Source organism: Mytilus trossulus, chromosome 9, assembly GCF_036588685.1.
Source record: "Mytilus trossulus isolate FHL-02 chromosome 9, PNRI_Mtr1.1.1.hap1, whole genome shotgun sequence".
NCBI classification, from domain to species: domain Eukaryota; kingdom Metazoa; phylum Mollusca; class Bivalvia; order Mytilida; family Mytilidae; genus Mytilus; species Mytilus trossulus.
In genome coordinates, this window is record NC_086381.1 from 57,756,513 (window position 1) to 57,828,601 (window position 72,089).

The window sequence follows — 72,089 nt, forward strand, 5'->3', positions numbered from 1 at the left end:
AGTACATATAGAGTATATACTCAATATAAAACAGACAATTTACAAATATAAAATACAAGTACCATTCTATTAAAAATTATGAGAGACTGTAAAATAATATCTATATAAAACTAGTTTAGTACATACGACTATTAAAATAATTTATCATCATCAGACAAATCATTAAAATCTACATTATACTTCATAGCTTCACTATAAAAACAAATACGCAAATCTGTATATAAAGGGCATAATAATATGACATGTTTTTCATCTTCTATTTTATTATTACACATAAAACACACACTCTTTCGTCTACATTTTTATTTTCATACCGCCCTGTTTCGATTCTCAACGGAGCTACTCCGCATCTAAATTTTGCAAAAGCACTTCTATATCTATACGATAAATTTTTAGTAATAGTGAAAGTTCAATGATAAGTTTATATTGATATTAAAAGACCTCCGAACAAAAAGGGATGTTGAGATCCCCGAGCCCGAATGGCGAAGGGATTTGAACAGCCCTTTTTGTGAGGAAACGGACCGATTAAATGGCAGCACATCATTCAATTGTCTATTTATGATTTTAGCATTAAAATAACACCATAGAATAGTTTTATAAAAAATTAAGGGGTTAATTTATATTTTTGAATGCCAACTTTTCAAAATAACGATTTTTGATTTTATAAATGAACACAAAAAAAACCTATACAGACCTCATTTACAACTGACCAATGAATGTTCTGTACAAAATGTTTTTGTAATAATGTATATATTCGATGTTTTTAATCTGGCAGTAATCATGAAACAGATTCGTGAAGACCAGACCAAATGAAAACAGTAAGTAAACTCTTCGAACAATTAGCTATTTACACTTCTAATCGAACAGACCTAGATGTACTTTTATTTTAGTCGTCCGTTATTCCCTTTTCACGTCTAAATGAAGCATAAACACGTTGAAAAAAAAACCTTTACCTTTCTTAGTTATATAATCGCCCGACATAATCAGATATTATAAATCATATAAAAACGGTAGATATTAAAGAACCATACTAAGAACCATAGTCAAAAAAATATAAGTGTTCAGTTTTGTGGTAAATTGCAAAAAATAACATAAAACTGGTTGAACTATTATTTAGTGATTTAAATGGATATTATAGCATTTTACAACATCTTGTCTTCGTGTACTATTCCCATGGAATCATTTTGATGTTGGTTCATTGTTGTTTGCTTTACGTACAGTGGCAAATATTTCATACATGTTCCTGACGAGAACACACACTAGGTAGGACCTGTAATAGTCGGTCGACATTGAGGTTGGATACAAATGAGGTTAGATTTATCAAGGATAGAAAATTTAGATACTCTGATGTCGGCCATCGATATTTACGTGTAGTTTCCAATATCATTTAACGCATCTTGTTTAAATTAGATACTTTTAGCTTGCTTTAGTAACGGTGAGAAATCTATGAAACTGCATTGTTTACTATGCTGGAGTTTTTGATATGATATTCTATACGACCACTCTCCTGCATGGTTGGTCTCGTGAGAGTATTTGCCTCGAGAGCGGGAGGACTTTGGTTCGAATCCCGACCGGGTCGAACAAAGCCTTAAGGGTGACTTGTTTTCATGCAAACTGTTAGCTTGTGAACTTACACGTTAAAAATCCGTCTCTGTGTGTTGCTCTTATACAAAGCAGGGTTACTTTTCATAATATATTTTCATGTTTTTGTCCTGAATATTCATTTAATTTGCCACTGGACATCATCCATAATCATTATTTATTTTACCGTTACTAAACAGTGAAGTGTTTTTCTTCTACTCCTCTATAATTTCCACCGATCGAAATTCAAAAAGGGCATGTGATTTTTTTTAAATTAACACTAGTCTCAAAACTCTACTCCGTATTATTGAGTCATGTTGCGGTTTTCGGCTTTTTATTCTGTATAGGCGTCTTACTATTACAAACCAGGGTTCTCACTAAGGATTTAGGAAGGCGAGTCCAACAGTAGTAGAAGATATTTTATTGCAATATAATCTCTATGATCAAATAGAGCAATGAAACATTGAATTCAGATTACTTTTAAACTTTTGCTATAAAATGATGATATGTGTGTTCAGTTTATACAAAAAATTTCAATCTTGATGCATCTGTGGACTCACCAGTTTTAAAAATGGTGAGTCCAGACAGATTTTCAAGAGTCCAGGGCCCGTATGCATAAAGCTACTTAAGTTAAGATTCGTTGAGAATAAACTTGTCATAGATACGCGCGTTTCGTCTACAAAAGACTCATCAGTGACGCTCGAACCAAAAAAAATAAAAAGGCCAAATTAATCATATTATAATTAATCATATAGACAGACTTACACAGATAGAAGAAGTTTTATTTGATAATTATATAGAAAACTGGCAAAATAGAATATTGACACAAGATGTTGGTAAAAAATTACGGACATCTATATAATAAATTGTTAAAAGACAGTTATTGACGGTCTGAGTTGACCGAGTTGTCTCCATAGAATGTCCGAGTAGTCGTTCCGATTTGACTCGGTCCAAGTCGGACCGAGTTGTCCCACATTCCGTTAGTCCATGCTTGTTTTGGTACTTTGTGGGAATCACATCAGTACATGTAGATATTCTCAATTTGAAATCGATGTTGATATCTTATCTAGGAGAATAAAACGTTAATATATATGAATTTGAGCTTTTTAATACATAATGGACATAATATCAATTTTTCATTTTTTTTGCGAAGTTTCTCTTCAATGGGTCTTCAACACAGGCACTTGTCTCAGAAAAAAAATTCCCTTATCCCTTTATATCACATAAGATACTTAACTCGCATTTTAGAAAAAATGTCAGCCGGTGGCGAAATTCCGTTAAATGCCGATTTCTCGGCTGTCAACCCCACTAAAAGACAATGTTGTATTATACGAGTTTAAACAGCATCAAATAGAAGTTTTAAACGACGTTGACGAGTTTCACATGTTAAAGTATCCCAATATAGAAATTTTAATCACATTCGAATGTAAAAACGTGTTATAGATTAAATAAATAAGAAGAATAGAAAAGATATGAATTACCAACCTGGACAACCGGTTCGAACAGCTTTTCTCACAACACATATTTGTATCTGAAAATGTGAATTACATGTTTATCCAAAGTTAAACTATTTTTTTTAAATTAAGGTATAGTTGAAAAACTGCAAGGTGATCCATATACTGTTTATCATTTTTTTTTAAACAGCTTTAAAAAATCTTCCTTTTGGGAAAGTAAAAGAAATTTCTGTTTGTTTTTTTTTCTATACCCCTGCCGGAAGTACTTAATGTTTCCGTAAAATAATAACTTCAGTTTGTTTTTTTTACATATCAAATTCTATAGCTGTTTTTCCAGACAAAACAGAGAGAAAGAAGTTCGGAAATCGTGGTATGTTCATAACCGTGGTGCACTCAAACTTTCTCCGAATAATTAGGCATGTAAAACAAAGTTTTGAAATTGCTAATTATTCCGGGTCCGTTTATAAATTCAAAAATAAAACCAGAATCTTGAAAAACTTGAAAAAAGAGCAAAAAAACACAAAATAATTCTGAAATGCTCGTAACTGTCGTAATAATATTTTAGGTATGTTTGTCTCTTTCAATGATTTTTGTTAATAAAGACAACTTCAAGGAACTTTCGCAAATTTCAAGTGTGTGATTGAATAGTAAAAAAAGAAGATATGGTATGATTGCCAATGAGAAAACTGTACACATGAAATCAAATAAAATAATAATGAAAGGTTTAAACTTACCATTACATGTTTCTTCTGTTTCCTCAAAAAAGTACAAATCTTCGTCATCAGATAGTAAACCTTCTTCATTGTCAGCTTCAGTTTCTTCTAAAAAATAAACATCTTCGTTATCAGATGCATCTTCTGCATTCCCATCTTCAGATTCTTCAATAAAGTACACATCTTCGTCGTCAGATAGTAAACCTTCAGTTTCTTCTAAAAAATAAACATCTTCGTTATCAGATGCATCTTCTGCATTGCCATCTTCAGCTTCTTCAATAAAGTACACATCTTCATCGTCAGATAGTACAGCTTCAGATGCTTCAGTGTCATCAAGAAAGATAATATCATCATCCAGAAATAAGGCATCGTTTGCATCCATCCTATAAATTTAAAAATAAAAAAGACTATTGATCTTTGCAATTTTATATTGGCCTATGATAGAAAATTTGTACTATTTGTTGACATAATTATTTACTACCTATTTTTGAAATACTAAGGATTTTTTTTACCTCAAGCATAGCTGTACTTGGCAAAACTTTTAGGAATTTTAGTTCTCAATGCCCTTCAACTACGTATTCTATTTTGCCCTTTTCACTTTTATGGATTCAAGCGTCACGGATGAGTTATTTGTAGACGAAACGCGCGTCTGTCGAATATAGTAAATTCAGTCCTGGTATATATATGATGTTTATTTTCATATCCCCCCCCCCCCCCGTTTTTCAACAGAGTAGAACTCCACACCCCTTTCTTTTTTTAGGGCTCATTCCTGTAATACTAATGCGAATGTATGTATGTATGTATTTGCGTTTAAAAATTACTAGTTTCAGTTAATGCACATTTAGACCCTCTCCCCCCTCCATCCATTTATTTTACTCTCCCTTTTCAAATTTGCTACTACAACATCGATGTGCTTTCAATTTTGTGTATCATCAATGCGTTAAACTTTAAGAAATATTACCTTTGATTTATGCAGAAGTATCCATGGCAAAATAAATTTATCGCTCTAAATCAAAAAGAATATTCTTGTTGTTTTCTTTTCGTTTCAAATGGTGCGTGCAGTTGGTGCGTGCAGCTGCGTTACTTCAACTGTCAAATAGTAAATATTGCACACGATATAGTGCTGAATTTTATTCCCAAATCGCATATGCAAATTATAAGTTAATTCTTTAAAAATTGAAAGTTCAGACATTTTTCTGTTTTTGTTAATTTTTAAATCTCATTCACTCATTTTAAAAAAGCTCATTCAAAATCACTGAACACAAAACAATGCCCATTAATTTACGAGGGCGTGGAGCATGACGTCACCACCATCGACGCATAACGTAAACATTAGACTGAAGAGATGCCGACTTCTTGGACTTTTGTGCCGTTACAGGAAAAGGTTTATGTGTTTCGGAATGGAAAGAGAATTGTAATGAGTTCTGGGAATCATGATATTCTTCCCGATGTTTGCGAGGTGGAGGTAATATCAGAATCCGATGTTTTAAGAAGTAAAATCAAGTGGAAGAAAGAAGATGGCGTTAGGGTAAGTGAAAAATACGCATCAACGTCAAACTAAAAGTATGAAAACCAGCATCCTACATATACTCTTTTTGAGATTGAAATGTAATTATAACCATGAAAACAAAAGTTGTTTACTTTTTGACCCGAACTTTCCGAAGTTAAATTACAGTAGTTGCGATCTTGCTAACCAAAAGTTGTAAATATTTATGTCAACAAATAGTACAACTTTACTATCACTGACCTACTTTACAACGTAAAATAAATCCGGCTCTTTCGTGATTGGTTGAATTTGTTTTAATTCCCACAATAATAATTTTCTTTTGTAATTACCAAGACTGCAGGAGTAATATAAAAAATAATCCTGCCCCACCACACCACCAACATAGATCATCTGAACAGATATTTTTGATAGACAATAAACTGGGTGAGGATTTTCATAAATTTTAATATCAGGATTATATTGTCGGCGCCTTGTTTACAAATATATGAACAGTTTAGAAGTAGCATCGTTTTTTTGCGTACATATCATGCTTTTGTCCTAAAAGATATATCATTTGATAACATATTTTTTAGAAGAAAATGAACTGGGTGAGGATTTTTATAAGTTTTCATTTTTTTTCACTCTTTGAGTAATAATGTTAAGTACTTAATTATCACCAAGTTCATCACGTTGTCACTGGTCCGGTGGTAAGATGACTTTTGCGTACATATTATGCATTTGTCCACAAAATATCATTTTAAAATCATATTTTTAAAAGAAAATAAATAAGGTGTGGATTTTCATAATTTTCAATTTCTTTTTTTTCACTCTTTGATTTATAAAGTTAAGTACTTAATTATCACATAAATTATTACGTTGTCACTGGTCCAGTGGTAAGATGATCTCTCCTGGAAAAGAGACGTTGCGAGATCGAATCTACGCGCCGGGTCGACATTTTATTTTATAACATCTTTGTTCTTTTGCGTACATATTATAAAATATCATTTTAAAAACATATTTTTAAAAGAAAATAAATTTGGGGGTGGATTTTCATAATTTTCAATTTCTTTTTTTTTCACTCTTTGATTTATAAAGTTAAGTACTTAATTATCACTTTCATTATCATGGTGTCACTGGTCCAGTGGTAAGATGATCTCTCCTGGAAAAGAGACGTTGCGAGATCGAATCTACGCGCCGGGTCTATATTTTATTTTATAACATCTTTGTTCTTTTGCGTACATATTTTGAAATATCATTTTAAAATCATATTTTTAAAAGAAAATAACTAAGGTGTGGATTTTCATAATTTTCAATTTCTTTTTTTTTTCACTCTTTGATTTATAAAGTTAAGTACTTAATAATCACTTTCTTTATCATGGTGTCACTGGTCCAGTGGTAAGATGATCTGTCCAGGAAAGGAGAAGGTGCGTGATCGAATCTCGCTTTTAATTTTACAACATCTTTGTACTTTTGCGTATATATTATGAAATATCATTTTAAAATCATATTTTTAAAAGAAAATAAATAAGGTGTGGATTTTCATAATTTTCAATTTCTTTTTTTTCACTCTTTGATTTATAAAGTTAAGTACTTAATTATCACGTAATTTATTACGTTGTCACTGGTCCAGTGGTAAGATGATCTCTCCTGTAAAAGAGACGTTGCGAGATCGAATCTACGCGCCGGGTCGACATTTTATTTTATAACATCTTTGTTCTTTTGCGTACATATTATAAAATATCATTTTAAAAACATATTTTTAAAAGAAAATAAATTTGGGGGTGGATTTTTCTTTTTTTTTCACTCTTTGATTTATAAAGTTAAGTACTTAATTATCACTTTCTTTATCATGGTGTCACTGGTCCAGTGGTAAGATGATCTCTCTTGGAAAAGAGACGTTGCGAGATCGAATCTACGCGCCGGGTCTATATTTTATTTTATAACATCTTTGTTCTTTTGCGTACATATTATGAAATATCATTTTAAAATCATATTTTTAAAAGAAAATAACTAAGGTGTGGATTTTCATAATTTTCAATTTCTTTTTTTTTTCACTCTTTGATTTATAAAGTTAAGTACTTAATAATCACTTTCTTGATCATGGTGTCACTGGTCCAGTGGTAAGATGATCTGTCCAGGTGAGGAGAAGGTGCGTGATCGAATCTCGCTTTTAATTTTACAACATCTTTGTACTTTTGCGTATATATTATGAAATATCATTTTAAAATCATATTTTTAAAAGAAAATAAATAAGGTGTGGATTTTCATAATTTTCAATTTCTTTTTTTTCACTCTTTGATTTATAAAGTTAAGTACTTAATTATCACATAATTTATTACGTTGTCACTGGTCCAGTGGTAAGATGATCTCTCCTGTAAAAGAGACGTTGCGAGATCGAATCTACGCGCAGGGTTGACATTTTATTTTATAACATCTTTGTTCTTTTGCGTACATATTATAAAATATCATTTTAAAAACATATTTTTAAAAGAAAATAAATTTGGGGGTGGATTTTCATAATTTTCAATTTCTTTTTTTTTTCACTCTTTGATTTATAAAGTTAAGTACTTAATTATCACATGAATTATTACGTTGTCACTGGTCCAGTGGTAAGATGATTTCTCTAGAATAAGAGGCGTTGCGAGATCGAATCTACGCGCCGGGTCTACATTTGATTTTACCACATCTTTATTCTTATTATATTATAAAATATCATTTTAAAAACATATTTTTAAAAGAAAATAAATTTGGGGGTTGATTTTCATAATTGTTTATGTAATTGATACGTGTTTCTCATTTACGGCTCCCATTTTTATGTTTTATTTTTACATTATATTTTATATAAATATATATTTATAGGTTGTGTTTTCTGACCAAAAGAAAGTGGTTCTTAAAGTGTGTGACTTCATTTGGAATGATAACGAATTCTCAAGACAGTTCAAGGATGTCACTACAGCAGAAAGCTTTGTTTCAACTTTTGAAAAGCGTACATATATAAGTGCATCAGGTATAATTATTGACAAGGGTTTATGGGCTGTATTTTTTAATTTTTAGTTACCAATTTACAGGATTTCAAAGATAATTTAGAAATAATACCTTATCTTTTTTAATCAAATGAAGTTTTCAATAATCATGTATGAAAAGATAAATAAGATTGGTCTATTTATGTAATCATTAATAATTAACAGAAATGGAGACACAAGAACCGCTGTACATGGCAGAAATTGTAGACTTAATTCCTGATACACCTGTACCATTCAATAAACAGGTAAAACATTTACATTTTAGCATAAATTCCAAATTGAGTAAAAAGTTATAAATCTTATAATTTGCTTTCCTCATAAAACGATTCAATTGCATTCTTTTCAAACTAAATTTGTATTATTAACTTGCAAATTTCAAGTGGTTTTATTGAACACATAATTTTTAATAGAAACAAACTACCTGAGTATCTTCCAAAAATATCTCATTTCTTGAGTAGTAGACTTTAAATTGTTTTACGTTGCAATTGTCATTTCGAGACCTTTTATAGCTGACTATGCGATATGGGCTTTGATCATTGTTGAAGGCCGTCGGTGATCTATAGTTGTTAATTTCTGTGTCACTTTGATCTGTTGTGGATGGTGGTCTCATTGGCAATCATACTACATCTTCTTCTTTATATTTAGGACGGTACTTAAATTTCACTTTCGTTTTGGCAATGCCACTGGTTCAGGGGTATGATGAAGTATCCAATGTAGCAAAATTGTGTGTTCTAATCTCAAAACTACAAAAAAAATTACCTTGTTATGCTTGATAATGGTAAGATATCTAATAATTGAATTAATTTTGCAGACATCATTGACCAGTTCCAAAAGGAAAACCCTGATACCTGTTTTGATGTCGCCAGTGGAACCAGCAATAAAAAAAACTAACTCACTTGAAGAAAAAATGCTTGATGGTAAATTTTTACAGCTAAGACAAAAGTTAACGTATATCATTTACATATCACACTCAATATATCTGTTAGCGCATCATCAAATATTAGCTTAAATAATTACAGCTACTACAGTATGAAAGCGTTATGCCAAGTATTTTTTATACCATATTGTATGGTAGACATAACAATAAATAAAATAATATGGTATTACATTATTGGTATGAGCCTATATCAGTACCAAAATAAAAGTAATCGGAAAGATTTTTTTGTCACATGTCTTAATCTGTAGAACGAATAGATAGACATTTTTTTTTAGAATAAAAGAGTATACGCTTTTTTAGTAAAAACTCTTAGTCCAGTTTTGTTTATCAAGAAGTATCATATACCCTAAAACGTATTTACAACATACGTTGTTCCTGTTTGAATAGTTTTGCATATTTTGTTTCGTATTTTTTAAGGATTATATCAAATTGAACTGAAGCAAATAAGTGAAGCGCCTGAAAATATACGCCTCAGGGATATTGACAGTGACTTTGTAGATCAGGTATATAAGTTTATATTTTTAATCAATGAGAACAATTATACAACAACACATAATTTAAAGTTCAAAATAACTATTTGTGAAAATAAGTCGATGTGGTAACGAAACAGCTGTCCTCCAAATTTTAGGAATGGTTTGTATGCAGTTATAGGTAACTATAAGGCCTTCATCAATGAGAACAGACATACCGTATGGTATGGTCGTCTTTACAATGATACAATATTAAAAATTACAAAGAACTATAAAAAACAATTGCGAATCTAACGTTGACCGGAACAAAATTAAAAACATCCACTGAACTGCATAATTGTTTATTTATTATATGATACTTATTAAGATGTGTGAACTTGTTTTCATAGATGTAGGTTTATTTTTTTAATCCAGATAAAGACAGAAATGGAATTAAGTGGGAACATTGCTACCCAGCCACTAGCATTGTGTATACCAAACTTAAAAGAAGACGAATTTGAGGAATCAAATATCAACAATTACGACTTTATTTGCCTAGGTGGCAATCATTTAAGGTGATACTCAAATCTATGATGATGTCCTATTTGATTTCAGAACAGTCATGTAAAAGAATTACGAATATTTAAAGACCAAATTACTCGCTTGACTTTTCTTTTTTGTTTCAACCAATATAAAGGGGCACTTACTGTTAAATTCATGTTCACCGATTTTACTCAAATTATCATATTCTATTTATAACACGGTAAATAATGAAATTGAAAATGGAAATAGGGAATGTGTCAAAGAGACAACAGCACGACCATAGAAAAAAAACGTTCATAGATATGTGAAGATGTGGTGTGATAGTCTTTATATGTCCTTTTTCCTCGATATAATTCAATATTGTTATTCTTTTATTTATTTCCATTAGATAAAATTACAGTTTTGCAGTAATTAACCTGAAGTTCCTTACACGATAGTTCAAACTAATGCTTATAAAGATGCTTATTGTCCTTGCTATTAATTAGTGTTTCTGTTATCCATATATACATATTGATATTTTATTGCAGATGTGCTTATGAAAAGTTACATAAGAAGCATGCATTTGCCAAAATTTATGTAGATCTGACAGACGAAGAGTGTCTAATTGTGGCAAAGTTTCACAATGAAGTTGGTCACTATGTTAAAGAGCTAACTAATTTTGACATGGTAATACACCTTTCTTGTCAAGTCAAGTTGAAAATTTACTAATTCAGTTACAAATATTTTTTTCATCAAAGAATGGATTGCAATTTATATTTTAAAACTAATTGATGTATTTTCAGACAAACTTTCTTATCATAGTTAATCACACTGTATTTATAAATCAGTCATTTATATTTTTATTTGCTTTTTATATAGTATCTATCATTCAGTATTTTAAATTTCATTATTTAGTTTATGGTTCATGTTGCATTAGATTAACTTGAGAGTCTTAAAAAACCGGCTCAGTCATTATCACTATCTTAGTCAATACTACTGTCATGTGGGCAGTCCATATATGACGATAATGACCCGTTTTTCAAGAACTATTATATAATATCAAATATTGATACACCAAAACATTTCTTTTATCAGAAAATATTGATTCAACTAAAAAAAATGTTTTGAAGGTACAGCTGTTTAGAAGGCAACTGAACACAAATTCAGCAGAGAGGGTGAACAATCTGGTACATATAAAAGAATGGAGAGAAAGAATTGCAAAATTACTTCCCCATAATAAGGTAAATAAAATTATGTTCTAGGTTTAACTGGAATTGTCGGCGGAAAGTAATAAACATGTATCCTTTGAAGTGGATAACAGCCTACTTTTGAAAATATAATGTAACTCCAAGAAAAAAATGAAGTGTTTTAGGATTAGCAATTTTCAAAGAAAAAAATCTATCAATGAAGTTGGAGAAGCAGAATCAAATACTATATGAGGAAATATGTAGCATATTTCAATTTGTATCATTGTGCTTTTTATAGGACTTAAGAAGTTATCAGCCATTAACTAATCTGGCTATGATGGGAAGCAGGGCTTACAGTAAAGTAGTTCAGGTGTTTCACATGTACGAACAAGGTACATTAAAAGATCAGAAGCCAATTAAGGTAAATAAATTATTACGAGGATGCAACAAATGGAAGTTATTAACGACCTTGACTGGCTATACAGTCCTTGCACGGTCGGTAAACTTACGAGGATGACAACAAATGGAAGTTTTTAACGACCTTGACTGCCTATACAGCCCTTGCACGGTCGTCTAACGTGGATGTATATATATGGAAGTGTTTAACGACCTTGACTGGCTTTTCAGCCCTCGCACGGTCGGTAAACATTTTCATATCTATTATTTAGATTCAATAATTGATCAAAATAGGTTCATGATTTAAACTAATCCAGCAAATTATCAATTTAGGCATGTAGCTTCCTAAATATTTATTTCTTAGAAGAACACATTACTGTGATATAAGGTTAACTATAACTCATGTTTTACAAAAGTAGAATATTTTTGCTTTTGTTTGTAATTTCATTAGAATTTTTCAAATTCAGGAGGGATAACTCAGGAAATGTATAAAATGTAATGGCATAGTTTGGAAATTTTGATATTTGTTTTATAATAATAATAATAATAATAACCTTTATTGCAAAATTACAGCAATAAGGGTCAAGCTTAGCAATACAATTATACACAATACAATGAACTACAATGTAATAAAAGTGTGGACACATATCATTTTCATGTGGATAGTATGTTTGTATGTTTGACAATATTTTCTAACAAATAAATTCTCTGGTTTTTCCCCCATACGCTTCTATATTGAACTGCTATGCAATGTTACAGTCAACCCGGTTACTTAACACTGATAATCATTATGCAGTGAAAGTTGTATATTATTGAGTTTTAATGTTCAATGGTGTCATCGGCAAGGAGACACTACTATGAATCAGTGCCTGCCTTTTATATGTATATTTCATTTAGCTAGAAATAGTTTTATTATCTAAATATATAGATATGGACGACATAACATGGTTGTTATGATGCAATATATGTTTTAGAAAGGACAAGGGAAAATCACCCTAACAGCAATCAGGCCTTGGAGGGCAGTGATGACACTAGCTGAATGTGATGTAATCCAATTTCTGGACCGTATAATAGAAAAGGAATGGTCTATTGATCAATTTCAAAGGGTAATTATACTGCAATCAGCTAGTTTACTGTACAGATAAAGCTATACGTATGAACGTTAGCTTTATACGTCAATGACCCCAACTGACCTATAAGGCCCGCCTCCTTATTGTATTTCATCAACAACATCACGTCGTAAAGTAACAATGGTCAAACTTTTTTATAATTTAAACTTTTATGTCTTCAAATTGGTTATTCATATATCATGTTTATCAAATGTTATTAATTAAGTTCATTTTCCCTTTCTAATTCCTAAATACGCCAATGTCTTACCACCTGGACTACGCTCATAGGGGTATACCCCAAAATGGTACCTCAAGAGGGAAATTCCAAACACTTTTTTTTTAATAATTTTTGTTACATGTTTTTTTTCATTTTTTATTTTTTTTTCGAATTCAGTATGAAAACAATATACGTATACTAGTGTCTAAACAAAAGTATTACAGCTATTAAATTAAATCAAATTTGTTAACGCGAACACTTCATTCCCTGTCCTCAATTAGAATAACAATAACAAAATACTGCAGTGTTAGTAAAATGGTTTGTTTGTTTCTGCCATGTCAAGCTTAAGCATGTTTGTATGGACGTTTTGTTCGTAATCAATGGTGTTGCAAGTATGGGTAATCAATTCTCCATCCTTCTGCGCGAACTTCAAAGAGTTGTAAAATTTAAAAAACTGAAGAATCTTTTTTATTAGTTAGTGTATTGAAACATTTTAATCTGTAATTTATTTTCCTTTAAATTGTATAATTAGTTTTAAATCTTACTAAAAAATTGTGTTAATTTCTAAAGATAAAAAAGGTATTGACAGATTCGTGTAAGTGCCTTATAAAGTTATATTCCAGATTGGTAATCATTTTAACTTAGGCTCAGGGGATGTTAACTCTAAACCGGGAATGTCACAGTATATACTATGTCTGAGACCTGAATAACATATAATGTTCTTTAACCCTGCTGACTGCCATTGGCGATTGCCAAATAAAGTTGATTACAAGATGTAACAAAATGGATCTTAATATGTATACATATGTGTGTGTGTGTCATATTTCAGAAATGTGAGGAGATTAAAGATTACAAGAAATTGCAGAAGAAGATGATTGACCATCTTGATCAAGAGTGGGCATCCATCAAATCACAATACTATGGAGGTGATGATACAGAAGCTGAAGCAGCCCTACATCCCTATTTAAGGTATTTAATGCATTTTATTCATTCTTTGAATTGCATAACTGAATGCGTATACTGTTATAAGCCTCAATCGTTTCCAGTTTAATTTTTCAAACCGATCCCTGTGTATGCCAATATTTGTATATAAATTAATTTGGTGTATTTACTGTCTTCTGATTGGTTAAAAGTATTAGTTTTATTTTCAATGTTGTCATCTTTTATGGCAACACGCCCACTCTGACGTTGTGTATGCATACGCCAACATGTGTGTACGTTGTTATTGGTAATATAAATAATATAAACACTTCTTTGAGCCTTATTTTTCATAGAAATTTATTTTTAACGAATGAGTGGCTATTATTTATTTTGAATTTATTGACCAATAAAATTATTTTTTGGACTTCACATTTTATATAGTATATTATATAATAGCCACTTATTTAGCAACTTGATACCACGTAAATTCAAATAAAAAGATGTGGTATGAGTGTCATTAATACCATTCTCTCGTCAAAATCACACTATGTAACAGTAAACCTTTATAGGTCAAAGTCTGGTTTTTAACCTGGAGCCATGGCTTCTCTATGTTTCAATGTTAAACGGAGTTTGTGTATTAAAGATACTACTGTACGGTAATTTTTTTGGCTGTATATGAAGAAATTAATTTACAAAAACGTCGTGTTGCATCAACAATTGAATTACTTCTACTGGTTAAAAATGTTTATTTATTGGTTTTATTCCCCACCTTCATTTCAGGTTAACAGATTCTTCTGAATTTGACAATTATATAAAGAAGTTGAAATCAGAATCAAACAATCTGAAGAAAATGAAAACTACCACTGGCTTCAACAAAGCCGACTTGGTTTTTTTAGCAGAAAATGAGGTAACAATTAATAGATTGAAATGGTACTAATACTTATTTGACCTTTTATCTGTAATGATAATGACTGTTTTTTGGTCATATACAATACAATACAATACAATACAATACAATACAATACAATACAATACAATACAATACAATACAATACAATACAATACAATACAATACAATACAATACAATACAATACAATACAATACAATACAATACAATACAATACAATACAATACAATACAATACAATACAATACAATACAATACAATACAATACAATACAATACAATACAATACAATACAATACAATACAATACAAACTCCAGGTGTTTATGTTTGACGCCGGAAGCATACCTATGATGTAACCTAGTGTAGGGACCAAAAAAGATAACATCTTATCGCGGAATTTTCTTTAATGAAGATTTTACAATGAAATAATGATTGAAATTTAATTATAGATTGTTTTGAATTAGAATAGAGATAACTGTATTGTATTTGAAGCTTTTCGGACGTCCATCGGTAGTTTTACTGTCGCAAATACCCGCGCTTCAAATACAATACAGTTATCTCTTAATTATGAGAGACGATTATTTACACATTAGAACCAAATTTCACACCGCTTAAAACATTAAAAAATATATATTTATATATATACTAAAAACATTTTTTTTTAAATTAAAAAACAAGCAAAAACAAAACTATCTATATGTATATAAAAATCTAACGTCTCCTAACTAAAATGTCTCTGCAGGTTTTGGCACACAAACGTATATTGTCATATGACATCTGGAGTTACTGAAGTTAATTAAATTAAAACTCATAAGTGGTAAAGCAGTTGACACAATAACATGACAAAAAAACAGAGATAACATAACAGTTAAAAAAAAAATAATTTCGGAGCAATGCGTACCGTATCAAAACCAGCTCAAAAAGATAAACAAAACATTACAAATTACAAATTCTGATAACCTTACACTAATTAGTTGTTTATAGCAGTAAACTATGTATATTATTAAAGATTTACTATATGTATGTTTTTAAATCATCACACAATGACTGGTCTTATATTGAAGCAATTGCAAAAATATATATATTTATGAGAAAAAGTTATACGTTACGTTATTATAATATAATTAAATAAACATTACATTTTTTTGGTAACAAATCATTACAAATTTTCAGGTATCAGAAGATGTTATTAGAAGGATACATTCCAAAAATATCGAAAAGAATGTGAAAATGTATACGATTCTGTCAACATCCGAAATAAAAGAACAGGCAGAAAAGGTTGGCTATTTTGCATATGGCAAAATAGCCTACACCTTAGGAAAACAATCAGCAGGTATATTTTTTTTTATTCATCATTTGGGTCTAAATTAACTTACAAAAAGACGTAATGGAATCTGCAATGAATCAAACATTTTCCACAATGTTTTTCAAATATATAACAAAACAAAGTGTAATGTGGACAGTGTGTGTTGCCAATTTTTATGTTTTTTTTTTGGTGTTCTATGTCTGAAATAGAAAAAAAATGTATGAAATTACACTTATTAAAAAAATGGGACGTGAATTTTAAAGAAGAGTAGTAATTTTGTCCTGCTGGAAAAAGGTTAAGAAATTGAACTTCGGAAGCTTTCCCCCTTAACATAGGGTTTTCCATATTTTCAGTTTGAGCCAATGAAATTGTCTATAATTTTATTATAATTTGTCCCAAAAGTAGTAAACACAAAGTAAATATAAAATCTGAGTTAAGCCATAATTAAAGCAGTATATAATATTTATTTTTTTGAAATTCTCTTTTCAGATCAAGAACTTAGAGAGGTTCATATTATGTATGTGGCCCAATTTGGAACCAAGAATGTTCGGGTAACAGCTGGAAATAAGCCGTCAGAATTGCTTCAGTTGAAGGATTTTTCCTCTATGGACTCACTTTTTAAAATGTTTATCAGCGATGGTGGAGTTATTTTTCTGATGGCTTCAGAAAAAAAGAACCTTTTACCTAACTTTAATTTAATAAATACTGAATGTTTTGTGCATGTCAAATCTGAATCAGAAAAAAAATCACTGAAAAGAAAATTTCATTTCATAGAAGAATAAGTTATTAATAAGTATATTTTCAGATTAGTACCACAGAAAATTCCAACGATTATGAAGCTACATATAGATTCTTTGGTAAGCTTCCTTGCTACCTCAATCATGAAATCATTATTAGGTTAGGTAAACAAGCCTATGGGTGGAGTTAACAGTTTAATAGAGAACCAATCAGAACTAGTGTCAGAATATAAACATTGTAAAACTAGTTTTACTGGTCAGTTTAAAAAGAAGTTTTCAATCTTAATTTAGAATTTATTGATAATTATAATCTTATTCCCAAGCATGCTGTAGGTGTGTTTGATTTGCATATTTTATTTCAATCAATTACTCAGTTATAAATTCAAGTATGTGTATGTACTTTACTATGGTGCAATCACGGCGTAAATGTAAGGTTTATGACATCCTTCTGTAGCCTTTGAATCACTTCATGGTTGAGCTATTAACAAGGAAGCTAACCAAAGAATCTACCTGTAGCTTCATACTCGTTGGAATCTGCTGTTATACTTAGTATATAAAAGGGTTTTAAATTAACACTTGATATTACAGGTTTAGTTTACATGAATTAACCAAAGGCTGGCAGATGTGATGTAAAATTTGTTTATGATTATTATTCAAACTATACTAATAGTAATGTATAGATTCAGATTAACCACATAAAAAGAAATCCACAGACATATATTTAGACCCTTAAAAAGTTTGCATTGCATGAAACAAATTTAAAAAGATTTATGAGATACTAATAAGATTTATATAGAAACATATTTTTACACATTTTTAATTAAAATTCACAATATACATGTATACTAAGTAAGAGTAATACATTTGTTTCTTATAAATATCAAGTGAAATAAATACTATTTCTTCTTAATAAATATTGTTGCAGGTTTTGGTAACTATTGCAGCAACATTATTTCATTACTAAACACAAATATTTTTTTTTTCATTATCTTGTTATAGTTTTAAATGTTCATGAAAATGTAAAATTTCATGTATCTTCATTTGTCTTAGATCTACATACAATGTATCTGTGATTGAAATTTGTCCACTGTGATAAACAATTTATTTTTTGATTTACTATACGGGGTATATGAATTTTACATAGTATGGCTGATTTTGTACTGCATATATGTCATGTTGATTAAAAAAATGATCAATTTCAATGCAATGAGTTATGATTTTCTGAATGCAAGTACTGAATCCTAAAATACATTTAACTACAATTGAGATAGGTCATAAGGTGAAGTCCATGTGCAAAATTTAGAGTTTAATGTTGTCATATTTCAGGTATATGTAATTCATGCGAAAACTGCATCTTCATCCTGGTTTTCATTCAAAGTATTAAAACTGAAAAAAAAGGAAAATGATAAAGATATAAATACATGCCATAATAATATTGTGTTCACTAGATAACTTTATAACCCATTTTTGGTGTTATAACAATAGACATAAGAAATCATACAGTCATTTCTTATAATTTATATCTAAGTTCAGTAATCATGGAGAATTTCATTAAAAAAACGGAAATGCTGCCACGGTCAGATGACAAAATGATGTCTATAAGGTGATATAAGACCAAATCTCACGCAATCATTTAGCACGTGTTGCATTCAATTTCAATTAATATTTATGATCAATTTAATTTAATTCAACCAAGATTGACATGGCAATACATGACAATAAATATTATATCGAGTCAGTTTAACTTACATAAAGGTTATAAGAACACACGCATCACAACCATACTTACTGTGAGAAAGTGTGTACGTATGCATCAGTCTGATATACAGATTAGAGATGGGCAAAATGTTATCGTATATAAAGTTATGGAAGTTGGTCTGAAACAAAGTCGTCGTGTCGAAGAGTGCTGCAATTAAAAGAAACAGTAATAAAAACCAGGTTGGTATGCTAGCATACAGACCTGAAAAACTAAAATTAAATAAAAAAATAATCTAGGTTCAGCATACACCAGGTTGGTATGCTAGCATACAGACCTGAAAAATAATGGAGGTTCAGCATACACCAGGTTGGTATGCTAGCATACAGACCTGGAATTTATATTTTATGAGAAAAATTATGTTCAGCATACACCAGGTTGGTATGCTAGCATACAGACCTGGTAAAAAAAATAATCAAAAAGAATTGGAGGTTTTGCATACACAAGGTTGGTATGCTAGCATACTGACCTGAGATATATCATTAATTAGATAGAGTGACATTTCAGCATACACCAGAAGAATGCTGACCTGACATATGGAAATTAATCGATAAAATGACAATTCAAAATACTCTATGTCGGTATGCAAAAAAAGAGACCTGACAAATAGAAGTATGAAAAAAAAGACTGATGTTAGCATACTATTCACTGACGCATTTCAAATAAAGATTGGTAAATGCTATGTAATATATATGTTAGGGAAATGGCATAAAAGTCTAACAAAAATGTAGATTGAGTAATTTATGAAGGTTTAATCGCCTCAACTATTTCCAGAGTTTTAAAATAGATCATTCTAGCATCCTATAAAAACAGGTTATGCTAAAATAATGCAGTTTGCATTTTGCAGTTACACAAAAAGAACAACAATCTTGCAAAAAAATAACAGACAAATATAAATTATGCTATACAGTGACTTTTTAACGCAAATTATATCAGTCATTTCAAACGATGTAGCTTTTACACACAAAAATAAGTGAAGTGGCATATGAGAATTTCTAATTTTAGATGAGAACGTGTTTATAACAGTCCTACTTTTGTTGTCGGAATCATTCGTGTTATATTCAGGTATAAGGGAATTTTTTTCTGAGACAAGTGACTGTGGTCTTCAATGCAACCTAACTCATCGCTGTCTGCACAAAAACAAACTTCTGACAAAAAATAATAAAAAATATCAGATTCAAATTTATATTTGAGAAGATTGCGCTTACGGCCATATCTGTTCTGTTCTGTTGTTAGCTACTTCAGGGGGGAAAAAATCACTAAAATTTTCTTTACACCGCAAAATAGAATCACAGGAGACCTTCACCTCTTTGAAGGTTTTTTTTATTTTGTAACAAATACGCAATTCCGAAAATTGACTCTTGTTCATTTTGAATACTTACTGCCAACAGATTGAAATGCAATTTGGATGTAACAATTTTTTTCATTGGCTAAAAGTGGCCGTCAAATCCACAGTTGACCAGGCGTAACTAAGGAGGGACCCGCCATTTTGAATTGATGAATCAACAAATGTTCGATTACTACTATATAATCGAAAATAAAACAACACCTACCTCAAATTCGCCGTTTTAATGTAATTTTATCCGAACTTGAAGCGTACAAGTAACGTCATAACCTCCAGCTTGTAAGTTTTCATTTGTATGACGTCATGTTTAGCCATGATGTCTTTGTGCCAAAATCATTCATGAAGATTCGCGGATTTTCTTTTATCTGACAAATTTAGACATTTTTTCAAGTTTTATCGTATTTTTTCTTTTTGTAGTGCATTAGAATCGGAATAACAGTACTGTAGTTGAAGAGTTGCCACCGTCAATTTTGATTTGACGGTCGCAAATCTCCGTTTTACTGTCTCCGCTACGCGTCGCCAGTAAAACTGCATTTGCGACCGTCAAATCTACAATTGACGGTGGCAACTCTTCAACTACAGTACTGTTATTCCTTAAATAAACTGTAGTCGTGATAGTCTGTTTCTCACATCAGTATCTGAAAAAAAAATACCAGCCTCATTAAGTAATAACTTAGTTACGAAATGATTCTTTGTTTAGAATTTAAAGTTTCACTGGAAAAAAATTATCATCACCAGTGGCGGATCCAGAACTTTAAGTAAGGGGGCCCGCTGACTGACCTAAGGGGGGGGCGCTGACTGACCTAAGGGGGGCCCGCTGACTGACCTAAGGGGGGGCTCCAGTCATGCTTCAGTGATTCCTAATATAATCAACCAAATTTTTACCACATAAGGGTGGGCCCGGGCCTCCCAGCCCCCCCCTCTTGGATCCGCCTATGATAACAAACTATTTTTTGCCTTTTTTATATAGTTTTTGCTACAAACGAAATTGGCAACATTCAAAAGGGTCTGGTTGGGGTAGCTTTATTTCTTTATTCTTTAATATTTTAGGTAATGTTTCTCTATTCTTTACATTTTTTACTCATTATTCTCAATTCGTTACATATATTAGCAACCCATTATTTTCTATTCTTTATTTTTAAGCCCTATTTTTCTGTAGATTGGTCCATTATTATCTCTTATTAGGGGGGGTCTCTTATGATGTCTTATGTAACTTCGTTACATTAGCAAGTGTTTTTCCAGCTTAAAAGATGAACCAACATTTTTCAAATATATTCTAGGGGTACAAAAAACAGCTCAAATTTTGCTGTAATGAGCGTACTAGGACGCTACCCATTGGTTAGGGCCATGAAATATTCAAAAATAACATTAAATGTTGGTTTCGAATAGAAAAGTCTAAAAAGTCATTATTGGAAACTGCTTATAAAGAAAAGAAAATGTTACACTATCAAGGAATATACACTTGGTACACATATTTTCAAAATAGGTCAAATATTGAAAATATTGATATTTCAAAATCTGATTTTAATAGATACAAGCCCCACACTTTGACATATTTGAACAGTAAATTTTCAAATTTTTACAAAAAAATGTGGGCAGATAAAGGACATAAGTTGATCATGGAAAATGGTAAACTTCGCACATTTTTAAAATCTAAATATTCATTTAAACGTGAGAAATATCTGGATTTTAATCAAGACTTCAAAAAAAGAAAAAAACTATACTAAGTTCAGAATAAGTAACCACAAATGAAAAGTTGAAACTGGGCGATATATTAAGGCTAGTGTGCCTTATGAAGAAAGAATATGTGACAGATGTTTTTCTGAAGTTGAGGATGAAATTGCAATAATAGTAATAAAAAAAAACATTTGTTAATTTATACTTCAATACTAATTAAGGAAGGTATTTTATTCACCTTACTTAGGTTACATGAATGAAATACTTAATTAATTAACTATTTTCCAAAGGTGACAATGCAAGTTTTAATTTGTTGGATCCCTCATCCGAAGTATGACTTATATACACCAGCGACTCTTCACAAAAAACTTACGATTAAAACGATTTTTTGTAAAAAGAGCCGCAGGGGCAGATCTAGCCATTTTTAAAGATGGTGGGGGGTTCCAACCATAAGTCCCCATTCAAAAGCATTAATCATCAAACAAAAAGATCCGCCATTGGGGTTTCCAGCCCCCGGACCCCCAACCATTGAATCCGCCGGCGGCCACTGTACTTGTGGTTAAACCAGCATGGTGGTTTAAACATCAAGTCATGCTGTGTTGTGTTGATGGTGATGGTGATACAAATGCAGATCTATTTTATGTTTTAGAACGGATGCTGATGGCAAAGGAGGATTTATTGAAATTACTGTTGGTGGACCAGGTATTGGTGGTGACTGATCAGGCATTGAAATAACTGTTGGTGGACCAGGTATTGATGGTGACTGATCCGGCATTGAAATTACTGTTGGTGGACCAGGTATTGATGGTGACTGATCCGGCATTGAAATAACTGTTGGTGGACCAGGTATTGATGGTGACTGATCCGGCATTGAAATAACTGTTGGTGGACCAGGTATTGATGGTGACTGATCAGGCATTGAAATAACTGTTGGTGGACCAGGTATTGATGGTGACTGATCAGGCATTGACATTATTGTTGGTGGACCAGGCATTGATGGTGACTGATCCGGCATTGACATTATTGTTGGTGGACCAGGCATTGATGGTGACTGATCCGGCATTGAAATGTTTGTTGAAGAAGCTGATAATGGTGATGATGGGTTGTCATGTTTAGATGATATGTAGTTCACATTAAAATTATCAGTTTCATAAACTTCCATTGCAACTGTGACATCCTTAAGATTTGTATTTTTGTTTTCTTCTTTCATTAAATTTTTCTGTAAATCAGGTATACATGTCCAAATTTCGCCTTAAGAGTGTCTTGTCACAAACTTGTTTTTCTACATCTTTACGTAATACAATTTGATTTTTTAACGCGTTTAATTTATCTTTTTTAAATTGTTAAGCTTGAATATACATGTAGCTGTTCATTTTAAACTCATTTTTCCTTTTCCCTCCCATATTTTGTCGTTTTCCTTTATTAAATCTTTTCTTTGTTGATATTTTGCTTCAATCCTCTGTTTAAGAGTCTCCCTTCTTTCCTTTTCAATTTAAATATCTTCTGATCGATATTAATTTTTCTTTAAGAATTTCTACATATTTTCTAGACAGTGCCATAATTTTACCTTTGTCCTACTCATATTTTTTTTCGCCTAGCCAATTCAACATTATTTTAGTATTATTGGTAGTCAGACTTATTATAGTCTAATGTTTGGTGAGATGCTTGGTCTTTTGTATGTCAAGTTGTTTCATCATTCTCTATATTTTAATGTTATTAGATGGACAAGAAAATTACTCTTTTATTTTGTTCTCAGACGGACATTAGTATTTTTCACCTGGATTTTTTTTAAAATTTAATATCGATACAGCCATTTGCTCAATACATTGAATAACTGTGGAATATGCAACCTGTGGTTTTAAAACTGCCATATTGAATTGCGAAATTTAGGTAGTATCACCTGGAAACATTAAAATGTATATACGAAGTGTTATATAAAAGTAGCTCCTCTATGTCATCAAAAATTAATAAAAATAACTAAAGGGATTTTATTTTAATAGATATAAACCTTTCACCAAAGTTTCATGAAAACTGCTTAAAGCATTTTTGAGGTATTTCCAAAACCTGGAAAATCCCCCCTTTTTATAAATAAAAACCAAAAACTCGGAAACGTAAAATCTAAAATTTATAAAAATCAAAAGGGGGCTTACGTCAATAGATACAAACAATTCATCAAAGTTTCATGAAAATTGGCTGAAACATTTTTGAGTTATATGTTGACAACGGACGGACCCGGGCGTATTGAAAGTATTCCCATCAAAGTCTAATAGAGATATGTCCTATATTATTTTCACGTAAAAAAGTTCTGCAATAAAGGGGGTCTCAAACTTTGTCTCTATGAAATAATTTAGAAACACAGCGAATCAAATTGTGTGAATACGATTCACCTTTGTTGCAGAATAAATTCTTGAATTTTACATAATTCTTCTTTTCTCTTTCCTTCGCTACCTATAAGTTAAACCTCATCTGCAAAATGTAGTAAATTAAGGGTGTACAGAACACATAAACTATTTATTTTAGAGTCATTTATAAGCAATCCCTCTGTACTTTTAGTTTTGATTTCGTTCACTTAACTTATTTGATTTCAGCTCTCACGTTGCGCTCCTGTCGTCATACAATTTGTTAATTTGCCGACAAATTCATTTTTGTTGGTAACATCATTCACCATATCTAAGGTAGCTTTTACATATTTGTCCGCGGTGAGTCCCAATACCGGCGTATCTTTTTTAATCCTGCAAAGCATAGGTTTGGTGATTCTCATATATTCTAATTATATTAATTTACGTGTTCACCCTGTCTTGTCATGAATATGCATGAAATATTTGCCACTGGCTGTTTTGGTTTTTATTTCCTTCTTATATTATTAATTAATTTTATGATACCTCTGTTCATAGTTGACAACTAAATTATACGACAAAAGAGATGTCGATTTTTTCAAATGCGAACTTTCCATTTCTGTATAATTTAAATTTACTGTATATCAGAATATATATAGTCTTTCAATCTTGATTTTCTGTAAAACAAAGTATTTATACATATATCAATAAGAATTTGTGGTATATAATGTTGACTGAAGAAAAAGTAAGTAAAGAACTATAACCTCTTCCTTTTGAGTCTGACATCTGCAAATACTCATATTCAATTATGATAAAGGGACATAACTCAATCTACTATTGTTTTGTGCTTGCAGATCTACAAGGTAACAGAAAGGATTGTAATCAGAGATTGGAAGTGGGATTGGCACTATCCACAATGACTAATCACAAGGTTTGTACTTACATGAGAAACACGACGGTTGGTACATATGGAGCAGGATCGGCTTACCCTTCCACAGTACCTTATATCACCCTTGGGTATTGGTTGAGTTCTTGGTCCTCATCTGTAATTTTCTATGCTTTGTTATGTAGACGGTTATTTGTCTTTCTATCGTTTTTCGTTTTTATCAAGGCATTGTCAATATTAAAAAAAAAGATGATGTATGATTGCCAATAAGACAATTCTCCACAAGAGACAAAATGACACAGAAACTAACAACTATAGATCACCTTACGGTCTTCAACAATGAGCAAAACCCATACCGCATAGTCAGCTATAAAAGGCCTCGAAATGACAAATTTCAGTTCGTTTTCGACTTATGATATAAAAAAAGAAGATGTGGTATGATTGCCAATGAGACAACTATCCACAAAAGACCAAAATGACACAGACATTTACAACTATAGGTCACCGTACGGCCTTCAACAATGAGCAAAGCCCATACCGCATAGTCAGCTATAAAAGGCCCCGATAAGACAATGTAAAACAATTCAAACGAGAAAACTAACGGCCTTATTTATGTAAAACAATTTATGAGTTTGACTATCCCTTTGGTATCTTCCGCCTCTCTTTTAGCACTATCACACGATGAAATAAAATGAAAAGTATTTTGATTTTCTCTTTATATTGACCAAACCAAATTTATAAAAACAAAGAACACACAATGAGCCCACAATGCAATACATTTGGTATCGTTTTATTTCTATTTCTCAAATTTTTCTTCGAGATTTTAATACATTTAAGGATAAGATGTTTTATTAAAAGGGTCTAAAGTTATACTGAAATCATCTACCGTCATTTGGTGATAAGTAAACAAAATTATTCAAAAACGTAAATTAGCATAAATATTTATGATTGTAATCTGGTTTCCTAAAGTCCTTACATAGATAATATATCAATATTGTCTATGTATGCATATTTTATGTCACGTCCTAGCACAGTCTTATAGCACATGATTTTCGGAAGTGAACAGGCAAATAATTAATTATTACAGATTTTTCGGTTTCCTGTTTTCGCAGATTTTCTTCTTCTGGATACGGGAGTAGACTTCTTGGTAGGGATGTTAAACTTCCCTGAAATTTATGATACAAATCTGACTTTTTGTAGCAAACTACTTATTTTCGTTTATACAAATAGACTTCTTATATCCAAACGGACGAACGTACTAATTTTTTTTTTCATTTGATGAAGACTTTCAGATCAATAATTTCAATGCAATAAAGTTTGTGGTCTTTAAGATTGATGTTAAGAACGGAAACATATACTTATAAAAATATATAAAAAAAATCACGTGGAAAACATTCACGTCATCTTAATGAGTTTCTTTAAATATTGCCATCGAATTTGTATCAATTTTTTTTAATAGTTTTTATCGAAACTGTAAATATACGAAAATGATCAGCAGAACATTGTTTTAAAAAGAGGCAAACATGGCCAAATCGACAGTTGACTCCCTATAGTTATACGCAGATCTATCCTACGATAAATTATATGCAATGGTTATCAAATACCGATGAAAAATTTGTCAACTAAAATTGATATTAAAAAAAAAACAAGTAATAATGAACTTCCGTTCTGAAGGGGTTATTTTCGCGAAATAAAACAAACAAACACACAAAAAAACCCTCCACTTTGTTCAGAAAATAATGCACTACTCCTAACACACAAACACAGATCCAATGAAAGTTTGTAATAGCATAGGTTGGGATGTTGTTTATTTTGCGCCACCAGGTTATAGTTGTAGAAAATTATCATTTTCGCAATTAAACGTATAATGAATGGAGAAATAAATAAATCTCATTTATTAAAAGATTTAGTAATTAAAAGAATTTCCAGCGTCGGACTTGAAATATCAAACTGCGATCCAAAATTATCATCCACTGTTGATTCAAAAATATCTTTGACACATATAACCTTTGTATGATATAAGTCATTGCATTGGAACCAAAAAATCAGTTGGAAAAAAATTATGTTGTGCCACCCATATTATAGGATTTGCCTGACATTTACTTGGACAGCCTCTTAATTGGTGTACAATGTATAGGAAACAATTTTCAGCTTCCTCTTTTCCGAGATTTTTTCTCCTTCCCAATTCTGAAATATAAAAGGTAGGAGTTGTCAACGTCCCGAAAATGTATGATAAACATCTGACTTCTCGAAGGAAACTACTACTTATTTTCATTCATTAATTATGTGATGTTTCAAGTAGATTTACGTTTGATGACATTTGCGATTTTCATTATTCGGAGAAATGAATTAAAAATGTTGGTTTTGACTAAAAATTCTAATTTCTTGTTATACATTCTATCAGTTTCATAATGTCACAATCAGTGTTGAGGTGTTTCAAATAGAGAATCATTATGACAATAACACATAATTCTCCGTGCATTAAATAGATAGTTAAATTCCGAAATTTTCATTAACTTATATAAAAAATGTTTTCTACGATTAATCAGTTGGATTTCCAGTGAACGAAAACAAAAACAAAATGACTCTTCTCATGATAGAGTCGAGAAAGTTAATAATAAAACATTACCGGTGATACTGATCAAAAGTAATTTCTTTCTAAATGATACTTACATACATTTTAAAGAAAAGATTTTTTTTGTTATTATTAGAAATATACATGCAAATTCACGGAGTATTCCGAAATTCCCTAAGCTCGTAACAATTTCCGTGACTGCTTATTTTTACACTTCTAAGTTATCGAGCACACCTGTCGAGCTCTTGTCACATGTACCATAGAGAACTATAATTGTCTTGTCTTCAATATAAGATAGATCATTAGTATATACTTTTTGAGACAGTTTTTTCTTATAATTTTTTAAAATGAAGATTTTACTTTTCTCTTTTCAAAAATAAAGTAAAAGTGTGAGTGCTTTTTTTTCAAGCTATGAGTCGTTGAAAAAAAATTGATGTTGGTAATTCAAATATTTATTTGCAAAGCAACATTTTAAACGAGTTTTACATCAAGCTTCCATAGCCTGTTATATACAAATAATTTTTTGAAGTACCAAAATCAATTTATTTTTTGCTTGTATAGATTATACTTTCCTGGAACATGCAATTTTTTTGTATATATAAACCTCTAGGTAAGAAAAAGTCATGAATAAAGTTCTATCAATGATAGATTCACGGAAAAACGTTATGGTATATAGTAAAAATCAAAATAAATCAAAATAAAAACCAGATGCTCCGCAGGGCGCAGCTTTATACGACAACAGAGGTTGAACACTGAACGGTTGGGGCAAGTATGGACACAACATTCAAGCTGGATTCAGCTCTAAATTTGGATTGTGATTAAATAGTTGACACAGCATAGGTTTCTGACACAGAATGAATGTGGTCTAATGAACTTAAAATTTTTGTTTTGCCTTTGAACAATTCACTTTGCTGTTGAATATTAATCCTCTCCAAAAAATGTTTGAAGAAATTTTCTTTTTATTTATGAAATTTCAAATGAGAAAAATTGAACCCCTCCCCCCCATTTTTTTTTTCACATCCCCCTGTCCTTTATTCAAAAACTGATCTCAATTCAAATTTCTCATGGAGTTTGCAACAATAATTACTCATTTAAATACATCATAAAATATTAAAATGTAAAAAAAGTGCTTGTTATCACTGAATGGTAATGATTGTTTTAATTTATCAGTTGGAAGTAAAAGTGAATATACATTGTATATTGTATAAAACAATGATTTAAGTTGATTCAACTACTATTCTGGACAAAGAAAGATAACTCACATTGAAATTTCTTGCTATTGCACAATATTGTGCAATTAGATATTTCTTGCTATTGTGCAATACTGTGCAATTGAAAATACTTGCTATTGCACAATACTGTGCAATTGAAGATTTCTTGCTATTGCACAATATTGTGCAATTGAAAATTTCTTGCTATTGCACAATACTGTGCATTGAAGATTTCTTGTAATTGCTGAGTACTGTGCAATTGAAAATTTCTTGCTATTGCACAATACTTAATATAATAATTTTAGATCCTGATTTGGACCAACTTGAAAACTGGGCCCATAATCAAAAATCTAAGTACACAAAGAATTCAATTTTTGTTAAAATCAAACCAAGTTTAAATTTGGACCCTTTGGACCTTTATGTAGACCAATTTGAAAACGGGACCAAAAATTAAGAATCTACATACACAGTTAGATTCGGCATATCAAAGAACCCCAATTATTCAATATTTGATGAAATCAAACAAAGTTTTATTTTTGACCCTTTGGGCCCCTTATTCCTAAACTGTTGGGACCAAAACTCCCAAAATCAATCCCAACCTTCCTTTTGTGGTCATAAACCTTGTGTCAAAATTTCATAGATTTCTATTTACTAAAACTAAAGTTAATGTGCGAAAACCAAGAAAATGCTTATTTGGGCCGTTTTTGGCCCCTAATTCCTAAAATGTTGGGACCAAAACTCCCAAAATCAATCTCAACCTTTCATTTGTAGTCATAAACCTTGTCTTAAAATTTCATAGATTTCTATTCATTTTTACTTAAGTTAGAGTGCGAAAACTAAAAGTATTCGGACGACGACGACGACGACGACGCAGACGACGACGCCAACGTGATAGCAATATACGACATTTTTTTATCAAATTTTGCGGTCGTATAACAAAACAAAACAAAACTTCCTCTCCATGTTAATTGATAGCATCACCGCTAAAAGAGGACAAACATTGAGAAGATCTAGATTCTAGTGTTTACAGGGGAGATAATATTTTATCACTAGATTTCCCACTAAGTTGCTAGTATATAAATTATGACGACATTCCATTTACAAAATCACTTATGTAGCTTCCGTTGTAATACGAATTATATGTGATCATTTTCATATCTATTGACTGGATTGTCTGGTACATGTATATAAAAGTAGGTATTAATGTGAAAGATGATTATATGTTTTAACCTGTTATTCTCTGCACAATCAAGTAAGATATTTGTCTTTAATTTGATTTTTTTGATTTATTTTGTTTTATTTTAGTCTTTGACATTAATTAATAATCTTATTACGGATCAAGTTCACATTAGATTTGAAATTTAACTACAGCATTTACTATTCACTGCCAGTATAGATCAAGCTTATAACACTGATAAGTTGTTGTAAAAAATAAACAAGTTTAATGTATGCTGATAAGATTGAAATTTTAATATATCACTGGTAATATTTAGGAGTGTTTGCTCATTCCACTGATCTAATGTTTTTTTCTTAGAATTTCCTTACAGTATGTATATGAATTTTTAAGCAGAACAAGTAAAACGAGAAAATATTTTCACATGTGTCCAGAGTAGTTCGAAAATGATAAGTACATGATACAAAATATCCTTCGTCTGATCTAGTGTAGCGATAACTCAGATGCAACGTTTAGGTTTTCTGCTGTTAGCAAAGAATTACTAAGAGACGAAAACACAATGAAATATAACACCATTAAAACAGTTTTTCGGTTTTTTTGCGAGTACTCTCAGATCCGTTCCTAATGTCTTTTTGTTGTCAGAATGTACAAGTACCAGATCACGTCCACTTGTATTTTTGTCCTTCTGATGAGTTAAGCCTTTTTCAACTGATTTTTATAGTTTGTTCTTGTGTTGTACTGTTATTCAAATGTCCCAGGTTAGGTGGAGGGTTGGGATCCCGCTAACATGTTAAATCCCGCCACATTATTTATGTATGTATGAATTTTCAAATTTTTACTTATTCATTAATAATTCTTTTAAGTCATTTTAAGTTGCTGGAGTCTTAACTTTTTATAGTTGATTTGATGTATGCTTTATACATATTTCGGTATATTTTTAACTTTGTAATTTCGTGTGTGTACGAACTTATTTTTGTTTTAACATGTAAAGCGCTTAGAGTAATTGTATTTTTTATATAATGCGCTATAAAAATGGCAATTAAGAATAATAATAATAATATTGTGTCTGTCCAAAGTCAGGAGCCTGTAATTCAGTGGTTGTCCTTTGTCTATATAGCTATGTGTTACAATTCGTTTTTCGTTCATTTTTTTCATATATAAATAAGGCCATTAGTTTTCTCGTTTTAATTGTTTTACATTGTCATATCGGGGCCTTTCATAGCTGACTATGCGGTATGGGCTTTGCTCATTGTTGAAGAGCGTACGGTGACGACACATAGTTGTTTTAAATGTCTGTGTCATTTTTGTCTCTTGTGGACAGTTGCCTCATTGGCAATCATACCACATCTTTTTTTATGTTTCATAAAATTTGATATACTGTTTACACAAATAGACTAATGCAATAGAGAATGTGTTCTTTACGATTGATTATAAAATGGGAATATATGTATAACCTTTTGGGGTTTTATTAAAAAAAGTAACTGTCCCCGTGTTTTCCCTTATTTTGTTGTCTCAACCGAAACTGAAGTAAATAGAGAAAAACTAAGTCCATTTAGAAGAAAAATAGAAGGAAAAAAAATTCTGGATATAATGTTCTGTTCATAAATAAAATTTTGACCTATTTTGGTAGAAATTCAGAATAGGTTAAGAATGTTATTAAAATTTTAAAAACTTCAACCACAAGTAAAATACGAATTTATAGGATTTTTCCCCCAAAATTTAATTCTGGATAATATCTTAATATCATGAACAGGGTTCTGTCTAAGTTTGGTAGATATAGAGGATAGTTTATAAAGAAAGTTATTAAAATTTCAAAGTTTTTAACCACAGAGTCAATTATTGTGAACGCCGATGAATGTAGGATTTCTATGTCTCACTTCTTCGACAAAAGATGAAGGCTTGACAAAAACGTAGCAATACAAACAGAATCAGAGGTTCAATCTCTGCAAATGAGGAAAACATGACCGAAATCACTTCCATCTGAAAGCTGTTTTTCAGTCTCACGAAAAATTAAACAATTTATCGGGAAAATTTAGGGTTCCGCGCAACCCAATTTTTCGCCTACTTTAGGAAGCTAATAAATGTTTGCAGATTGTGTGTAATGTAAACTGGGAGAAAACTACGTACATAGTTATGTAACATACGGATAAGCAGGAAATATATTTTTATAAAATATCCTTCTAGATACTAACTTTTGATCATAAACAAGCTTCTGTCCAAATTTGGTAGAAATCCAGGATAGTTTAAGAAATTTATCTAAATTTTAAAATCTTTAACCACAGAGTGAATGTTATGTTAACTGGCGGAACAAATTAGTCCATTTAACAGTAAGACAGGAAACAAAAGCATTTTTTTTTTTACAAAATTCATTCTGGGTACCATCTTCCCATCATAAACAAGTTTTTGTCATAGTTTGGTAGAAATCCAGGATAGTTTGAGAAAGTTATTAAAATTTTGAAAACTGTAACTACAGAGTGAATGCTATGAATATGCATGAATGAATTTATTTTAATATTATAGTGCAATCTGAATTATGACTCACAATTACATTCATATATACAAGTAATTTTCAGCCAGCCAAATAGATTTATGATGACGTACTGTACATTTTGTATCATTACTAAAAATAAAGATAAATAAATAAATGAATATACTGTAAATTCAGAAACTGTTGTAATGTTTTGATTATTGCGAAAAATGCGACAGGGTAATATTGTTATGTTAAGTGGCAGAATAACTAGGTCAATTTATAAGTAAAATACGGATAAACATAAATTTTTTTCTAAAATTTATTTCTGGATACTATCTCATGATCACAAACAAGCTTCTGTTCAAGTTAAATAGAAATCCAAGTTTAAGAAAGTTATTAACATTTTAAAAGCTTTAACCACAGAGTGAGTGTTATGTTAACCGGCAGAAAAACTATGTCCATTTATAGGTAAAATACGGATATAAACAGGATTTTTTTACAAAATTTATTGCTGGATTCTAACTTATAAGCAAAAATAAGCTTCAGTCAAACTTTGAAAGAAATGCCGGATAATTTAGGAAAGTTATGAAAATTTCAACAACTTTTACCATAGAGTGAATATTTGTGGACGCCGCCGCCGATGACGGAAAGTAAAATCTATTTGTCTCGCTTTTACGACAAAATTCGAAGGCTCCACAAAAATGCTCCTTCTTAACTCACACACATAATGTTAATAAATTGTATTGATTGCACTGCACCTCTAAGGTAGTGTCTCTGTAGGAGTTTATTTCATTGGAGCAAATACACATAAAGCATATACTATTTGACGGTACCATATGGTAGAAATGCAACGCGGTGATAATTGTATTTTTGTTGTTTGACATTGGGCCCAATGCATCGGTCTGATTTTCTTTAATAGATGCATTTTTTACTGTCAATATCATGTATAATACGATTTGTTATAAAAGAAATTTTATGATTTATTTATATAATTACAACAGTACAAACCATATTCAAAATGTCCTGAATGGATACAACAACCGATTTATTCAAATAACTTACAAGTGCTTTTTTTACATCGCATTCTTGTTTCTCAGTGAAACATGATATCTGCTGATATTAAGATATTTAAACTTCCATCACTACTAGTATATGAACAGATAATTGCAGTAAATGTTTGAAGGATTTGATAAAATCATATTCAAAACAGTGTGGTCCTGGCCATTGATTGACGACCTAAATTATCCCATTGACTGGGACAGATTAGGTGAACGTTTGTCGGTAACAATCACTGCTCACTATGTACTTTTTAAAGACACTGAATCTGTGGGGTCACCAAAGGTTCTCAACACCCAAATAAAGCAATTCGAAAAACGAATCCGGAATAATACGATGTGTTGATTTATATCAATAATATAAATCAAAACATAAAGGTTATTCCTGAATAATTTTTCGAATTATTTTATTATTAAAGGCGTTAAGAACCTTTGGTGACCCCACAGTTTGAATTCTATAATAAGTAAGAAGTGAGCAATGGTCGTTACAGATAAACGTTCACATAATCTGTCACAGTCAATGGGATAACTTAGGTCGTCAATCAATGGCCAGGACCACACTGTTTTGCATATGATTCTAGTATTTAATCCCTTATTATTGCATGTTATTCAATTTTTTGTTGTCGAAAAGGTAGGTAAGAAACCAAAAGAAAGTCAAGTCGAGATAATTGAGTTAGAAGCTTTAAGTTGTAGAACTGAAATTTAAAAACTGTCAATCCTTCTTTATAGTGATTAAAAAAAATCTTTCGGGTCACCACTTTTCGGTGTATTCCAAAAATCCCTTCGCTTGTAACAATTTCCGTGACTATGCTTATTTCGGTGGAGGACATTTGAGCGAATTGATAGGACATTTGAGCGATAAAAAAAGGCGCCAGAATTTAAACCCATTTTAGAGAAAATAATTAAAATTGTCAAAGCCCATTTTAGAGAATTAGTTTAAACCCTTTTTAGTAAATAAATAATATATAATAAATAAAAAAATGTTTAATAGACTCAAGACAGCTCAATATAAAACTATATAGAAACATGTCCATTGAAATACAGCACTAATGTTAAAATTCTGTTCTAGGCTGGAATTTATAAATTAGAGAACGTACGTAATGGGTCTAGATATACCTTTCTCTTTATCTGTTCTCGATTGTGGTGCACATTCCTCTATACTTCGTATCTTTTATATGTTGTTGTGTGTAATGGGCTATCGAAAATACAGATGAGCGGATTAATTCGGCGCTTAAATGGGCTATTATGTTGGCGCTCAAATGTCGCCTTGTAGTTTTAATTTTTTCGCTCAAATGTCCTGCGCCCGCTTATTTTTACACTCCTACGTTATCGAGCTCACCTGTCGTGCTCTTGTCACATGTACCATAGAGAACTATTGTCTTGTTTTCAATATAAGATAGATCATTAGTATATACTTTTGAGACAGATTTTTCTTATAATTTTCAGAAATGAAGATTACTATGCTCTTTTCAAAAATATACTGAGCTAAAAAAAGTTTAGCAACAAAAATGTGAAATTCTATTTTATTACAAAATCAGAATAACATATAATTTTGATAATAACAAAATGGAGTTATGACATGTCAGAAGCAACATGAATGTTCATCACTTAAATTCATTAGGATTTTCTTTGTATGAAGCGCGGGCAGGTCAAAATGCGGAAATGAGTTTAGTGTTATTCAAAATCAATTTCTCAGCCATGCCCGAAATGCACCATTGAAGGATTGGCAAGCACACCAGCTGCTGTCCTTAGTCATGCACTGCTTTTGTGGCCGGAAAAAAATTGTCACGAGTTGACGCAAAGCGAAGGGAGCGCTCCTCCCCTTACGATATTTTTTTTTGTCGACGAGATATCGACCTATCATGTGCAGTTTCAATTTGTCGATATCTGTTTGTTGGTCTCTAAACTGTTGCCCTATGCACATTAAATCGAACCAAGATGTCAGCGACACTCATTCCGGCATCAACCATTTCAAGAGCTTTATGCCGGTCATTTTCGGGGTAGCCAGGTTGACGCCCCACGCAATATTTTCAAAGGTGTATGTGTTTTTTGCACAACTTTTTGGAAATTTTGGACCTTTAATGCTTTTCAACCTTGAAATTGTTTGGCTTTATAAATATTTTGATATGAATGTATTATATCAATGATGTTTAAAAAAAGATTTCCAGAAACAACAAAAAAAGATTTTGTTTAAAAAGTGTTGCTTAACTTCTTTGGCTCGGCATATAATAAAAAGTTTGAGTGCTTTTTTCAAGCTAGGAGTCGTTATAAAATAAATTCATGTTGGCACTACAAAAATTCATTTGCATAGCAACATTTTAAACCAGTTTTACATCAAGCTTCCATAGCCTGTTATATTCAAATAAATTTTTGAAGTACCAACATCAATTTATAATTTGACTGTATAGATTATACTTCCCTAGAACATACTAATTTTTCGTATATATAAACCTCTAGGTAAAGGAAAGTCAGGAAAAAAGTACTATCAATTATTGATTCACGGAAAAACGTTCTGGTATATAGTAAAAATAGAAATAAATTAGAATAAAAACAATACAAAACAAAACTTCCTCTCCTTGTTAATTGATAGCGTCCTTGTTAAATTGGACAAACGTTGAGAAGATCAAGATTCCAGTGTTTACAGGGGAGATTACATTTTATCACTAGATTTCCCACAATGATATAAATTGCTAGTATATAGACTATGAAGACATTTCATTCACAAAATTACTCGTGTAGCTTCCGTTGTAATTCGAATGGTTTATAATCTTTTTCTATCTATTGACTGGATTGTCTAGTACATTTATATATAAGAGTAGGTAAAGTGAAAGATGATTATATGTTAACCTGTTATTCTCTACACAATTAAGTAAGATATTTATCTTTAATTTTTTTTTTTAATTTTTAATATTTATTTGAGTCTTTGACATAAGTAATCTTTTTACGTATCAAGTTCACATTTGATTGGAAATTGAACTACACCATTTAGTATTCACTGCCAGTATAAGTCAAGTTAAAATAATCAAAAAAAGTGTTTTAAAAAACAAATAGATAAAGATGAACATTGCACGATTAAGTTCATAAACTGAATTTATGTGTCACAGAAGGAAGTAATCAAGTAATCTTGAATGTTTGAAATGAGAAAGAAACGCGATAGATATGATACTTAGTCGGCGGAGTAAAATATTTCAAATTTAAAGTTTTCCCGAATTGAAAATATAGTTCAATAATAATATAAGACCAAAACAAACAATGTGCAGCTTGTGAAAGGTTACATGTTTAAGTTTAAGAGATATCTTATACAGTATAGCAGATTTTTCATAATTTTTTTTTAACAATTTATAGGTCTAAATGATCTTCTACTTTTTTTGGCCTTTTTAAAAAAAAATTCTATTCGAGCTTCATTACAAAAACACTATTCGCATCTAATCTTGTAATGAAATATTCTTTTCAATATCAAATCTTTTTTTTCAGTTGTTAAGTTTCGAATTGTTTGTATTGTAGAACTATGGCATCCAACCATTGCGAACCATGTACTGCACGTTGTATGACTCATACAGCAGTTCGATGGTGTTCCGAATGCGAAGAATCTCTGTGTTCTGAATGTACAGAAGCCCACAAGGTTCAAAAAATTACTAGAAATCACCATTTGATAGAGACAGGTAAATTACCAGAAAGAATTAATCTCTCCTTTAATTGTTCAAAGCATGAAGACTTACCATTGGAATTTTATTGTGTAAATGATGATGTTATGTGTTGTCAGGAATGTTTGCCCGAAAATCATCGATCATGCGATAACGTCATATCCGTTGAACTGGCATCAAAGAATTCAAAACACTCGCAGTCGTTCGTTGATTTCCAAGACCAGCTGAGCTTTATATTCGAGGCTTTATATAAGTTGAAAAACAAATGCAAGGAAAGCGATAGCCGAATAGAACAACAAGAAACACAAATTCGAAAACAAATAGCGAAAATTAAAGAGGACATTATAAAACAATTGGAAATTTTGGAGGAATCACTTCTAAAAGACCTAACCAAAATCAAAGATAAAAGCAAATCCAGGGTAAAACGACTAGAAAAGGATATAGGTGACTTGATAACATCCTCAAAAGTTGAAAAGGAAACATTAGAATTTGTAAGAGATCACGGTTCTGATAAACAAGCGTTTGTTTCTATTAATTCATCCAAACCAATCTTGGACGAAATTGAAACGAAAGTTAAGCAGTTATTCGAATCGTTTACAGACACCAATCTTACGTTCGTCGAAAGTATCCTAAAGGAAAAATTTGAAGATCTCGGATCAATAGAATTTAAGGAAACGCCTTGTATCTTTTCTTTTGTACCATACAAGCAGTGCCAGTCACAGGTTCCAGTCGTTCTAAAGCGCACGATCCCCTCTTACACCTATGTATACGACATTTACACGAAAGGTGAGGTGTTGGAAGGAGTAACTGGCATTACGATATCAGACAATAACACGTTGATTTTCTGTGATGTAAATACTGGAAAGGTTTATTTTTGTGATGAAAATGATAACTTCTTATCATCTATCAGCTTTTCTGCTAAACCATGGAATATAGAAGCCATACCAGGAACAACTACTGCTGTAATGACTGGTAGAACTGATCCTTACGTACGGTTCTTAGATATAAGAAAACGGAGGTTTTTAAAGAAAGTAAAAGTGGGTCAGAGTGGGAGTGGTAGTATTGCTGTTACCAAAGATAACATTTTCGTTACAATTAAAGGAGAGATACAGGTTTTAGACTTGAATGGAAAGGTTAAAAGAATAATTGGTCTCAAACAAGAACAAGCTATAAATTGGTACATTTCTGTTTGCCCAAATGGGAATATTTGTTATTCAAATGGAAACGCAGTTCATTCCATTACATCAGATGGGTGTCCTGTTTTTACCTATGCGTCGCCCGATCTTCGTTATGCACGAAATGCAATAACAGATAATGCTGACAATATATACATCTTAGATTGTAAATCAAGTAACTTACATAAACTTACATCTACTGGAAATTTAGTTGACATTTTATGGGACGATAGTTTGTCCGAACCTTATGTATTTTGTTTTAGTAAGAACTTTTCAAAAATCTACATTGCAAATAACAAGGGAAGAACAATGTCAGTATTTAAGAAAAACTAGTACCTGTTATATTTGTATCGTGTTTTAAACTGTTTTTTTTTAGGTGTGTCAATAACCGCGGGGCACTGAGCCATTTCCCTAATATTCCGAAAGTCTGTAATATTTTAATGAATAAATAAAGGCAACAGTAGTATACCGCTGTTCAAAACTCATAAATCCATGGACAAAAAACAAAATCGGGGTATCAAACCAAAACCGAGGGAAACGCATTAAATATAAGAGGAGAACAACGACATAACACCGAAACGTAAGACACACAGAAACGGACCAAGCATCAGATAAAACACCACGAGAATAACAAATATAACATGAAAACCAAATACATGAATTTGGGATAGACAAGTACCGTGCCACGTCTTATCTCAATATCTCAAAAATAAGAGAAAACACAAACGACTCAACGTTAAAATGCAACACACACATAAACGAACAATAATTTAACAATGGCCATCTTCCTGACTTGGTACAGGACACTTTTAAAGGGGAAAAAAAGTGGTGGGTTGAACCTGGTTTTGTGGCATGCCAAACCTCGCACTTTAATGGCAAAGTTAAATATAACATCGAGATGACAACATAATATTACAGGACTACAATACAAATAAATAGGAGAACATATTAGACAAAGAAAAACATGATTAATAGATAACAAAAAGCATCAGGTTTAAAATTCAATACGCCAAAAACGCGCCTTGTCCACACAGAAATCAACAGTGACGCCCAGATATAAAAGATCGAAAGTGAAAAAAGTACAAAGTTGTACAGCACTGAAGATCAAAAGTTGAAAAGGTTTCGCCAAATACGGCATTGTTTTTATGCCCGGGATAAGAACATTCTTATTATATAGAACAATTCATGCTATTGCAAACAGTAAATTTTATCAAATGTATATGAAAGAGTTAACATAAAGAAACTAAGTTATTAACTAATTACAGAAAACTAAACCCGAATACATAACGCCAAGATATAAAAGATCGAAAGTGAAAAAGGTACAAAGTTGTACAGCACTGAAGATCAAAAGTTGAAAAGGTTATTGTGTAAACAAACTAATTTTCGCGAGCGATTTATTTTCACGAGTAGAAAAATAACGCGAATTTAAATCGTCACGTGTATGTAAAACTTGGATCTTTCCTTATTTAACCACATCAATTTAATTAGAAAATCGCGAAATTTAATTGCCCCGAAATGGACTCGAAAGGGCTAAACGCGAAATAAAGTATTTGCGGAAATAAGTTGGTTAACAGAAAAAAAATTCAATGTTTTAATAATGTTTTTATTATGTTTATTGCTGTATTGTTTGCCTTCAAATTATCGGAGTATAAATGTTCATCTGGCTGTCGACAAAGTTCAAAATCATCTTCTCGAGAAATTCAAAATTCCATATTCTTATGCATGGTCATCTGGTTTCAATTTCGGGACAGTGATGTCACTGATTAAACTTAAGGTTCATTAGCAATGTCTACAGATAACAAATGTTGGTATTCAAAATGTCAAAGCTAATAAAAGATTTGTTTTAGGCTTTATTATATAGATATAGGATATTGGACTTGGTATTGAAAAAATCTATTTCCAATAAGGGGATATATTTCAAAATATCAAGGCAAAATATTTGAAAATCAAACAATTGATACAAATATTGATGAGTCTTTCGAATTCTTGTTTTATAGAGGAAGATGTTAGCAAGCAAAATCGAGGGAATTGTGAAAATGATGATACAAGCATGAAAATTACCACAAAGCATCATTATTTATATATACTTTTGAAGAAATAACTGCTGGCCATTAAATTTTTTTTCCAAGATGGGCACGGCCATTTTCTAAAATGGCTGTTTTCTTTAGTTTGAAAATACTGATTTTTCTAAAAAAACTTTTCTTTGAACTTTTTTTTTAGTAAAAACCAATTACCTTGTTGGGTGGATACCTTTTTTACATCTCATATTTATTAAAAAATAATATTTGACATATCTAGTATTTGCGCATGCGCCAAAATGTAACAAAATTCTTTCAAAATCATTTGAACTATTGAACATATATTTAGTGTTTTTTGATTTCTAATGATGAATTGGTTTAATAACATTTTTTAAGGTTATGATACACACTTGTTTAACAATTTTACGTATGTGCAAACTATTTATAGACATCAAAAGCGATTTGTATGTACTACCGAGCATTTCTCATGTATTTTTGGAAATGGCTTATCAAATTCAGTGGGAATGGCCTGATTTGAAAGGAAAAGATAAGTGTATCGTCATGTTTGGTGGATTGCACATTGAAATGAGTTGTTATAAAACTCTGGGTGATGTATTGCGTGATTTGGGATGGACATTTCGTCTTACTGAGGCCAATATTGCAACACCAAGAACACAAGACTCTTTTTATGTATTTTTAAATGTACCTGGAACTAGACAGGCGCATCAGACAACTGCATGTATTTTGCTTGAATTGTTAATTTCGGATTATGAAAGCTCAACTCAGAATATATAATATGTCATGACGCTGTGGCGTTCAATGATTTAACCGACTGGTGTAAGGAAATAGAGTCATCTCGACCACAGTTTAATTCCTGGCGTTCAAAAATGAATTAAGAATTTCTTCTGATTTTTGTATTATGAGATTTCGTACTTTTCAAAAAGACCATATAAAGCACGAAAGCGTGTGGTTTTAGGTCTTGATCGTGTAAATTATGCTAGATCGTTACCGACCGTCTCTGAGATATGACTTCTCTTCCCGAACCGGTGCCATATGATTAACCGAAGATCCTTTTTAGACAAATGGATGGTAGCCAGGACCAGGAGTCAGTATATTAGAAGTTGAATTTGAAAGATCTAGTGGTTTGGGTCATTCTACAACAGACGAACGACATAATGAAGACTCTACGAAAAGACAAAGATTTTTTTAAACAGCTTTAAAGGCATTGTAAAGTGATGACCGAGGTTTGAAATTAATTTCTAGAAGAGTCGTTAGATTTGTAAAAAAACCCAACTCCATTTAGGAAATTTCAAATGCAGCTACGGGATTTGCTAATTTTGAGATTGCCGCAAAAGTTGTAACGTCGAGTTTTACCTCTTGTATCTAGGGTTGTATCAGTGCAGAACGTTGCCTTACCATTCAGAATATATATATAGTCAACATGAACAATATGATTGTAGTTCTGTTCTAAATATTACGATAGTTCATAGAGCCCCGATATTTGTTGTCTGATGTCTCTTTCTGTATAAGAAAACACTTGCTGACTTGTTATTCAGAATTAACTACGCAACAGGGCAATGGTTGCACATCGGGGACAATAAACGTACTATTACACAATACGTATATAATAAGGAAAACATTTTAAGATATACATCTATAATTCAAAAAGCTTGGTTGGAAAAAAGTAAAATCACAAAAATATTGAACTCTAGGGAAACTTCGAAACAGAAAGTCCCTAATCAAATAGTAAAATCAAATGATAAAATACATCAAACGAATGGATAACAACTGTCATATTCCTGACTTATCTACAGGTATTTTCAAATGTAGAAATAGGTGAATTTAACCTGTTTTTTTTTTGAAGAGCTGAACCTTTCACATGTATACCAGTAGCATCAAACTCCATTGTATTTACAACGATGCTTGAACAAACCAGACATAATGGGTAAGATTGTCAAAAAAGGGGTACAGCAGTCATCACCGTGTCACAGCATGAATTAAAACAAAAATGTCACTTCATGAAGGGAGCACACATTCACTATTCACTATTCACCTTCAATCTAGATCAAGCTTTTAAACAATCATTGGATATAAGAGCTTGAATAGTAATAATAATAAATAAACTCGTCATAGATACCAGGATTGCAATTTTATACTAACGTCAGATGCGCGTTTCGTCTACAAAAGACTCATTTGTTACGCTCGAATAAAAAAATGTTAAAATGGCCAAATAAAGTACGAAGTGAAAGAGCCAAATACAGCTAAGGTAATCTATTTCTGAGGAATGTTTCAAAAAATGAACAGCAGCTTTAAACTGTTTAGTTCATAGTTTGAATACATGTGTTACAGAATGATCTGATCAATTATAACTTAATGATTTACAATGAGAGAGAAACATGATATTTTTGATTATTTAAACAGAATGCAATATATAAAATTTAAAGTTTTCCTACTGTAGAAACATGAATGTTTTACAAGTTATAGTCAGAATAAACCGTGCAAGAATTGTTAAATGTTTTTTGTTTAATTAAACATGTTTAATGTAGGCTGGATAGATTTTAATATCATTCTGGTAATCTGTATGAAAATTTTTTCAAGGTACTGAGTTAAAGTACTTGTCCTTAGAATAACTATATTTATAAATTTTAAGCAGAACAAGTACAATGAGAAAATAGTTTTGCATGTGTTCAGAGTTGATTTAAAAATGTTAATTACATATACCAAATTATCTTACTTCTGATCTACTTTAACAATTTATTTTTAAATGCAACGTTTGGGTTTTCTGCTGTTTACGGATGAAATACTAGATGTAAAAGCAGAATAAAATGAACACATTTTTCATCAAACTCCATATATTGTTTACACAAATAGATAACTTCCTATAAACTCATGAACGTTCTTTTTTTACTTTAATGGAGACTTATACTTTTTTATGATAATTTCAAGGCATTGTAGATATTGTGCTTGAAGTTTCACCCATTTTTTTTTTTATAGTTTATACTGAATCTGTAGTAGAAAGAGAAGAGGAAAATGTAACGATACTCATTTTATCGGCAGATCAATCTTTACAAATGCGGAAATCACTTCCATTCTGACAGGTTTTTGTAGGTCTCACGAAAAATCAAACAATTTATCGATAAAAATACCACTTCTAAATACACACAAAAAATTGAAATTAAAATCACAAAAATACTGAACTTAGAGGTAAATCAATTCGGAAAATCCATAATCACATGGCAAAATCAAATAACAAAACGCATCAAAAACGAATGGACAAGAATTGTCATATTCCTGACTTGGTACAGGGATTTTCAAATGTAGAAAATGGTGGATTAAACCTGGTTCTATAGCGCTAACCCTCTCACTTAATGACAGTCTCATCAAATTCCGTTATATTTACATTAATGCGTTGAATAAACAGACACACTAAATAAAATAGTCAAAATATGGGTACATCAATCTTCATCGTATAACAATTCTAAAAGGAATAATTTAACAGAACACAAAAACATCTACTGCCTACGAACACATTGATTGATTTGAGTGTCTGACGTCAGAACTTTTTTATACGTCACATAAGACACAATGACAGTTTTTGATAATATTAACTGGCAGTTATTTTTTTTTCTCCGATCAGGATATAGGGATAGGGGATTATCATTTTCACCTGCTTCTAGATCTGATCAAATTCATTTTGTTTTTATTGGGTAGCATTATTATTTTCAACATGTGTTGGGCAAATCTATTTATTTTATTCTTAACTTTCATACAAGGCCAAAATATTATTTTTTTAAAATCCATTCTGCATATTATGGAGTAGGAAATATACAAACTGTAATAAGGTGCCAAAATCAATGCCTCTCCGACCCTCCACATGAAAAGAAAAATTGATATTAGCACGAATACAGTATAAACACATTTACTCTTTTATTAATAGATTTACTATAAATGTGCATGCGTCGAACTATAATATCAAACAGTTGAAAGAAAAAAATAGTTTAATGTTTTCATTTTAAAGCTTCCTGTTTTTGGAGATTGTCCTATTCCAGAAACGGTGTAAACTCTTAGGTACGGATGTTAAAATTCCTAGAAATTTATGATAGAAATCTGATATTTTTTTGTAGCAACTACTTATTTTGGTTTATTAAAATTTGTTATTTCCTTATACAATTATGTATGTGATGTTTCAACAATGTTCAAGTTGATTTATATTTGACAACATTTGCGATTTCCTTCTTTCGGAGCAATTATAAAAAACTTAGTTTTACCTCAAAATTCTAATTTCTGGCCATAAAATTTAGTCAATTTCTTTTTTTTTCTCAAAAAGAGAATCTTTGTAATGATGAAATTAATTGCTCCGTAAATGAAATAAATGTTTAGTTAATAAACCTTTCTGACTTTGATTTATACATAAACAATGATTGGTAAGCCAAAATTCATCAATATCCTCCGCTATTATCTTTAAGTATATCAAACATGATGACATCCCGGACATAAACAATCAGTTTATGGTGTCATTTTATAGTTGTTTAATCATTTTGTGAATATATTGAATGGAATAACTGGTACACGCAAATATAAAAGTAGGTGATAAGTTTGAATTTTGATATCACTCCTCTAACTTGCTGGAGTATTTGCTCATTGTAATGATCCCTCAGTATTTTTCTTTTGAATTAATTTCTAAATATAATTATATCTTTATATCAATAGTTAACTTAACATTCAGGTATACCACGACAAATAAAAATGATGGGTCGGAAATCAGCCATTAAAGACATGCAAGAATTATTATGTGTACGCTTTTGTTATATATATGTTACAGTAAATAGGTGAAATACGGAATTCCATGTAATGACTAACATTTAGGAATTACATGTAATTCCCGATGCACTCAGTTAATACAAGTAATTCCTTAAATGGCCCAGTGATTACCAGTAATTACTGATTTCAAAATGAATTTTTACATCTATTTACTAACTGTTTATAAAACAATGATGTAATATTGTCAGCTAATCAATAGTTATGGTAATAGTAACTAGAAGAACAGTGAGTACTCTAAAAAAGTGATCAGCCTTAAATGTATCTTTTTGTTATAGGTGCATTAGCTACAAGATATAAAAAAAGAGGTTTTTTTTGTTGTTAAATAATTAATAAAAATGATACAGTAAAAACAACTAGTCCATTGGTAGAAATCCATGATAATATAAGAAAGTTATCAAAATTTTATCCACAGAGTGAATATTTGTGAACGCCACTGACGACGGAAGGTTGGCTGGTTCGCTATGTCTCGCAAAAGACGCAGGCTCTACAAAAAGGAAAATAATGTCAACATTGAAAGTAAAACAAAAGGGATGGACCATTTAGTTGACCTATTCAATCCACAAAAGTATCATACTCATACCGGTAAAAACGATGATAAAATGTTGTTGCAGGTATATATTGGAAACTCATAAAAAGAGAAATAGAAACACAGAAAAATGACAATGTGACTCTTAACGCCATCAATTTGTTTATTTGTTTGTAAAGAATGTCAGCTTCATCGCAAATGTCTGACAAAATAAGTCGTAGTTACACCTATTTTTTAAAAAGGAATTTAACTCATGCCATTGGGCATGTAGATATGCAAAGTATGCCTGAAGGAGATTTTAATTAAACAAAACTTTGAGATTTAAGAATTGTCAAAATAATGTAATCAAATTAATTAGGCATAAACGAATGTCTGTCATCAAAAAGAGCTGGCGAAGTTGCCTATAAACTTCTCACAAAATTATGTATTTCTCAATTTTGGATCGATATCATTGTCTTGCATGCTGAAAATTATTCTTATGGAGTTAACAACCGTTTTATAGTTTCAATTAACAAACACTAATTTAAAGAGTTTGCACTTTTGATGTACCTTATATTCCTCAATCCTTAAGTAAGCCCTAAAATCCCTACCCTTTTACATTCTTATTTGGTATCTTGAATTATGTCTTTATTTTAAAACAAAAATATCAAGTTAGTAAATAACAGTAATAAACTGTTATCACAGAGATATGTCTCGCTTTTTTATAATTTCGATAATGCAAATGTTTAAATTAAAGAAGTCAATGAACCATGACTGAAGGTACATGGCTAAATACTAAATACCATTGACTTTTCATAAGAAGCTCCCTTTAAACAAACCTTATCACAAACTAATACATGTAAACTAAGCAAAATTTCAAATTTTGCTTAGACCATGACAGAGGGGGCGGGGCCAACTAATATGCATGGAAATCAGATGTGCCAATGCTTATACAACTGCATACCAAAAATCATTGACCTACCACTAGTGGTTCCCCATAAACTGACCTAATTACAAACTAATACATGAAAACTAAGCAAAATTTCAAAGTCAATAGACCATGACAGAGGGGGCGAGGCCAAATAATCTCAATGGAAATTAGATGTTCCAATGCTTTTCCAATTAGCACTAACTTACCACTAGTGGTTTCTCATGAACTGACCTAATCAAAAACTAATACATGAACAATAACCAAAATATCAAAGTCAATAGACCATAACTGAGGGATGGGCCCAAGTAATCTCCATGTTAATGAGATGTGCCAATACTTATAGAACTTCATACCAAATATCTTAAACCTGCCATTAGTGGTTCACCCTCAACAAGATCTTATCACAAAATAATACCTTGTTGACGCCGCTGACGCCGGAAACATCATACGTGTGACTAGCTTTTTGACTCCGTCAAGCGCGTCAAGCGAGACAAAATAAGTCAGTGAATACCAGTAAATACTGAAACAACTAGTAAATACATGTAACTACTAAATTGGCTAGCAATTACAGGTATTTACTGAACTGTTTAGTGATAACGTGTAATTCCTAATTCCACCTATTTACTGTATAATATATATGGGCAAGTATATCCTTCTGATGATATAATCTTTTTAATTTAATCTGTTTATTTGAAAATGCTAAAAAAACTTAATTGTTCACTTTTGAATTATTTTTATTGCAGAAATATGGCAGCAAAATATTGCGAACCGTGTACTGCACGTGGTAGGACTCCTACAGCATTTGAGTGGTGTCCCGAATGTGAGGAAGCTCTTTGTTCCGAATGTTCAGAGGCTCATAAAGTTCAAAAAATGTCACGAAATCACCATTTGGTAGACATAGATAAAATACCAAAAACAATAAATAGATCCTATAAATGTTCAGAGCATGAAAATTTACCTTTTGACTTTTTTTGTGTTATCATGATGTTATTTGTTGTAAGGAATGTTTGCCAAAAAATCATCTTGCATGTACAAGCGTCACATCGATTGATATTGCTTCAAATAATTGTAAACAATCACAGTCTTTTCTAGATTAGGAACAACAGTTGCGTTATATCTTAGAAGCTTTAGAAAAATTGATTAACAATCGCAAGGAAAACTGTAGTCGAATAGACCAAGACGAAAGGATAATCTTGGAACAAATAGCATCAATTAAGCAGAATGTCATCAGCCTTTTGGAATCATTAGAAGGGTCGTTAAAAAAACAATTAACTGAAAGGAAAGAGAACAAAATAACAAGATTACAACGACAAGAGAAGGAGATAGTTGATTTGGTAACATCATGTAAATCTGAAAAAGAGAGATTGGAATTTGTAAGAGATCATGGTTCTGAAAAACAAACGTTTGTTTTAATCCATTCATCTAAACCAATCGTGGATGATGTAGAAAATAAAGTTAAGCAGCTATGTGAATCGTTTGCAGATATCCATCTTACATTTGTAAAAAACGTCTCAAAAGAAATGTAGCAAATATAGGATCAATAGAATTAAGGGAAACACTTTGTTCCTTTCCATTTGTCCCATACAGGCAGCGCCAGTCACAAGTTCCAGTTGTTCCAAAGCGTCAGGTCAAATTTTTTACCCATCTTTACGACATCGATATGAAAGGAAAACATTTAGGAGTAGGGGGAGTAACTGGCATCACCATATCAGATAACAAAACGTTGATTTTCTGCGATTCATATACGAACAAAATTTATTTCTGTGATGAAAACGATACATATCAGTCATCTATCAGCTCTCTTTATCAACCCTGGGTTTTGACAACTATACCAGGAACAAACACTGGAGTAATGTCGAATAAAGAAGAATCATGCATACAGTTCTTAGACATCAAAAGACGCAGGATACTAAAGCAGGTAGAATTTAAACATTGTGCATGTGGAATTGCTGCAACCAACGAAAACATATTTGTTTCAATAAAGGGAAAGATACAGGTCCTTGACATAAGAGGAAATTTTATAAGGACAATCAGTTTAAAACACAAAAAGAATATCATTGCGTACATTTCCATTTGCCCAAATGGGAACATTTGTTATTCAACCATCTATGATGTTCAATGGATTACACCAGATGGGTATCCTGTTTTTTCCTATGCTTCATCCGATCTTCTTACTCCGCGGAATACGACCACTGATGATGAAGGCTACATATACTTCTTGGATTGGGGTTCACATAACATTCATAAACTTACGTCTACTGGAACTTTAGTCGATATTTTATTGAAAGATTGTTTGTCCTACCCTATGGTGCTTAGTTTCAATAGGAATGTTTCTAAAGTTTACGTTGCAAATCATTACGGAACAACAATATCAGTTTTCAAGACAAACTTTAATGATTAGAACATAATTTTAAACTGTGTCAGTGAATTGAACGATTTGCCATGTACTGCGTATGAAAGAGAAGTTGTACCAGTAAATCTTAATTTTCTTAATAGATTTGATTCATATTATAAAAATCCAGTTATTCTACCATTTAACAAACTTTAAACAAAACAATCCTTAACATACATGCTTGGGTGATGGTCTATGCTATATCGTAAGCCATAAGGCATTTCTCTGGTTAAATATGAACCTTTAAAGTCCCAAGAAAAATAAATGTAATATACAGAAATCCCAAGATATCCTCCATGATTTAGAATCCAATAAAACTTCTATCTATTAGTTACACCAAGGATCAAATAAAACTACTATATATTAGTTACTCCAATTAGAATAAAATAAAACTACTATCTATTAGTTACTCCAATACCTGCTAAGGGACAGAAAATACATCAAATTGTCTATCTTATCATACATATATCAAGGTTTGGTTATGTATTATTCAACCGACCCTCATTGTCAATTTCTAGATGTAAGTCAAGATATGAAGCCGACTTAACTGTATCTGTAGTATCCTTTATCTCTAGCTCGATGTGATAGATGCGTTCCACATAGTCACCAAATATTTAATTGTTTAGTGAAAGAACATCATCTATATCATGTATATAGCGGAATGTAGAGTTAAAGGATATTGCTAACTTCTTATCTTTCTTTCTGAGACGTTTCTGCATGAAGTCAGCCTCATAATATAAAGAAACAAGTCGGCGTATAGAGGGGCACAGTCTGTTGAAAAACACGTCCTCCGAAAATAACAAATATGTTGTCAATCAAGAAATCAGGCATCTTGATAATATTTGTTTCAGAGAATTGTCTTTTTGAATCAGAGTGATTCTTTACAAAGTAGGATTTATCCCTCCCTAAGACAAGATACTTGTATCTACGTTGGCCATTCTTTTTTATGAAGCAAAGTAAAACCAACTCTTTCAATTTGTCTTTTAGTTTGGAACTTGGAATATTTGTGTAAAAAGTAGAAAAGTCAAATGTTTTAATACTGTTACATGATGAAAGATAGATAGATTGTATGTACTCCAAAAGATCTTTGGAATTTTTAAGTATTCACATCTGATTCACGACACCTCTAGAATAGGCAGTTTCACAAAAACTTTAAAGCCCGTCTTTGTTTGCCGATAAAATAGATGTTAATAATTTTGAAAGAGGTTTCGTGGAGCACTTGGAAGACCCAGCAATATACCGTTGTTTGTAAGGACACTTATGTAGTTTAGGTATCCAATACAGTGATGGAAGATCCAGTTCTTCATCTCTGGTTGAAATTCATAAGGAACAAAGAACAGACCTATGATTATCCAGGATTTCCTCTTTGGTAAGTGTCGTGAGGGTATATGTTGAGTTTCCAAGTGAATTGTCAATACCTAATTCGTTTATCAAGCAGTTAATGTAATGACTTTTACACACAAAAACGATGTTATTTGGGGCTTTGTCTGCGGGGACAACAACATATTTATCATGGAGGTCGGATAGGGGTTTAGCAACATTTGAGTCTTTAAAGATTGACGTAGCATAGGAATTGATGGACCCATACAGTTTCTTAATTATGATATGTATCAACGACCTCACTGCCTTAATCCATTCGGAAAGAGTGTCTACGTATTCCCTCTCGCGTTTAGCCCATTGCCTGGCATAATCCTCCACTGAATCCATCAATATTTTAAAGTTGTATTTTCAATTGATGGATTTAGGCTCACGATATTTCGGACCTTTCGATAACACATTTCGTAGAGAAGTGTTATTAAAAATTTTAAGGTCACCGGTAATAACGTGGCTAGCAGGATTATATGTGAATTGGGAACTAGCACAAGTGCAAACAGGAGGTTTAGACTTGAAGTCGTCAATATCGAGATCTTGCAAAAAACGTTTGTAATTGAAAATTTTAGTTGCAATAGGTTTGGTATAGGTATAAGAAATTATTGGTACAGACTGGTCTTTGAAATAAGGAGGTATTTTCGATTGAACTTATTTACGATGAAGGATATTGCCTCGGTTGACGCCATCGAGACCTTTGTTGGCAAAGGAAAGATTTTAAAAAGATCTTTTCTCTTTTTCATCTTTTTCCAATGCGAACTGGCTTAACAAGTCTGTGACTTGCAATATCTGAAATTATAGCTTGACGTTTGTATTGGGTTGAATGAGGGTTTGAAACAGTAGATTCCAAACATAAATTGAACAGAGAATGAAGTTTTGAAAGTGGTAATGAATAAAGTTTCGTGCGAATGTGATGAATACCTAACGGTTTTTGTATGAATGGCAGCAAGTTATTAATAGAGACATCATGCAGAGAAGGTGATGTATAATGACGATAACCATGACTGCGTCGTTGTCGAGGAGTCGAGTTGAAAATATTAATCATATTCTCCGAGTTACACGAAGGACTAGATAGAATACCTCTACCATCAATTTTGTCATTGCAGCCATAAGGTGTTGCAGTTCCCAATTGTCTAATCCAGTAGTCTTCTTTTTTGTCTACGGAGAGTCGTTGAAAGATTAGGATTGATAGATCTATGGTATATCTTTTCGATAATGCGAACTGTCATAGAAACGATGGAATGATCGGGCTGATTGAAATGCCGGTATAGAATGTCGCTGGCATTGAGGTTAATGTCTGATTTATGACCGCACATACTTTTGTTTAGCCTTCCTTGCACTCTTATCCGTAGACGACATTTATCGATTTACAATTCAGATCATCGTAACTTCTGGTAAAATATGACTTCTTGGTCAAATTGCTAGTGAATTCAGCTTCTGTAATTAAAATAGCACAAGTTTTGCAGCCTTTGGTCTCACATTTTGAAATGCGACAGTGTTACACTTTGTCATCAAAAACCAAAATGTCTTTAAGGAGAACTGAACATGGCTGTATATGTGTAAAATTGCTATTGTCACTAGGACGATATTCTAAATCAGTCGTGTTTGAGATATTTGTCATGTCTGGTGATGAGGGGACACCTGCCATATCAGACGACACCGTGTTCATGGTGACGTCTTTTTCGGACCTTTTTATACGGTGCGACGTCCGAGCTAGTTTCCTGTTTGATCGTCGTAAGTTCATGCAATTGCAGTTTTGCAACTGGTCGGATGATGTCCTCGGGGACAAAATGTCCACCAGCAGAATCATCGACCCAGTGGTAATAAAAGAGGGACGAAAGATACCAAAGGAACAGTCAAACTCATAAATCTAAAACAAACTGACAACGCCATAGCTAAAAATGAAAAAGACAAACAGAAAAACAATAGTACACTTGACACAACATAGAAAACTAAAGAATAAACGGTCAACCAACTCGTGATGGCGTCCGTAAAATTAAGGAAGGGATGATTTCAACTTCACCATTTGGAACTCTTGGTTTAATAGCTTCCTTGTGAGCAGCAACTCTCTATCAAGAAAATCATGATATGAAATGCAAGCACGGGAATAGCGTTTCAATTGGGAGATATATACCCCGTATGCAGGTGCTGCTGGAATGTTGCTACTTAGAAATGGAAAGTTCACAATTGGAAAGCTGAAATCATCTCTTTTGTCGTAAAGTTTTGTTTTCAACCGACCCTGCTGTCAATTTCTAGATGTAAGTCAAGATATGAAGCCGACTTAACTGTATCTGTAGTATCCTTTATCTCAAGTTCGATGGGATAGATGCGTTCCACATAGTCACCAAAGAGTTAAAGGAAGTCAGCCTCAAAATAATAAAAAAAAACAAGTCGGCAGGTAGAGGGGCACAAAAACCCAACCATAGAGCAAACAACAGTAGAAGGTCACCAATAGGTCTACAATACAGCGATAGTCTCCGCAGTCGGAGGAGTTTTTTTTTTAGCTTGCACAAATTTGTATACTAGTTCCGTGATAATGGATGTCATACTTAACTCCGAATTATACTCAAGAAACTAAGATTAAAATCAGGCAAGACTATACAAGGCCAGAGGCTCCTGACTTGGGACAGTTGCAAACATGCAGCGTGGTTGAACATGTGTTGGAGATCTCAACACCCCCTATACGTCTATTCAATGTACAAACTGTAGTAAAAACAAACACACAGCAATATGCACAGTGCAACTCAGTTAGAGAGAAGTCCGAGAATGAATAGGTAACAAAAAAAAACTAAACAAAATGACAATAATACATAGATTAACAAAGAACTACTAGCAGTTACTGACATGTCAGCTCCAGACCTCAATTACAGCCGATTTCATTGAGTGTGTAATGAAAGGTAGAATCCTTGGTTAGCTTGCCTGTTATCTGAACCGTTAAGTCATTATTATGTAAGGTATACTACCTTCTTTGGAATAAGTCTAGACTTACAGACATGTAAATTGGCTATAATCATACTTGTCTAATTGTAAAGGGTGGTAGTTTAACTAACCTGCAATCGGTTGTAAACTGATTGAAAGATTATGTCTTCATCACTTGAATATCAAGCACAATTTTTACCCTCTTTTGTTACACTTATTTTTAAAACATACTGCATATCATGATGTTCCTGCTTATAGTTCAGATGCTTATTAAAATTGTACACATCCAGTACAGAAAGACTTGTTTCTGTGTCATTTATTGTTGTCGAGGCAGAAATATTTTTTAATGACATTATATATACTTAATGAGCTCAAAACACTAACGTTCTGAAGAATGGTCACTTCACCTGAAATGTCATTGTTTAACGCCGTGAAATTAGTTCACAGGTACAATGCATAATTATAAAACAAACCTGTTCAACTACTAGAACAAGTCGAAAAAGGAAGTTTAATTGCGAAGCACGTAAAGAATAAATTTTTAATCTGAGCATGCAAATTGATGATTATGTTATATATATTTCAATAAACGTATTCGCAGAACAAAAACATTTATTTAGACACGAAATAATTTTTCACTTTTCCCATTAATTCCACGTGTTTTCAATTGATAGTAAACTCGTAGTAACCCACAATGCATTGTAGTTCATTGAGCCGATTGGTTGGTTTTTCAAGGCTAGCATTGGCCTTGTGTTTGGAAAATTACTATGCAAATATATTCTGACGTGAGGAAATCTAAAGTTCTCGACCTGTTTTAAAAATTATCACTGTCCATGTCAAAATTTTTATCACTGTCCATATCTTTATTAATAAACTCCACTGGTGAGAACCATTTCCAAAGTGGCAATCTGAACAATGCTGAAAAAGCATCTTTTCTCACGGATCACTTAATAAACTCTTGAATAAACTGTGTTATACTCTTAAATATGCGTCTATTTGCATATGTTTATTTTTAAGAAGTTTTTTTTTAAAAACAATTGCCTGCATGTCATCATATATTATTATTATTTAAATTGATGGAGTCAAATTTTACTTTTAAAAATGTCCAAAGAACCTTTATTCTAAATGATGTGTTTCCAATTCCATGGATAACATTACGTCTCTTATAACGTTTTATATATATCTACATTAAGACATCATAGTATAGCAGTGCAAAATGTCTTTTGATTTTGTTGGGAAGCATATTCATTTTCCCCATATCTTGGACAATCTTATTTATTTTCACTTCTTAACAGTCCAAATTATTTATATACATACTTGTAGAACACTTATTGAAAATGATATTTCACATCCTAAATTTTATGGTAGTATTGTACTTAAAGCGAGGAAATCACTATGTGATCCTTGTAAACTCATAGAACATTTAAACAAACTTATTAGTAAGGGTTATCGTACCAATAGTGTAATTAGATCTCTGAATATAGTTTAAATTTGCACTAATATCGATTTTGTCATTAGCAAATTAAAACAGGACTAAATTTCATTATCTTTTGAGGCGAGATGTATAGAGACACAGACACTTTAGTTTCTATCTCAATAGAAGTCGCTCCTCACTATCCTACTACCTGTCGATACATGTATTTTTGGCATTGCACAAGTCATGTCTTCTTTGACTGTTCATGACGTTAAAATACTAAATTCCTAGGATGTGTTTTAGTTGATGTTAGTCTCTGATGCATGATTTTGTTTATTACTAATTGGTTTTGGCTTTTAACTAGCTGTCAGTAACTGCTAGTACTCTCAAATCGTATTTTCTGGTTAATTCGACCTGTTGATACTGTTTATAATGTTTTTTTGTTATGTTATATTTATATGGATCTTGTCTGTATACCAGTTTTGATTATTTGGAATATCTTCAATTTTTCACTTATTTTTACAACATTTGTATAAACTTCAAGATTTCAATTATTTGTTTTAAAACCGTTTTTTTCCAAAGTGAATATTGATCAATATTTTCGAAGGGTAAAATATTCTTGGGGTGTCTTGCTATGGCTTTGTTTGGACGTGTTTGTTTGATTTTTGGTCTTGAATTTTTGTCTCCAACATTTTATGAACTGTGCATTTGCAATTGGATATCGCAGATCAAATTTATTCGTTCGTTGTGTGTTAATTTACGTTTTTTGATTGAGTTAAGTCTGCCAATTGATATTTTATCGTGTGTTTTCTATGTTGTGATGTTATGCTATTGTTTCAGGAATAAGGGAGGAGGTTTGGATCCTTTAAAACATGTAATCCCGCTGCAAATGTTTGCACCTGTCCTCAGTCAGGAATCTGATGTACAGTAGTTGTCGTTTGTTTATTTAATATATACGTGTTTCTCGTTTCTCGTTTGCATAATATACCTATATGAAGTTGTTTTCTTTCAGAACGATACGTTATTCTTTCGAAGAGGCAAACCAGACCATACCATGTTTTAATGAAAAGAGTAAAATCACAAATATACTGAACTCCAATGAAAATTCAAAACGAAAAGTCCATAATCAAATGGCAAAATGAAAGGAGAAAACACATCAAACGAAAGGACAACAACTGTCATATTCCTGAAATATGTCCCAAGGCATAAAATAATCTGAGCGAGGTTATAATTTTCCTTGATAAAAATGCAAACTATGATTTATAACTCTAAGATTATATTCATCTGATAGGTTTTTGTTGCCGATTATTTTGACGGTATAGAAGTCAGATGATGCATACTTAATTCTGGCCTAATGGGTAGCAGATAATATTGCAAGTCACCTAGAATGATATCTACAAAATCTGGAAAAAACACATACATGTAACACTTAAAAGAAGAGTACAAGTAGAAATGTAAAATAACATGCATAAAACGTATCTTAAGCTGCCAAAAAAGTAAGCTTGAATTCAATATAGAGATCTTAAAAGAAAAAAAATCCCTTATAGTAAAACTCTTCAATAAGCCATGATAAAATTCATGTTATTTTTTTTTATCTCGTTAAATCTGTTGGTTAAGATTTTGATAATGTCTGATACCTTACTGCATAATCTGGCATAATCAAACAGTAGTAGTTGGAAAAATGAGAGAAAACTATTTGTTCTTTTATTCTTATTCCTTAAAGGGGCACTAGCTGTCAAATTCATTGTAACCGATTTGACTCAAATTCTCATATTTGCTTTATAACAATGTAAAACATTTATCCAAACTATCAAAAGTCTAAAATAAACAGTTTACAGAGCATGGGGTAGATAAAATATAGGTTCGTTTCGTGTGTATTTTAGTCCAGACGCCATCTAATTAACTATCGATTTGACCTCAGATGACCATATAAGCGATGTAAACAAAAATAAAGATACGAATAGATGAAAACAACACGTGCAATTGCATTTTTATAGGTCTGTTTGATTTTATTTTATAGATTAAAAATAGATGTTTCTAATTGTTTTTAACCATATAAGAATGATTTTATGTGCATCGAATTAGTAATCAAATGATTTACCGTAGTTTCACTTTCATTGTTGACATTCTTTTTATTTAAATAACCAGTACACGTACAATGCATGCGTTGTCAATCTCTAGCTAGGGGTTAACTTGAAGTTCACATGAATACCGGTTAGAATGATGATGACGTTTTCACTTGCAAGCGAATCAGTCAAAAATTATGTTTAATCGCTTATTTCAACAAAATTAAAGGAAATTGATTGCTAAAAGCAAATTATTATTTCATTATTCCAATTTGATTAATGATTGATCTAAAAAAAATCATACTTTATTTTTTTATATATATCGTAGCTAGTGCCCCTTTAAGGGGGACTAGCTATGAAATCTATAAAAAAAGTATCCTTTTTTGTTCAATCAATAATTAAAAATATTTTTTTGGTTTATTCAAGAATCAAAAATAAATAGAGAAAGAGTAATTTTTTTTAGCAGCAAGTATGGTATAATTTTGTCAAAGATAAATTGATGCTGAATTATTCACTTGAAAGTGAATGTTTTGACCTCATTGAATTCGTGTTCATGTGCACTTCAATTTAAAACCTGAGCAAGAGATAGAAAACACATGGATTGTGCATGTTGAGTTATTGAATGGTAAAGAAAGTCAACATTGAAAGTGAAACACAGGTAAATCATATGATATACTGATTCGAACCACAACAATCATTCTTAAACAGATAAACAACGATGATCAACATATATTTTAAATCAATATAATGAAATTAAACAGACTTTGAAAAATCAAGTTACACGACTTCACTTTCTATTTATCATGTTTATATCTATATCTATGTTTACACAAAATTTCCCTTTTTATTTAAAAACCAATTAAAAATCGTCATTCCAAAACACCTACAAACGTTTATATGATTAATCAAAAAGCATTAACTAAATAGAATCAACATCTGATTTGGATTCTGTCTTTATTTTACCGTCTTCAAGATTAAACATAACGACACAAGAAGCAATTCTTGATCGTATATACATAAAATTTTGTGACTTTAACTCATCATGAACACCACGAAACACTAACCTACAAAGAGTCAAAAGTGCAAGTTTGTGTTCGTCTTTTAATGACATCTGTTATTGCAGGGGACAAGTAACATAAGAGTTATCTCTCTTTAAACGACCTTTCTTATGTTGAGAATAAAAAATTCTATTCAGGGTAAAGCTGTTATACGATCAAGTCAAACTAGAAAAAAATGAATAGATATTTGAGCTTTCTTGTAGATTTATTTTTAATAGCCTTTTTTTAAAACACACTGATCAAAAGTTAAGAACAGTTTGAATTGACATTGAAATTAATTTGTTTTGAAAGTACAGCCCGATTTTTATTGAATAATGTACAAAACTAAACACTTTCACATTTTGGGGGGAGGAAATTAGATGTGAACGCCTTACTGACCGATTTTTTCTTCAAATTTCTCAAAATTAGACAATATATATATCGTAAAATAAGAACCGGAAGTTTGATTCATGTCGGATTATCTTTCAATGATTTCTAACTAAATTCTTTTTTTCGTAGCCATGCTTCATAAAAGGCAAGTAGACCCTTTCACGTCTCTACCTATACATTACTGTTATTTTCGCAAAAGGATTATATTCCTCTCTTAAGGAAGCTGGCTTGTCATGTTTTTGATTTTTTGTTATATTTTCGGAATTCTCTGGTTTTATCTATTTAAATGCCTTGAACAAATTTGTCCGGTGACCTCTATTTTTCTTTTTAAAATTCTTTAACATGTATAAAAATAAGCCATCTGTAAAAGTCTTATAAAATTCTAATTACTTTTTAACAGTTTTTGAGAACTTTAACTTGTCAATGATAAAGCTATGAAAAGTCAAGAGAGAATATTTTCCCGTCAAAATTTCAATGGCTCATATCTTGAAAACAAGCACGTTGACCTATATATTTTTTTTGCTTTTTGGATTCCTTTGTTAATTCCTTATCAATATAAACTAGTGTTTTGAAAAGTTAATTACTTTGAAACTGAGAAGCGAGCTCCCTTAATGTTTTCCCGTTTTAATAAAACACATCTTAATTTTCAAACAAAGTTGACTCATTTAAATACTCATATGGTAACGGAGAGTAAGGTCACAGTAAGTTAACCAGAAGACTTACTCTGAAAAGCAAAACATGTTTTCCCTTTTCTAATGTCCTTTAGACTCGTCGTCTGAATCTGAAGACTCATAAACACTGTTTTTACAGTTTCTTTCTAATACTGTTCCCATTTAAACTTGGTACTTCTTTAATGTCTACCTCGTCATCAAATTTGATTTACTATTTGAACTATCAGAACTTGTTTCTCGAAGTATTCCCTGTTTCGATTTAGTCTACGTTTTGTGATAACTATTATCAAAGACACCACTTTCGACTTCAGGATAATCTAATAAAAACATAATAGCTAAAGATGTGTTTTCAAATATTTTGTAATGACGTTATTTTCTTTTTTTTGTGATTTCTTAGTTTTGGATTTTTTTTTATATATATATCATCTGCACCTCAGATTGACTTTTTCACATGTTCGCCTTCTTAATTTGTCTTCTTAAGTGTGTTTTCTCTTCCGAATGAGTTCCTTCGTCTTCTTCGGTTGATTCTTCCTTTTCTAAATATTTGTCCGTTTGGGTACCTTCGTCTTCAGAATCCAGTTTCTCGGCTATAATCTTATTTAAAACTCTAACTGTGTCAAAGGAGTATGTTCGGTGAGGTCCTAAAATGGCCCCCTTTTCAAGCGTAAATTTCAAATTCGAATTAATTCACCAATATTACAATAAATTATAGCTAATACAGTGACTAGATAGGAAACAAGCCATTTTGTTGAAAATTGTACGTTTCTGCGTCTCTTTTTGACGTCACAAGTTGTACTCATATCGATTTTCACGAAAATATCAAATAAAATGCCGATTGGGTAAATTTCCATAGATTATTGGACAGGAAACATAGAGCGCATATGTCGACAACAAAGATCCATTAAATTCATGTTGGTAAAGACATTTCACATGTCTTATTTGAATATTAAGTTTGTCGACGCCTGCGCTCTATGTTTCCTGGTCCGTAATTTGGTTGAAATCAAGCTGATTTTGTCAAACTTCACCAAAATTCCTTATCTTGATCTTTTTGGGAAGTAAAAATCAGCGTGTTAGAATAAAACTTTGACAAAAACAAAACCTGTTTAACTTTCTCGCATGTCTTAAAAGCAACATCAAACAGTTATTGTCTTCTGACTATGAATTTTATAATTGGGGCCAAATATGGCCCTTACTGAACTTACTCCTTTTAACTTCATTCTTTGCGTAGAATTAGGAAAACCAATATCAACTAAAGACGTGTAGTTTTTCAAGGGCGTAATTTTCGCAAACATCTTCCTTTAAAACTTTAAAAACATTTAAAACTGTAAAATGATCAAATACAGACCAAATAAACACGAAATAAAACAAAAATATCACAAACCAAAACAATAGGAAGTTTGTTAAACTATTCTAATACCCATAGTGATCTTTGGAGGATAAAAGACACACGTAATAAGAGAGATGCAAATCCGTTATTTGCTTTTTTTATTTTTGCACTTTAATTCTGTCATCCAAGCTATCAATACTTCGATCCACTGTATCATTTACTAAAATATCAACTTAAAGATTGTTACCTACATATGTACGTTTACATATGCATATGCTAACATGCATATGCCTTAAGATGGATATTGATACTAGATGTATGTAATGTTTGATTTACTGTTATAATTACCAAAATATATGTACCGATGTCTATTGTACTCAAATAGTGTCTACTTAAGAGAAATATATAATGTTTATTTTACTTTGAATTTCATAAGCAATAAACGGTTTCTAATTTGCATATTTCATTGACTCAATAAAACTATTCATTGAAAATAGTCTTACACTTTAACCTAATATTTAGTCAGGAGCGATTTTTAAAAGCGTATACCTAGGCCTGTGATAAGATATGTTTACATAAAGATGTTATCTACATTTTTCATACTTTACTACTATCTCATGTTCAATGATTTCAAAGATATGGTTCAAAGGTCACCATTTAGTTGAAAAACTGATGACAACTTTAGGGTTAGTTTACGACGACCTCAGACAATATCTCTTTTAAGGTACAGTTGTATTTATCATAGCACACTTCTTTTTTCTTTCATTGCGTTAGAATAAATGGCATTTCGTCAGTTATTCTTTTATTTCTATAAAACCAATATTGATAGAAAACATATATTAAGATATTTATAAGCAGACTTGTTGAAACAGACTTATCAAACAGTATTATTTTTATCAAAATTACATCTCTTACATTTTTTCCTTTAAAACGGATTGTTGATTGGCAATTCAAACATGGATGCTTAGTATACTAACATAGATTTCCAAAAGGAATCATGTGATTAACCGAAAAGTGAATACCGTTCTCAAGTCTCCTAAGAAGACATGGATATATATTTTCCATATTTTCCCAATCAGTCAATACTTATTTTTTACAAATAAACTGTAGTTTGAATATGTTGAATTTATTATTTTTTTTCTGATATTTTGTCATTTTCTTTTATGAATAAAAGTTTTCGCACTGTGATCAGAATCATTGCTTAACAGATCATGAATTTGTTTAAGGATGTTTGCTTTTCATGTCTGTCATAATTCTTATCTATATGTTGCCAATACAAATCTTGCACGCTAAAGCCTATGTTTCTTTTAATAATCTTATTATATTCATTTAGTTTTAAAAGGCATTTAAATAAAAAATATTTGTTATTTCTCAATAATTTTGTGAACGAAAAAAGATCATCAAAAATCCAAGAGAATCAGCTTTTACGGGCTAGATTTTTAATGGCTTATATTTCAAGAATAAGAACATGAAAATTGCATTTTATTCTTCTTTTTAAGTTAAATTTTAGATATACAATATAGTTAGTAATGCAGTCATTCATAAAGCTTGCACGTAACACTTTAAAATACTAATTCCAGTGGATTTTTTTTTATTTATTCAACATTGAATCTAAATTAATGCGGAAATTCATGGGTATTAATTCATACTTCGTTTACCTGCATTACAATAGTTCAAAATAATAGACGATAGTTTAACCATTTTTCATTATTCTTATTGGTTAACCTTGAGTGAAGAATAAAAACATATTTCTAATCACTAATCAAGTTTATCAAACTTGAATACAGTGAGTATCCCCATCTCATTTTAGATCACTTGGCCCAAAGCCAAAAGTAAGCATTTTACGAGCGGTACGACTGAATTCTATGTACACGAACCGGCGTGCTTTGTGTCTTGGATAAATCTTATCCGTTTGCATGATTTCTCAATAAATTTATAAAAATAGAGAGAAACTGTACATATCTAGAGGATCAGCAGGACAATACCTTAAAATAAATATGATGACGTAACACTTCAATTGATCCCTTAAAGTAGATATTTCCCTTTGACAACTAATCTTTTTTGGGAAACTTCATATGATGAAAAAAAAAATAAGGCAAGCATAATCATATGATGAAAACCTCCATATAAGTCAATTTTTTAATTTGTTTTAATTGCTTTAAAAAACGCAGAGTGATATGCAAATCAATGCAATTTGAAGAAGGAAAAAAACTATACAAATCAAACAATTAAATTAAGATACAATTTGAGTTTCTCTACATGGTGTTAATCAGGTGCATTTAATATTACTCATATCGGGATAAATGTTGCTACCAAGATGAATAAATTATTTTTCCACTTATAAAGAGTTAAATTTAATTTCTATGCGAGTAAATGTCGAAGTGACATTTCTGAAAACCCTTTTTTAACCGATCTCGTTAGAAGGATTTTTAAAGAGTTGCGAACGAGTAAAAACCGTATTGGAACTTTTCAGCCATCTTGGAATTCGGGATTTCCAATTTGTGTCTCTTTCTTTCCATTAACTACTTATAACTATATAATACTTTGATAACTTTTCGATACTCACAGATAGGCTTTCTTTTAACCTCGAATAAGCATTATGTAACCTTTTTGTATTTGCATATATCTGAAAAGACTTTAAGGATAGGGAGATTTACTTTTTTTTATAAATCCTCCAAGCAAAACATAATGAAAATAGAATAGTTTTTTATTTGAAGTTATTTTATTGTAGAAATATGGCAGCCAAATATTGCGAACCGTGTAGTGCACGTGATATGACTCGAACAGCATTCAAATGGTGTACCGAATGTGAAGAAGCTCTATGTTCTAAATGTACAGAGGCCCATAAAGTCCAAAAAATGTCTCGAAGTCATCACTTAGTAGAAGTAGATAAAATACCGAAACAAATTAATCTATCTTATTTCTGTTCAAAGCATCAACATTTACCTTTCGATTATTTTTGTGTTGATCATGACGTAATATGTTGTAAGGAATGTTTGCCAAAAAATCATCTAGCATGTAAGAACGTCACACCCATTTCTATTGCATCAAAGGGTTCTAAACAATCGCAATCCTTCCTTGATTCTAACGAACAATGGCAATTCATTATAGACGCTTTAGAGAAGCTACGCCATAATTGCCTGGAAAATAATAATCGAGTGCAACAAGAAGAAATGAACATTCGAAAACAAATAGCAAGCACAAAACATAGTATCATTATACACTTAGAATCTTTGGAGAAATCGCTTCTTAATCACCTAAACGAAATAAAGGAAAATATCGTTACCAAGTTAAAACGACAGGAGAAAGATATTATTGACTTAGAGACAACCACAAATATTCAAAAGGAATCTTCGGAATTTGTTAGAGATCATGGTTCCGAGGAACAAGCGTTTGTTTTAAATCATTCATCAAAACCAGTATTCGATGAAATTGAAAACAAAGTTAAGCAGCTTACGGATTCGTTCGCAGAGTCCAGTCTTACATACGTTGAAAGTATTTCGAAGGAAAAACTAAAACATCTTGGTTCAATAGAATTAACGGAAACACCCTGTTCTCTTCCTTTTGTCAAATACAAGCGGCGCCAGTCCAAGGTGGCAGTTGATCAACGGCGCCAGATAAACTCCTTCACTCATCTTAACGATATCGATTTGAAAGGGAAAAGTTTGAGTGAAGTAACTGGTATCACCATATCAGATAATAACACATTGATTTTTTGTGATGTAAATACGAACACTGTTTATTTTTGTGATGAAAGCGGTACATTTCAATCAGCTATCAGCACTCCGAATTCACCATGGGACATAGCAGCAATTCCAGGAACAACCACTGCTGTTATGTCTTGTAGAAATGCTAAGTATATACAGTTCATAGATATCAAATTGCGTTTATGTTCAAATCAAGTAAAAGTCAAACAGTGTGCAGGTGGTATTGCTGCGTCAAATGATAACATATTTGTTGCAGTTATGGGAAAAATACAGGTTCTAGACTTACATGGTAATGTCAAGAAATCAATAAGTCTTAAACACGAACAGAAAATGGATTCATACATTTGCGTATGCTCAAATGGGAACATATGTTATTCATGCGGTGGAAAAATTTACTGCATTAAACCTGATGGAAGCTCTGTTTTTTTCTATGATTCATCTTATCTTCGTTCACCACGAAATATGATAACAGATTATGATGGAAACATATACGTCCTGGATAAAGGTTCACATAACATTCATAAACTTACATCTGCTGGAAAATTAGTAAACATTTTATTACACGAACGCGTGTCCGACCCTATTTCGTTTTGTTTCAGCAAAGACTTGTCAAAAATTTGCATTGCAAATAGGTTTGGAAGGAAAATGTCAGTGTTCAAAACAAAATAGTCCTTTTGAAAAGATTTTACAACCTAAAATGCATCTATGAATATATGAATACATTTGATTGATTGCAACGGACTATATATATATACGGGAGTCTATCAAAAGGACCAATCAGCAAATTTAGTATGTATCGGATCGTCTAATAGCATCTTATATTAGTACCATTGTGTAAATGTTTAGACTTGTATATATTTATATGTATACATGTATACGAAGTATAAGGACGTTGCAAACTTGTTTTATGTGTTGATTTTTATGCTTTTTATCATCTCAATATCATTTTCAAAAAAGCCTGTAAATAGGTCTTTCCGTTTTCCTGTAGAAAGACCTATTGATTTTGTTCTGATTATAAGGTCTTTCCACTTTTCTTTGGAAAACCTATTGGTTTTCGTCTAAATATAATTTATTTCTTCTTCCACCACATATTTGCTAACGGTGCTTTGTGGTTTCGCAAGATGTCACTTTGATTTTTGCATATCATATCAAACAGTTGTTGCGACTTTGAAACTGACCTTGTTTTGCGAAACACTTTTTATTGTGAGAGTTATTTCCCCAAACACTGTTTTTCTTGTAAGCGCATCTCCTTCGTAACCGTTAAAGATTACGACAAAATTATTTTACCAATCCGCCCTTTATATCCTCAGGATCTTAAAAAACGTTTGAAGAACTCCTATCCATATGAGAATTATATCCCCTACTGTACTGTCGTTTAGGAAAGATGTAACTGAAATTTTTAAACCATAAGTGATAGAGATAAAGGTTCCTTTTGATTAAGGTCCCTTGGTAAAAAAATAGACAGAAAATCAGGTCAAGGTCAAAGGTAAGGGTCATGTTCTAAAGTTTGATTTTGATATTATAACGACAAATATTTTAACTAAATTGATAGTTGCGACATGTCATAATACATAAATTTGGGTTGAAGGGGTTCGTAGAATGTTAATGGAAGTTTTAGTCCCTCTTATATTATGAATTATTCGTATAGTAATATAACTTATTAACCATGCATAATAAAGATCTAGGATCTTTTGATTTTATGTCCTTGGTTTATGACCTAGAAATAGAGGCCAAGGTCATAAATAAAATTGACGTTCTTGATTTTGACCTTCGCTTTTATTTCAATATGCATGATAAATATATCGGACTTTCTTCATTAATTGCAAGCCATATGACACTGAAAAAGAAACCGGAAGTGAACCTATGTAAACCGAGAGAAGCTATCTTTCGTACTTTTTGAATATAAAAGTATATAGAACCATACATTTTTGTTATCAGTGTCCAGTTGACTATCACATGAAACCAGAATAAACATTTTTCAAAACGGAACTAACAAATATTTTCCCTTATTTACAAAAAAATGTTAAGAAATCTCGAATCGGCTCACAGTTAGATGTCATCTGACATTGGAAACTCGATTTTAGTATTTTCATATTTAAATACATGTTTTTTGGGGAAAGACCTTCAATTGTTCTGTGAACAATTGGGTGATAACTTGTTTCATACTTCGTTATTTGTTTTATTATAGAATTTGAACAAGACGTAATTTGATAATAAAAGTTAAGTTTTAGATGTTCAAATATTCATCAATTGCAATCGATAAGTAGATTGTTTGTCAACATGATTAACATTATGGTCTATCATAATTCGCTTGTTATACTATCATTTAAATTGATAGAATTGATAGTGATATCAAAACTGATACTGTACACAAACTATTTGTCTGCCCTATAAATTTTGATGACTTATATCTTGACACTGACACAATTAAGGACATCACATAGAAGATTGTACAACCAGTCAAATAAACAGATCTTTAATTGCATATATGCAAATTATAATTCTGTTTTTACGTAGCCCAATATAAATATAATAAGGGAAAATGACCCATTTGAAATTAAAAAGAAAGAAAGAATAATCATGTACACTATCTAATAGGTTATAGTTGACGTGTAGGACCTCGACAGAAAATAGTTGCTCAAGAAATTTGAGAAAAAGAAACGTGATAATCTTCATTATATTTGATTCTTCAACTTTTGAATTTTAAAATAAGGTTTTGAATTAGCAAATATCTTATAGGAGAGTCCCAATTATGACAATTTTGGATTAAATGAATAACAAACAGCTCTCGGCGATGCCCTCAATGTTCTCAATTTTCCTAAATGTTATTCAAAAGTAAAAGCTTCAATTTCAAAGAATACACAGTTACGTTTACACAGCTAGCAGACACAATTCATTTGCGTTTATATCAAACATATCGTATAATTCCATATTTCGAATCATATTTGTCATAGGGCTTATTTGATATTAATGTTGCCAAATATGGTTCGAGATTGACATTTGTACTTATAGGGGGTACATTAAACTTTTTATTAAACAGTAAGATAACAGTGACCCGCCTTGACTTATAAAAAATTATAAATTCGGAATTTTTACATAAGATTTGATACAAGTTATCTCTAGAGACGTTATTCCGGTATATACAATACTACATTGCTTTCCAAATGTTATTTGTTTTCCATATTTCTGCCACCTACAAAGAGAAAAGTAATTTGACATTTTTGTTTAAACATGTTAAACATACCTGTAGAACACGACATTTATAAAAATTGTAACCGCGGGTGTTATTCCATTAACCTAAAGGAAGTGCAAAAAGCAAAAGTAGATATTATATATAAAAAAAAGAAAAAAAGATGTGGTCCGAGACCAAATGACACAAAAAATAGCAACTAAAGTTCACCATACGGCCTTCAACAATGAACAAAACCAAAACTGCATGGTCAGCTATAAAAGACCCCAAAATGACAATGTTGAACAATCCCAACGAGAAAACTAACTACCTAATTTATGTACCAAAAATGAACGAAAAACAAATGTGTAACACATAAACAAACGACAACCACTGAATAACAGGCTCCTCCTGATTTGGGACAGGCACATACATACAAAATGCGGTAGAGGTAAACATGTTATCAGGATCCCAACCCTCTCCTAACCTGGGACAGTGGTGTAACATTCAACATAAGAACGAATCATAAAAATCAGCTGAAAAAGGCTTAACTCATCAGATGGATACAAATACAAATATTACACAAAGTTGACGTTTCCGGGTACTGGTACATCACAATAACACAACGACACTTAGTAAAGATTTGAGAGTACCCGCAATTACTGACAGTTAGTTCAAAGCCACTAACAACTTATATTAAAAAAATCACGCTTCTAAGACGTAATAGTTACTTAATTAACTTAATTATAAATCAGTGCACATAAAATATTAAATGATTTTAGTGTCAAAACGTCATTAATAGTCAGAGAAAATCACGACCTTGTGCAATGTCAGGATACAGGTATCTATACATAGTAGATCTATGAATGTATATATGTATAAAACAAAAATATTTAGTTTGCTTTTAATTTACTGACAAAATTGATATTAATACCAATAAAAACAATACTCAATGATCTAGTTACAGAGTTGCATTAGTAACCTTTTAGAATAAGTTTATTAAAAGGATTGATAAGTTTATTAGGATCGTATCTAAGTTTCTGGCCACGGTTAAAAACATTTCCGTTAAACTGAGAATGTGCTCTCCCGTTTGAAATAAGTTGTCTACAGGTTCAACCCAACTTCAAAACCAAATCGTTATGCATATGGAAGAATTAAGTCAACGTTTTAAGTAATTTGTGGTAACACAATATCTGGCTTAATGATTTATCAGTAATATATAGATTACGTTTGTTAAAATCAAAAACGTAACAACAGACACAGACATAGCGAACGAGTTGTGAAATATAGACACCGTAAGATGATACCAAAGGAACATCACCTTCCAAAAGGGAAAATTAACAATAGGTAACAAAAAATCGTCCCTTTTGTCGTGAATTTTAGTGTGAGTATCCCGCGTAAAACCAAAGTGTCTAAATCTAGGAAAGGACACTTATTACCATTTTGCATTGATTTATTTAAAGTAAGTTGTTTTGGGTAAATGTCGGCAGTATATTAAGAAAAATCCTGATAAATTTTTAACGATAAAATATCATCAAGATAGTGGTAAGTGTTGTTGAATTCATCGATTAAATGCAATTTAGACGTGTCGTTACTGAGTTGGATCACAAACTGTGATTATTTACAGTATAATAACAAAACTTCTATTAAAAAGGAGTAATAAGTTTCAGGAATACATACGACCTGCCGATAAACTTTGTTGGCTAAACATACATAAATATTAAGGAGAAAATCAACAGCTTCAATCATATGAAGACACCCCCAGTAAGTATATCTAGCATAAAATCATTTTTGAGTTTCAGCAATTATATTTGCATTCAGATTTACCAAACGACCATTTAATTTAATAGGAAATCTTGTTTTTGATAAGATTGTGTGGAAGTGTTATGTAAAGAATAGAAAAGTCAAAATTGTCAACAGAATCAAAAGGACCATCGAAAGCACGTTATTTATTCAAAACATCCAGAAATAATTTATTCCACTATTTTTAAATATTTTATTACAATAGTTCATGTTATGCTATTTGATACAAGTTAAGGACACTGAAAAAATAGTTATAAAACAATTACTAGAGGCCGAGATGAAACGATGTTTTACTATTTTTTGTGCAGTTTATGTAATAAATACATAGTAGGGACCTTCAGATGTTTAGAAGAAGCCTTCAGCTGTAATGTGATTGTGATATGTTGGTTTACATAGCTTTCTGTACAGTGCATGGACTTGAATATAGATGAATTTAAACTTTCATCCTTAAAACCCCCCGTGCAGTATTTGTGTTGGCCGGTACAAACAAACACAAACCGCTTTGAAAATTCTTGAAGTTTATTTCTGATTCTGGAAAAAGGCGTTATATGTACTCTTTTATTTATTTCTAAATTATTTTTAAAATGTGATATTCTAATATTTACTACGTTCTTACATTTGTACATTTATTTAAATAAGAATCAAGAGATTTTTCATCAGATTTTTTCCCGTTTCCACCATTTGTTTTACAAAAATATAGAAAAGCAAAAATTTATTAAAACTAAAGTTTATTCTTCTTAATAAGATATCACCAATCTTGAAGGTATACCGGGTAATTAAACCACGTAATAATTGTAAACCATGAAGTACATAAATAAGCAGGAATAACGAAGTCCAAATTAAATATCAAAATCTCTTGTCAATCGCACGATCGTTATACCCGACAAGATAATAACAAACGCATACATAGTTTCATAGATCCATAAAAAAGAATAATACCAGACATATAAACTACCCATCGGCAATCTATTTTTTACAATTAACTTCATAACAAATTTGTTTATTACTATAGTTAGCCGTTTTTAAACATTTTATGTAAAACAAATAAATGTAGGGGAACTATAGTTAAGGTTACTTATAGAAATTCTCACATAGATCAATGTCAAACTAAATGAACTAGCGGTGTTCCGTGTAAGAAACTATTTTCAAAATCTTGTTTCGTTCATAAAGATTTTATGTCATACATTAACTTAATTCGACCCTTCCCTAATTTGGTCATCACATGGCTAATAGAATTATTGCCAGATGTATTGTGGAGTGACATGAACAGGTATTCAAGTAATATCCTGTCGGGCTTAAACACTTATTACACATTTATTTAATGCAGGTTCATACATCGCTTCCCTGCTGACCTGATATGCCACTACGTATAGATCAATGTACACGGCCAGTAATTTGAAACTATCAGATCTAATATATATATTCTTTAATTGTCTTGAGTCCGACAGTAATACAAGACATGTATAAACTTAAACGAGTAGGTAAATTTACTACCACTAGTTTATAAATAACAAAGTCGGGTGTATTGAATGGTAATTATGAAAATTTTAATAATCCTAACTACAGGTTAGATGAAGTAAAAACACTGTTTAGATATTTGTCAATGGTAAGTAAGATATGGAACATGTAAGTTTGCACTCGTTATAAACAATTATAAATATACATATATATTTCAAGTAGTGCACACAATGAATACAAATGTCGATTATGTTAATACAGATAGGAAGTTACGGAACTAAAGATGGTAACATTTTATAATGAAAAAAAAAAGAAATTTACAGGGCAAATTTGATTTAAATTCAGACCAATTTGTCATTTCATTCACCTCTTTAGAATTATGAACGTAAACATAGTAAAATAACAGTTTTATATTTCAATTGGAGATTATATCATCGCAGAATTTGCAGACTGTCAAACACAATGTTGATTTTTGCAATAATGCAAGTAGACTTTTTCGACATCATCAGCTTTCAATCTTCGACCTCTTTCTGCCAACTTTTCTGTGAAAATATAGAAAATTTGCATTGTATTTAAAATTAAATTCAAAATTAAAACAGAAGTTATCAACCGTCTACAAATTTTCCAAATTATATAACAACCTCTCGTAATCCTTGACCTCAGTTTCGAAACATGCGAAACACTACTACAGTTTTGTAAATATTAACTGTTGCCTCGTATTTGTACAATGCATAGATATAATGAATTCAGTATTTAATGAAGGCATTGTAGGGTTCAAAAATAAGTAGCATATATAATGACTTTTTCAGTTCCAGCAGAATGCATCCATCGATTTAGAAAGGCATTTCAGCATTTGGTATATAAAAAAAGAATATAGGCGATAACAACTCACCTTGTGACAAACCAATTTAATTTTAAGCGTTTCGTCTACAAGAGACTCATGAGTGACGCTCAAATAAAAAAATAATTAAAAAGCCAAATAAAGTACTAAGTTGAAGAGCAAAGAGAACCATAAATTCTCATATGTTTGCCAAATACAGAAAAGGTAATCTACATATTCCTGATGTAGAAAAGCTATATCAATTTGTTATTCCAGAATAAATACCTAATCAGGAATGTAAAGATTTCTGTCAATTAACATAAACTAGGGAGTAACTCTGTTCTTGTCTTTAACAAGCTTATTTAATATGACAGCTGTTGGATCTGAATGCAAAACTAAGGGTTTTCTTATCCCAGAAATAGCTTCCCTAAGCCGTATTTGGCACAACCGTTTGGAATTTTAGATCTTTAATACTCTTCAACTTTGTTCTTTTTGGCTTTATAAATATTTGAGATGAGCGTCACTGATGAGTCTTATATAGACAACACGCGGGTACTATATTATAATCCTGATACCTTTGATAACTATTACAACACTGTATGTTCAAATGTTACCTTGTTGTTTTAAGATATAAAGGGATTATTAAGATGACACTTACTTGACCTTCTTCTTTAAAAATATTAAGTTTGGAAAAATAATTCAGTTGCAGTATTTCCGTTATCTGCATTGTTGAAAAGATGATTAAAACAGCAGGATCATATTAAAAATCATGTTAACGAATCCGAACAAGGTTACTCTAACATGTAAACTGAATGAGGATAATTACATTATCTATATAGATGAAAACAATATCGAATCTTACATTTACATAGGTTTTGAAACGAGAATTATAACCGTTTTCGAGGACGATGTAATCAATTATTGTTTTTAAATTAGTAGTGTTTCAAAAGGGAAATACTAGTATTACATTATGAAAACAAGGAGATGAGGTATGATCGCCAATGAGATAACTGTCCACCAACAAAGT

General features: G+C 31.4%; 4 protein-coding genes across 4 annotated transcripts; 3 read left to right on the top strand and 1 right to left on the bottom strand.

Annotated features, from left to right (window-relative positions):
* Nucleotides 1-4,932: 4,932 nt before the first annotated feature.
* On the top strand, nt 4,933-10,894 carry LOC134684788 (uncharacterized). The gene is made up of 7 exons (XM_063544098.1): nt 4,933-5,276; nt 8,094-8,241; nt 8,423-8,502; nt 9,069-9,174; nt 9,612-9,697; nt 10,079-10,218; nt 10,714-10,894. The coding sequence occupies exons 1-7, from the start codon at nt 5,094-5,096 to the stop codon at nt 10,892-10,894; spliced, it is 924 nt and encodes a 307-aa protein (XP_063400168.1). The 5' UTR covers nt 4,933-5,093.
* A 3,040-nt stretch (nt 10,895-13,934) lies between these two features.
* Nucleotides 13,935-17,278, top strand: LOC134684048 (uncharacterized). Its single transcript, XM_063543340.1, has 4 exons — nt 13,935-14,043; nt 14,776-14,902; nt 16,076-16,235; nt 16,698-17,278. Exons 1-4 carry the CDS (start codon nt 13,946-13,948, stop codon nt 16,988-16,990), a joined length of 678 nt encoding a protein of 225 aa, XP_063399410.1. The 5' UTR covers nt 13,935-13,945; the 3' UTR covers nt 16,991-17,278.
* Nucleotides 17,279-22,312: 5,034 nt separating this feature from the next.
* Nucleotides 22,313-22,933, bottom strand: LOC134684789 (uncharacterized). The gene has a single exon (XM_063544099.1). It carries the CDS (start codon nt 22,931-22,933, stop codon nt 22,313-22,315), a length of 621 nt encoding a protein of 206 aa, XP_063400169.1.
* Nucleotides 22,934-24,911: 1,978 nt separating this feature from the next.
* Nucleotides 24,912-38,582, top strand: LOC134684790 (uncharacterized). Its single transcript, XM_063544100.1, has 2 exons — nt 24,912-24,990; nt 36,935-38,582. Exon 2 carries the CDS (start codon nt 36,939-36,941, stop codon nt 38,580-38,582), a length of 1,644 nt encoding a protein of 547 aa, XP_063400170.1. The 5' UTR covers nt 24,912-24,990; nt 36,935-36,938.
* Nucleotides 38,583-72,089: the final 33,507 nt, after the last annotated feature.

Bases quoted from the DNA above. Each gene is read 5' to 3' on its own strand.
- LOC134684788 (XM_063544098.1), top strand. From the start codon at position 5,094: ATGCCGACTTCTTGGACTTTTGTGCCGTTACAGGAAAAGGTTTATGTG. The intron at 8,242-8,422 runs GTATAATTATTG...AATAATTAACAG, and splicing joins TACATATATAAGTGCATCAG to AAATGGAGACACAAGAACCG. The intron at 8,503-9,068 runs GTAAAACATTTA...TTAATTTTGCAG, and splicing joins CTGTACCATTCAATAAACAG to ACATCATTGACCAGTTCCAA.
- LOC134684048 (XM_063543340.1), top strand. From the start codon at position 13,946: ATGATTGACCATCTTGATCAAGAGTGGGCATCCATCAAATCACAATAC. The intron at 14,044-14,775 runs GTATTTAATGCA...CCTTCATTTCAG, and splicing joins GCCCTACATCCCTATTTAAG to GTTAACAGATTCTTCTGAAT. The intron at 14,903-16,075 runs GTAACAATTAAT...ACAAATTTTCAG, and splicing joins TTTTTTTAGCAGAAAATGAG to GTATCAGAAGATGTTATTAG.
- LOC134684789 (XM_063544099.1), bottom strand. From the start codon at position 22,933: ATGAAAGAAGAAAACAAAAATACAAATCTTAAGGATGTCACAGTTGCA.
- LOC134684790 (XM_063544100.1), top strand. From the start codon at position 36,939: ATGGCATCCAACCATTGCGAACCATGTACTGCACGTTGTATGACTCAT.